Raw genomic sequence first — 72,089 nt, forward strand, 5'->3', positions numbered from 1 at the left:
TCGGGTCACCCACAAAGGGAAGCCCATCAGACTCACAGCAGATCTCTCAGCAGAAACTCTACAAGCCAGAAGAGAGTGGGGGTCAATATTCAACATCCTTAAAGAAAAGAACTTTCAACCCAGAATTACATATCCAGCCAAACTGAGCTTCATAAGTGAAGGAAAAATAAAATCCTTTGTGAACAAGCAAGTACTCAGAGAGTTTGTCACCACCAGACCTGCTTTAAAGGAGCTCCTGAAAGAGGCACTACACATAGAAAGAAACAACCAGTACCAGCCATTCCAAAAACATACTAAATGCTAAACAGCATCAACAAAATGAAGACTCTTCATCAACTAACGGGCAAAACAGCCAGCTACCATCAAAATGGCAGTATCAAATTCACACATAACAATATTAACCTTAAATGTAAATGGGCTAAATGCACCAATCAAAAGACACAGATTGGCAAATTGGATAAAAAACCAAAACCCATAAGTGTGCTGTATCCAGGAAACCCATCTCACATGCAAGGATACACAAAGGCTCATAATAAAGGGATGAAGGAAGATTTACCAAGCAAATGGAGAGGAAAAAAAAGCAATTCTCATCTCTGATAAAATAGACTTTAAAGCAACAAAGATCAAAAGAGAAAGAAAAGGTCATTACATAATGGTAAAAGGATCGATACAACAAGAAGAGCTAATGATCCTAAATATATATGGACCTAATACAGGAGCACCCAGATACATAAGGCAAGTTCTTAATGACTTACAAAGAGACTTAGACTCCCACACAATAATAGTGGGAAACTTTAACACTCCACTGTCAATATTAGACAGATCAACCAGACCGAAAATTAACAAGGATATCCAGGGCTTGAACTCAGACCTGGAACAAGCAAACCGGATAGACATTTACAGAACCCTCCACCCCAAATCCACAGAATATACATTCTTCTCAGCGCCACATCACACCTACTCTAAAATTGACCACATAATTGGAAGTAAAGCACTCCTCAGCAAATGCAAAAGAACGAAAATCAGAACAAACAGTCTCTCAGACCATACTACAATCAAGTTAGAACTCAGAATTCAGAAACTAACCCAGAACTGCACAGCTTCATGGAAACTGAACAACTGGCTCTTGAATGTTGACTGGATAAACAATGAAATGAAGGCAGAAATAAAGAAGTTCTTCAAAACCAACGAGAATGAAGACAGAACATACCAGAATCTCTGGGACACATTTAAAGCAGTCTCTAGAGGAAAATATAGAGCACTAAGTGCCCATATGAGCAGAGTGGAGAGATTCAAACTTGACACCCTATTGTCAAAATTGAAATAGCTAGAGGAGCAAGATAAAAAAAACCTCAAAACCTAGCACAAGACAAGAAATAACTAAGATCAGAGCTGAACTGAAGGAGAGAGAGACATGAAAAACCCTTCAAAAAATTAATAAATCCAAGAGCTGGTTTTTTGAAAAGACCAACAAAATAGACAGACCACTAGCCAGATTGATAAAAAAGAAAAGAGAGAACAACCAAATAGATGCAATAAAAAATGATAAAGCAAAAATCACCACAGATTACACAGAAATTCAAACCATCATCAGAGAATATTACAAACAACTCTATGCACATAAACTAGTAAACCTAGAAGAAATGGATAAATTCCTGGACACCTGTGTCCTCCCAAGCCTAAACCAGGAGGAAGCTGAAACTATGAATTGACCAATAACAAGGTCTGAAGTCGAGGCAGCAATTAAGAGCCTACCACGCAAAAAAAAGTCCAGATCCAGATGGATTCACAGCCGAATTCTACCAGACACACAAAGAGGAGCTGGTACCATTCCTTCTGAAACTATTCCAAAGAATCCAAAAAGAGGGAATCCTCCCCAAATCATTTTATGAGACCAACATCATCCTGATACCAAAACCCAGCAGAGACCCAACAAGAAAAGAAAACTTCAGGCCAATATCCATGATGAACATAGATGCAAAAATCTTCAATAAAATACTGGCAAGCCGATTGCAACAGCACATCAAAAAACTTATCCACCAAGATCAAGTAGGCTTCATCCTGGGGATGCAAGGCTGGTTCAACATATGCAAGTCTATAAACGTAATTCACCACATAAACAGAACCTAAAACAAAAACCACATGATTATCCCAATTGACACAGAGAAGGCATTTGACAAAATTCAACAGCCCTTTATGCTAAAAACCCTCAATAAACTCGGTATCGGTGGAATGTATCTCAAAGTAATAAAAGTTATTTACACAAACCAACAGCCAATATCATACTGAATGGGCAAAAACTGTAAGCATTCCCTTTGAATTCCGGCACTAGACAAGGATGCCCTCTTTCACCACTCCTATTCAATATAGTACTGGAAGTTCTAGCCAGAGCAATCAGGCAAGAAAAAGAAATAAAGGGTATTCAGATAGGAAAGGTGGAAGCCAAATTGTCACTATTTGCAGATGACATGATAGTATACCTAGAAGACCTCATCGCCTCAGCCAAAAAAATCCTGAAACTGATAAGCAACTTCAGCAAAGTCTCAAATATAAAATCAATGTGCAAAAATCACAAGCATTCGTCTACACCAATAACAGACTTAAAGAAAGCCAAATCAAGAACGAACTGCCATTCACAATTGCTACAAAAAGAATAAAATACCTAGGAATACAACTCACAAGGGACGTAAGGGACCTATTCAAGGAAAACTACAAACCGCTCCTCAACGAAATAAGAAAGGACACAAACAGATGGAGAAACATTCCATGTTCATGGTTAGGAAGAATTAATACTGTGAAAATGGCTATACTGCCCAAAGTAATTTACAGAATCAATGCTATCCCCCATCAAGCTATCATTGACTTTCTTCACAGAAGTGGAAAAAGCCACCATGAACTTCATATGGAACCAAAAGAGAGCCCGCATAGCCAAGTCAATTCTAAGCAAAAAGAACACAGCAGGGGGCATCACACTACCAGATTTCCAACTATACTACAAGGCTACAGTAATCAAAACAGCATGGTACTGGTACCAAAACAGAGATATAGACCAATGGAACAGAACAGAGGCATCGAAGGCAACACAACATATCTACAACCATACAATCTTTGATAAACCTGACAAAAACAAGCAATGGGGAAAGGATTCCCTGTTTAATAAATGGTGTTGGGAAAACTGGCTAGCCATGTGCAGAAAGCAGAAACTGGACCCCTTCCTGACACCTTACACTAAAATTAACTCCAGATGGATTAAAGACTTAAACATAAGACCTGGCACCATAAAAACCCTAGAAGAAAATCTAGGCAAAAGCCATTCAGGATATAGGAGTAGGCAAGGACTTCATGACCAAAACCCCAAAAGCATTGTCAACAAAAGCCAAAATAGACAAATGGGACCTAATCAAACTTCACAGCTTCTGCATGGCAAAATAAACAGTGATTAGAGTCAATCGGCCCCCAACAGAATGGGAAAAAATTTTCGCAGTCTACCCATCTGACAAAGGGCTGATATCCAGAATTTACAAAGAACTCAAACAGATTTACAGGAAAAAAACAAACAAGCCCATTCAAAAGTGGGCAAAGGATATGAACAGACACTTTACAAAAGAAGACATACAATAGGCCAACAAACATATGAAAAAATGCTCATCATCACTGGTCATCAGAGAGATGCAAATCAAAACCACATTGAGATACCATCTCATGCCAGTTAGAACGGTGATCATTAAAAAATCTGGAGACAACGGATGCTGGAGAGGATGTGGAGAAATAGGAACACTTTTACACTGTTGGTGGGAGTGTAAACTAGTTCAACCATTGTGGAAGACAGTGTGGCGATTCCTCAAGGCCTCAGAAATAGAAATTCCATTTGACCCAGCAATCCCATTACTGGGTATATATCCAAAGGACTATAAATCATTCTACTATAAGGACACGTGCACATGAATGTTCATTGCAGCACTGTTTACAATAGCAAAGACCTGGAACCAGCCCAAATGTCCATCGATGACAGACTGGATTGGGAAAATGTGGCACATATATACCATGGGATATTATGCAGTAATCAAAAATGATGAGTTTGTGTCATTTGTAGGGACACGGATGAATCTGGAGAACATCATTCTCAGCAAACTGACACAAGAACAGAAAATGAAATACCGCATATTCTCACTCATAGGTGGGTGATGAAAAATGAGAACACATGGACACAGGGAAGGGAGTACCAAACACTGAGGTCTATTGGGGGGAAGAGGGGAAGGGCACTGGGGAGGGGGGAGCTGGGGAGGGATAGCCTGGGGAGAAATGCCAAATGTGGGTGAAAGGGAGGAAGGCAGCAAAACACACTGCCATGTGTGTACCTATGCAAATGTCTTGCATGTTCTGCACATGTACCCCAAAACCTAAAATGCACTAAAAAAAAAAAAAGACTTTTTGAATAAATGTATAGATCAGGTTTCAGCGATGTGCATCCACTGGCATACATTTTGAACAGAAATCCCAAATCTGTAGTTCATCCTGTTCTTCCCCAATAGAGACTGATTTCTTGTGACTTTTGTTTCCAGGCTATGCCTACCTGTGTTTTGGGTACATTAGTTATGTGTATAACCAAATCCCAGCAAACTTTTTACTTCCTTCTTCTTTTTTCCTGTTCTACAAAGAGAAAGGTTTTTTTTAAAAGGATCTCTGGACTAAATCAGTTACAGCAGTCTGTTATGCCAAATCTCAATGATAATTACTGCCGCCCCCCGCCCCAGCTTTTTCTGAGATGAAGTCTTACTCTGTCGCCCAGGCTGGAGTGTAGTGGTGCAATCTCAGCTCATTGCAACCTCCGACCCCCGTGTTCAAGTGATTCTCCTGCCTCAGGCTCCTGAGTAGCTGGGATTACAGGCATGTGCCACCACGCCCGGCTAATTTCTGTTTTAGTAGAGATGAGATTTCACCATATTGGCCAGGCTGATGTCAAACTCCTCACTTCAGGTGATCTGCCCACCTTGTCCTCCCCCAGTGCTAGGATTACAGGCATGAGCCACCAAATCTGGCCTTTCTTTTTTTTTCTTTTTTTAAAGAGACAGAGTCTTGCCATGTTACCCAGGCTGACCTTGAACTCCTGGCCTCAAGCAATTCTCCCCATCGGCCTCTCAAAGTGCTTGGCCTAACACGGTGAGCTACCTTGACCAGCTGACTCTTTGGAGATTTATTTAGACTATAAATTTTGGCTGTTTTTAGTATTACTTTTTTCTGACACCATAGTTCTATGAGGTAGTTATTCTCATCCCCAATTTAGAGATATCTTAGCTTACAGAATGACTTGCTCAAGTCTAAAGTCATGTTAACACCAGGACTTGTACCCATGTCATGTAGGCTGTGTGACTCATTTGACTAAATGACATGGCTTTTGCTGTCACTCAGGAGACCAAAGTCCATCGCAGAATGGGGAATCATACAGATCCTTGGCTCTGCTCCTAAGGGCACAAGTCAGGGAAATGAAATTAACTGATATTTAAATCTGCCTATTTAAGCCTCTTAGAGAAGATGTGATTGATACCAAATAAGGAGTTATTTATTTATTTATTTTTACTTAGTTTTACTCCTTGTAAGTTCATACTAGATATATTATTGAGAAGAACTTGAGAAAGGGACATTTTATATAAACAGAAGTAAAGTTCTGGTCACTCACATTCTTCATTCTCTCTTCTTCCCAGCTCAGTTCTGGTTCTCGTCAAGTGTTGCTGTCAGGCTGCCTGGAAGCAGGCACAAGAGGCGGAAAGCTGGGCTACGTCCCAGTGCAAGGGTCTTTTCTGGGTCACTTTCACACATTTTTGTAAACTGAAATCAGGGACTTTTCTGGCCAAAAAGAAGACTGGTTACTGTCTTATTTTCCTTTAGTATCTCTTCAGACAGGCTCAGCATTTTTCATCAGACAAGACATAGATGGAGTAATTAATAATATTTTCTCTTTTTATTTAGTCAATTGGTCAGGTTTTTCTTTTTTTTTCACAGTAAATCCTCTGAGATGTTAAAACATCATTCATTGTAAAAATTTTCTTTTATATTGAGACCAGGTCTCACTGTCTCTGCTTTTAAATGCCTTTATACATTTCTCTAAAAATCGCTAGGATCCTCCAATCCAATAATAGCTAGCTAGCTGAAGTTCACAAGAAGTGCATTTACATTTTACTTTATGAAGCAGCCAGGGGGTGATAATTTGTATGTCTGACCTTTTAATGCCATTGAATTTTTAGAAAACTGTGGCAATTTTATGAGTGTATTACAGTGCTTCATGTTATGAAAATATGTCATTTAAGTTAGTTATAAATTAATAACATAAGGTAAAGATTTTGCGAACAATATTCAAAGAGACTGGGACTTATATTTGTCTTTAAAAGCATCTCTCATCACATTTTAGAGATAGAAAGCAACCAAATAACCTGTCACTTATGCAAGATCTGAGCCTATTTCTGGCCATCTCTAGCATTCCAATAAACTTGTCTGTTCTTGCCCACTTCCACCCTTTATAACTAGTATTGCTTTGTAACATACTTCTTAAGTTAACTGGACTGCTGCCTTTTTAAGAAAAAAAGTAGGCTGGATGTAGTGGCTCACGCCTGATTCCAGCACTTTGGGAGGCCAAGATGGATGGATTGCTTAAGCCCAGGAGTTCAAGACCAGCCTGGGCAATGTGGTGAAATTCTGTCTCTACAAAAAAAAATGCAAAAAATTAGCTGGGTGTGGTGGCATGTGCCTGTAATCCTAGTTAATTGGGAATTGAGGCTGGAGGATGATTGAGCCCGGGAGGTCAAGGCTTCAGTGAGCTGTGATCATGCTACTATAATCCAGCCTGGGAGATGGAGCAAGACCCTGTCACAAAAAAAAAAACAAAAAACAAAAAACAAAAAACAAACATTAAGGAATTCTGATGAAATAATTAAGGACCTGTGCTGCTTTTCAAAGTCTAGTTAGCTTTAGATGTCTAAAAACCCAGAGTACCCACACTGAGCTAATCCATATTACCATTTCCTGGGTCAGGCATAAAAATCCAAACTTAGAGCAGGGCTTCGTAAGCCGTACTCTAGTTAGAATCTTGATAAAGATTGGACTCAGGGTGAGTATGATTAGAGAAGTAAAACATGGGGTTGGCAGGCTAGAGAATCATCTCTGGGTGGAAGTTACTGAGCAACAGGCAAGGCAAACTTTCTATGACCTTGTGAGGAAAGGTTATAGAAAGAGGTTACTTTGGTGAAGCTGTAGTCAGATAACAAATGGCAGCAGTCGGTGCAAGTTCAGAATGAAATGTGCTGTAAGAACAGACAGTCTAGGAAATGATCAAAGCAGGGGCGGTAGATAAGTAGGAAATAAATGAATACAGTTTGACAGGGCCCTTTCTGTTTCAGATGCCTTCCTTTTTTTCCTCACACCCATATCCAATTCATCAGCAAATACCTTCAGATCTACTCACATCTCTCTATCGTTACTATTTCCACGTGAATCCTTTCTCCACATAACAGCCACTAGGGCCACTAAAAAATATTGGATTCTTTCACTCAAGCTCTGCAAAGTTTTCTTATGGTGTATAAGCATAAAATCCAAACTTTTCACTTTGGCCTACCTGGCCCTAATGAGTTATCCCTTGACAATTTTTCCAACTCTATCTGTCCCACTCCCTGCTCACTTAATGTACTCTAGCAAAGCTGGGATTTTCTTCTGTGTCATACATGCCAATGTCATTTCTGCCTTGGGGAGTTTGTCCTTGATTCTTGCTTACCAGAACCTCTTCTCCCAGGTTTTCTCATGGTTGGTTCCTTCCTGGCATTTAGACCTGGGCTACCCTCCGGCATTCCAGCAGTTTCTTTGTTGACTGCCACTGAGGAACTGAGGATATACAAGCAAGAGATAATATCTTTTTTCCTGAACTGTTTTATCAACTGTTGGCCTTTGTCATATGCCTAGAATCATTTTTTGGGAGCGTTCAATACAATGGGTTTATCAGCTCAAAGATTTTCTGGCTTTAATTGTTCTGTTCATGCCCACTGTTCCAATCTCTCACGGAGCAGCCTTCTCTCTTACCTCAATATCTGCCCCAATAGTTAATGCAAGAAATGTAATTTGACAAGGAAATGGTACTAAACTCCCAGAAATGCCAATCACATGGCTTGACTCTATGGGAATTGTACTAATCATAGCTAACATTTATTGGAAGTTTTCTACTATGTAAGCACTATCCTAAGCACTTTGTATCAACTGTTTTAATTGATCCTCACAGCAACCTTATAGAAATAAAGCCATCATTATTATTTATATTTCACAAAAGAGAAAACTGCCCAAGATCAAAGACCAGGAAATTAAACTGTAGAGCAGCACTGTCCAAAAGGAACCATCTGTGATGATGGAATAGTAACAGAAATTCATCTTATGTTAGTATTATACCAGACTACGTTAGAGCCTCAACAAGTCAAACTCAGAAAAACCTTGTCTCCCTTTGGAAGGTTATTTGAATTTGTGATGTTAGTATTTCTACCCATGGCTCCTTAAGGTGGTCTATCCAAGTCATATTTCCACACTGCCCCTTGGATCCAAATACCCATGATAGTGGATAGGAGGTGCTTTTCTTTGATAACCTGATTTGGAGGAATTCTCATCACAGGCCAGTCCACCCCAGCATCCCTATGAAGCTATGGGGATCATGTAGATATCTTTATTCATGAGATAGATGACTATATATATTGGTATATAAACATGATGATCAAATGAGTAACTAGTGAGTAGCCAGTTAATCTAACCAAATTGGCTTAGTGTATGTACCCATCTTTACATCCCAACCCAGATTAGTGTAATGCCAGTTCATATATCAACAATGAATGGCTGGGTTATTTGGCTCACACCTGTAATCCTAGTACTTTAAGAAGCCAAGGCAGGAGGATTGCTTGAGTTTAGGAGTTTAAGGCCAGCCTGGGCAACATGATAAAACACTGTCTGTTAAAAAACAAAAAATTAGCAGGCATGCTGGCTTTTATCTATAGTCCCAGTTACTTAGGAGGCTGAAGTGGGAGAAACACTTGAGCCCAGGAGCTGAGACAGCACCACTGCACTCCAGCCTGGGTGACAGAGCAAGACCCTGTCTCAAGCAAACAAACAAAGAAAACAATAACAACAAAAAAACCCTCCTAGAGTTGGTCTAGAGTTGGTGGTATCCTGACAAAAAAAAAAAACCCTCCTAGAGTTGGTCTAGAGTTGGTGGTATCCTGATATATCTTTGTTGAGAGATGTTGGACCCTAATCTGCTAGCCAGGTTGCTCTTCTACAGCAGCTTGAAAAGAATAAGTACAGTCTTTTCCTCAATCCATGAGGAATTGCGGTTTCTTGGGATAGCTTTAGTTGGGTAATTAGAAATCATGACATTCAGAATTTGGAATGAAGAAAGTCTCTTCAATTTTGTATGCCTTAGTTTCTCCTTTCTTAAAATGGTAAAGAAAAACTTCACTCTTTCATTCAGCAAATATTTATTGCACACCTCTTCTGTGCCAGACTTTCCACTGTGCACTATAAAAATGTCCACTGGAGAGATAAGGTATAGAAATGATTACGGCACAGCTGCTGTCTCTGAAGAAGGCATAACATAACTCACTGAAAGGTAGTGCTAAAACAGTGTGTGCCAAGTGTTATGAAGGAGGTATGCAGACCACTGAGAAGAGGTCCCCAATTCAGTTTTATTTATTTATTTAGTGTATTGAGTTTTCTCAAATGCTTCTATGCATCTTTTGAGACGAAGCTGTGCATTTTGTCCTTTTTGTATTAATATAATGCATTACATGTTATTGATTCTTCCATATGTTCGACCAACATTGTATTCATGGAATCAGTCTCACTTGATCATGATGTATAATTCTTTTTACGTATGGCAGGATTTGTTTTCCTAGTATTTTGTTAGAAATTTTGAGAACTTTTGCCTTCATATTTTGTTCTGAAATGTTTGATTTTTGTACTAATTTAAAAATGACCTCATAAAATGAGTTGAGAAATTTTCTCTTCTCTTCTGTTTTTTGGAAGATTTTGTGAAGGAGTAGGGTAGGTTTCTCTTTAAATATTTGGAAAAATTCAACAGTGAAGCCATTTGGTTCTGAACCTTTCTTTGTGAATACTTTTCTGATCCTAATTCAGTTTAAGATGGAGGTTGGATAAAGATTGGCCAGATGGGATGAAACATGAACTGATTAAAAAAATTATTATTGTCGTTGTTATTTTTCTTACAGGCTGTCACTCTGTTACCCAGGCTAGAATGTAGAAGTGCAGTCACAGCTCATTGCAGCCTTTACCTCCTCGGCTCAAGTGATTTTTCCTCCTCAGCCTCCTGAGAGCTGTAGCAAATGGTACACTGAGTAGTGTACCATCATGCATGCCTGGCTAGTTTTTTTTTACATTTTTTTTGGTAGAGACAGGGTCTCACCATGTTGCCCAGGCTAGTTTCAAACTCTTGGGCTCAAATGATCCTTCTGCCTCAGCCTCCCTAAGTGCTGGGATTATAGGCTTAGGCCACTGAGACTGGACAATAAACTGATTTTAGGAGAAGGAAAATTTAGACAGAGGAAAATTTTGAAGACACATCTTTAGGAAATCCCCTCAAATAAAAAAAAATTTCTCTGATGGTCTTTGAAATATTTATTTGCATATTATTTAAACTTGCAAAAACAAAATTTCTATAAGTCTCAAAGAATCATTGTTACTATTCTGTAAGGGACTTCTAGAATTCGTTGCAGGAACCATCCTTAATTTGGACTTCATTTTACTGAACGCTACTGCAAGGGGGAAGTTATCCTTAGGGCCATAGGGTTAGTTTACTCTTTAGTGAAATCCTTGACAAGACAACTGTGCTGTATTCTTTGCATTTGGAATTTAGTATTCAGACTTCCCATTGGGCAAAGTAAAAGTAGATACAATTGGTGACAGAGTGGTGAACAGTTACAAGACATTATGCAATTCTCTATTAATAAGGCAAAACTACTTTGGGAGGCGGGCGGATGACGAGGTTAAGAGATCAAGACCATCCTGGCCAATATAGTGAAACCCCGTCTCTACTAAAATATAAAAAATTAGCTGGGCGTGGTGGTGTGTGCCTGTAGTCCCAGCTACTGGGGAGGCTAAAGCAGGAGAATTGCTTGAACCCGGGAAGCAGAGGTTGCAGTGAGCCAAGATCACGCCACTGCACTCCAGCCTGGCGCCTGGCGACAGAGCGAGACTCTGTCTCAAAAACAAACAAACAAACAAACAAACAAACAAACAAATAAATAAATAAATAAATAAATAAGGCAAAACTAAGTGAACGAGTCACCAAAATACAATCATTCTCTTGCAAGATCTTGAGAAGGCTTTACAAGAAGCCAAAGGAACCTCATTAATGGTTTGTTCCAAGGGAAGAGCCAAGAGTGGTTATAAGCAGAGCAGAAAGTGCCATCTAGTGGTCCTTGAGGGAAATATATAAAATGTACTTCCCTAAAGCCGAGTTGAAATTATTTTATTTTCTAATCTTTTATGCCACATTTGCTTAATTTTTTGTTTGTTTGTTTATTTTTTTTTTTGAGACAGAGTCTTGCTCTGTCGCCAAGGCTGAAGTGCAATAGCGTGATCTTGGCTCACTGAAACCTCCACCTCTCAGGTTCAAGTGATTCTCCTGCCTCAGCCTTCTGAGTAGCTGGGATTACAGGCGTGCACCACCATGCCTGGCTAATTTTTATATTTTTTAGTAGAGACGAGGTTTCACCATGTTGGACAGGCTGGTCTTGAACTCCTGACCTCCAGTGACTGGCCCACCTCGGCCTCCCAGAGTGCTGGGATTATAGGCGTGAGCCATTGCACATGGCCATTTACTTAGTTTTTTTGAGTCGCAAGTAATTAATATCATGCATGTCATGAGAAAGTGTTTGTAAGTTCAAGCTGTCTTTGTCAGGTTCTTGCAGGCAGCAAGAGCAGAGATATACTCAGGTGACCCTATGTGATGAGAATTTATGGAAAGGATGCCTGTCTGAGAAAGGAAATGCAAGAAATTGAATTAGTGACTATATAACCAGGCCTTTTAGAGAATTGAAACAATGGCCTCCTGTTCAAAACTACAGGAGTTCTAATGATCTAAAAGTCACTTTGTTTATCTTGTCTTCCTATCAGAGACATGGGTCACTGTGTTCCACTCTCAATAATCCAGCACAACACTAGCAGTTAGATACCTACTCTCTGGACAAGAGACCCAAGATTTCTTCTCTGGAGAAATTAAACAGTCCCAGAGAAAAGATCTCTGTGTGAGTGTTCACTCTTCTCCAGGTAACTCCAAAGTAAAGTCCGTAAGTCATGGCTCAACCTGTGTGGTTCTCAGACTTTCATGTGCATTAAGATCACATGAAGAGTTTATTAAACCCAATTTCTCCATCCTATCCTCAGAATTTCTGATTCACTAAGCCTGGTGAGCCAGGTAATTTGCATTCCTAACAAATTACCAGGTGAGGCTGATGCTTCTGGTGGGGGAAAGCATATTTTGAGAACCACAAATGTTTAAGACCTTCTTTCATAAACAGGAAAGGCAAAGAAGAATAACTATACATTTGATCTGGCAGGATCAGGAGGGGATTTCAACAATAAAAGAGAAAAAATAAAATAAAAGCAAAGACAGATATGGCAGGAAATCGAAGGGAATTAAAAAGGTTTTAAACATATCACACCTATTCATACATTAAACAACTATTTATCGAGTGCAAATATGTGTAAGGAATTGTTCTATGAGATGTAAGAAAGATAGCAGCAATAGAATAGTCTTCAAAGTCTGAGGGAAAATGACTTTCAACTAAGCATTCTATACTCGGTCAAACTGTAATTCAAGTGGAGTGGTAGATCAATTGCATTTTAAGGTATGTAAGGGTGTATCTGCCCTGAACGACTTATTTTTTCAGTGAATTTTCCTGAAAATATACTCCAGAAAAATGAAGAAGTAAACAAACAGGGAGAAAGAATGGGATTCAGAAAGGAAGTCTGAGAAAGTCTTAGGCTGATAATCACGCAAAAAGTCTGACAAGGAGCCTGGCTTGCAACAGGAAGATAGATGCCGCTAGAAGTCTCTGAAAAAATAGTTGTTAAGGAATTAACAAGTGTTTCCCCTCACAAAATGAGTTAGATGAGTGAGGAGAGATTTCATAGAAAATTATTGCTTTTTGTTATTAGCCTTCGATCTCATTTTATTTTTAAATTATACTCATGTATTAATTTGATACAAATAAAAAATATTTTAGAAAATAAATTAAAAAGGGACAGACGCAGTGGCTCAAGCCTGTAATCCCAGCATTTTAAGAGGCTAAGGCAGGTGGATTATTTGAGGTCAGGGGTTCCAGACCAATCTGACCAACAAGGCAAAACCCTGTCTCAACTAAAAACACAAAAATTAGCTGGGCGTTGTATCCCATGCTTGTAATCCTAGCTACTCCAAAGGCTGAGGCAGGAGAATTGCTTGAATCCAGGAGGTGGAGGTTGCAGTGAGCTGAGATCATGTCTCTGCACTTCAGTCTGGGCAAACGAGCCAGACTGTGTCTCAAAAGAAAAATAAAAAGCAGCTGTAGTTTGAATTAATGAATTTTGCTTTAGTAATTTTATTGTATTAGGAAAATCTTAATTTTTAAAAATTAATTGGAAGTAGAAAGTTCATTTGTTCAGAAAGAAGATTTGACTGTTATAAATTTAGTATAATTATCTTCTCTTCAAACAGATTGGACTTAGAAAAAAAAGCTTAGAACAAAACTACTGGGGGCTAATAGGATCTTTCTATAATACGCCTTTCCATAGTCTTGAATGTGATACTATGTGAGCTCATCTAAGGTTTTGTCTAACTCTATTCAACAAATATTTACTGTGACTGTGTTGAATACCTGGCATTGAAAAGCTAATGGAATGTATTATTATTAATAAAATAGGAAAGTAGAAACCAAGAAGTAGCATCCTCTGGATGGGGGACATTTCAGGGTCTTCAAGTAAGAGAAAGTGGTTTTTAAAGATGGAAGGGCTGTTTTTGCTGGCAAGGGAAGCACAGAGGGTTTGGGAATTTAAGATTCTTAGATTCATTTACATTTACTCAAATTTTCCATTCTCAGAGTCAGTGGTTTCAACTTCCACTGCAATCCTGCAACTCAAAGGGAGAGAATGTGGGGCTGAACCCTGAGGATCAGTATCTATTGGCAACAGGATCATTTGATCTCAAGGAAAGCACCTTAGCAAGCCTTGTATTGTGAAATTTTCAAAATAGTTTGGCAGAATTTGCTGTTCCCTGTAGAACTGCTCTTTGAAAAGTAGTTGGCAGCGAGTTTTCTCTCCCCTGTAACTGGAACAGCCACCTGCTCCTCCTTTGCTTAGACATAGCCCAAATTAAGCAACTCTTCTGAGACGTAATTCTTTATCATTTCTTCCTTGTTGCCCGCATTTCATCTAGTACCTGCTTTTATTATTGCAGTAATAACTGCAAATGCAAATTTAAATAAGAAGTAAAATGAGAATAACTATTTTATATTTGATACACAGGGGATGGCCATAATATTATGGTTAAGTGTGTGAACTCTCGACAGGGTGCTTGGTTTTATTGACAAAACCATAAGGTTTTGTCTCTTCCACTTGCTAGCTATGTGAACAGTGGGCAAGTAGTATCTCTCTGGGTCTAAGTTTCCTTCTGTGTAAGTAGTGAAAATAATAGTAACTACATCTAATATTTGTTGTGAGGATTAAATGTGTTAATTGATGTCGCACTTAATAAATGTTAGCCATTATTATTTACATAAATTTACAATCAAACAACTTAACTACTGTTTATTTAAAAGGTCATTTAATCCCATTGTGAAACATTTCTGAGGAAACAATTTTGAGGACAGTTTGTATTTGTAATCCTTCTGCTGCAAACAGCAATGTTTTATTTACTGAATTTATTGGAATATCTAGTAAAACAATTTACAAGACTTTTTAAAGTTTTAAACATCTGGATAATATCTTTTTATTAAAAATATCAAACCAGTTATAAGATAAATAGTAAAATACCTTTTCTGGTATCAAAGTAACTAATTTTTTTCCCTCTACTTACCAACAGTTACTGAGTTGAGAATTTTGATTTAATTATTTAGTCAATTCATTTAAATGATTTTAATTTGCTTTTCTCCATTTTACTAGTTGTTTGAAGTGATTGCATTGTTTGTCTATTTGTTGTTAGTACTTTGTGTTTTAAATTTTATGCAAGGTAGTATTTTACAGTGCTGGGTTCCGTATGCATCTTGTCAGTTTCTAGAGACATTAAGATGAGCAAGTCTTTGCTATCAAAATGCTCTTAGTTGAAGTATTGAAATGCGAGATTATAAAATTAACACTAAGACAAAAGTATGCCAAATTGCAGGGTCTTTATTGCCAGCGACCACGGAAGACTCATGTCTCTCCAACCCGTGGCCCCGAAGGAAGGGTGCAAGAGTCTTTTATACCCATAAACCACCTCTGGGGGTGGGGGTGAAGGGATTCAGACATTCTGAGGGCCAGGGGATTCGGTAAATCACCTCCCGGGCAGAGAGGAGGGAGCAGGTCTCCGGACATTCCAAGGGCTAGGGGACTTGTTGTCACTTTGATTCTTACATAAGTGGTTTACAGAAGTCAAGATAAGGGTAGTTTACACATTGTCTGGGCAGTAGTGGAATCCACAGATCTTAGTTACTTATTACAAGTTGCAGAGGCCAGGATAGAATTAGCTTGGGCTGCTTATTCTGGTCATTACTGGTAAGCAAAGGCCAGCAATTCTGGCAGTTACTGATAAGAAAAGGTAGGCAGCTTTACATAGTGAGCACTTTGCCGAGCAAACTCGCAGTTTTATTTACAGAAGCCAAGGCCAGCAGTTCTTGTGAGGAGAATGGGGCAGCCGTTACAACTTATTTCTGAAAAACAGCTTTGTCTTGTATAAAATGGCGTTGCTCAGGTTCCAGCTATAGCACATTAGTAATAACTATACTTACATAAAAAAGTTTCATATTTAAGCATGAACAATGGCTTAAGCCATCTAGTTGTGGTGGAGGAGGTGGGGGGAGAAGTTAAATATATTTAACAGTACTGAAGCCTGCTAAGCCTTTGTTTTTCCCTTTGTAAAATAAGAGTAATAATATCACCTATTGCATAGGATTGCTTTAAGGCAGTACTTACCAAACTTGGCTGAATTATAAGAACCACATGAAGCACTTAACACTTCTAAAAACCTTCCTTGAACCTCAGATCAGAGGTGGGGCCTGGGATTCTATAATTTTAATATTCACTATAGTGGTTTTTATAATCTTCCAATGTTTTGGAAACATTGTTCTAAGGCAGTGGTTGTCAAAGTGATTTCTTGGGCCCCATTCTAACCAACTAAATAAAAACCTCCGGGTCTACCAACCAACTTAAAAAAACGCTCCAAGTGATTTTGATATGTGCTAAAGTTTAAGAACCACTGCTAAAATCTTAAATTAGATAATTTAAGTTTGCATTAAATTAGATAAGGTTAGTTAGTACTTATCTAAGGTAACTCTAATGATTATTAATAACATAAAAAAACCAGGTCGGCATATTAGCTGCTAAAGCTATAAGTGAATTTGTATTCTATTTTTCAGGCATTTGTACATTTTTTGTTAGTGTTGCTTTATATGTGCACCTGGAAAAAATGGTTAAAATTGCCTGACAATGTAGGTTTTAGATTTCCATAAATTTTGTTTTTTTTAGACAGGCTCATGACAAATCACACAGCAGATTTATTTATTCTTTGTTGATTAATTGTACATCTGTTTACTGTGCACCAAAGTGTACATGAAAACATTTGAAATAGTTTCTGCCATCAAGAAATATATAGACAAGTTGATGAGGCAAGAAAAATACATATAATATTTGACCTTGAGTGACTTCAACTGTTCTCATTTTCCTTATCCCACAACATATTAAAGCAACCATGAAATTCTGTTGATTCTACCTCTGAAACATTTTCCTTCCATTTCTCTCCTCCTGTACAATCACTTTCCTACATTAAGCCTTTTTATCTCAGCCTCTTTAGGCCTTCCTGCCCTAAGGTTTTTCCTTCCTTTCGTAAGTAGTTTGATGTTTATAATAAAAATATGTTATCCAGATGTCTTCACATTGCACTTAGGGAAGTCTTCTAAAAGGCAAACCTGATCCTGTCCCTTCCCTTTTTACAACTCTCGAGGGCTTCTTATTATGATAAAACATAAACTTTGTTACTTGTCCTCAAGGGCCTGTATAATCTCAATCCTCCATCACAGTCTCTTGTCAGGCTGTACTCCTGACCTCATGTGAACTTGTGGATGGGTTAAATGTGTAGTGCCAAAGGTCATGATAATGACATTACAAGTTATCTGATTAAAGGACAATCAATTTGGAGGAGGGGGTGTGACAAAAAGAATTTAGAAACCAAGGAAAGCTTAAATAGGCTTTGTTAGGATATATATTTAATCTTAGGTGATCAGTACATTTTAAACATACTTAAACATAATCCTTGTGGCTGGTGGTCTGGTGGGGGCAAGAAGGAGGATTAACTCCATCCCTTTTTTGGGGAGAGGATTGGCAGGAGGTAGTGGACAGATCCAAGCTAAGGAAGAGGCTGGGTTCAAGGCAGGATACCAAACTTTGGATATCTGGGTGCATATGCAAGGAAACTGAGGCTTGACACATACACACAAAATTGCACAGTGGGTAAGCAAGATGAATGGGTCTCACCAATCCATGCAAAGTAAGGAATGTGAGAATTATTCCAGTCACAGAGACTATTGGATTGTAGTATATACTTCTCCTGATTTGGTCAGAATTAGGGCAGACCATTAGATCCTGTAGGAGCAAAGTCTTGTCCTGGAAGACTGAGAAAGCTAGAGTGTGACTTAGACAAGATGTAATTAAATTTTCAAGTAATACAGATAACATGTCTTATTAAATAAGAAGAAATCAGCTAGAATAGATTGCTGAGACTACATTACGGGTGTGATGGCTTTATTGCAAATCCAAATGAAAATATAGGAATCTTGCAAGTGGATAGGATTGAGAAAGAAAACTGGCTGGAGTAGTCTAAGGAATGTGAGGTGTGCAAAATCTATCAGGCCCAGAGAAACATAAGCATGAAACTTCAGTCACCATCCCCTCCGCAGGCCTTGCTATTTTCTGAGACACAACAATATTTGTATTAGAATAATTAATAACACTATAATGGCCTCTTAGCTGTCAAGTGAAAGGAAGAGTCCCAGGTCGCTCACTTTAAAAGCCAGAAATGATTAATCAAAACCAAGATAGGCTGAAAGCTAGACCTAATGTGCCAGTTACCAAGTTGTGACTGCAAATGAAAAGTTCTTGAAAAAAATTAAAAGTGCTATTCTAATGAACACATGAATAGTAAAAGAGTGAAACCTTATTGCTGACATGAAGAAAGGTTTTGTGGTCTGGATAGACGATCAAACTAGTGACAACAGTCCATTAAACAAAAGCCTAATCAAGAGCAAGGTCTCAACTCTCTTTAATTCGATGAAGTCTGAGAGAAAGAAAAGTTTGAAGTTAGCAGAGACTGGTTCATGAAGTTTAAAGAAACAGGCCATCACTATAACATAAAAGTGTAAGGTGAATCAGCAAGTGCTGATGTAGAAGTTGCAGCGAGTTATCCAGAAGATGTAGCTATGATCACCGATGAAGGTGGCTACACTAAACAACAGAGTTTTAATGTAGACAAAACGGCCTTCAATTGGAAGAAGATGCCATCTAGGACTTTCTTTTTTTTCTATAATTTTTTTTATTGTACTTTAGGTTCTGGGGTGCATGTGCAGATCACGAAGGATTGTTGCATAGGTACATACATGGCAATGTGGTTTGCTGCCTGCATCATCCAATCATCTATATCTGGCATTTCTCCCCATGTTATCCCTCCCCAACCTCCCTACCCTCTCCTGTCCCTCCCCTAGCCCCTACAACAGACCCCAGCGTGTGATGCTCCCCTCCCTGTGTCCACATATTCTCATTGTTCAACAGCCACCTATGAGTGAGAACATGCAGTGTTTGATTTTCTGTTCTTGTGTCAGTTTGCTAAGAATGATGGTTTCCAGATTCATCCATGTCCCTACAGAGGACACAAACTCATAACTTTTTTGGCTGCATAGTGTTCCATGGTGTGTATGTGCTACATTTTCCCTGTCCAGTCTATCACCGATGGGCATTAGGGTTGGTTCCAGGTCTTTGCTATTGTAAACAGTACTGCTAAGAACATATGTGTGCATGTATCTTTATAATGGAACAATTTACAATCCTTTGGATATATATCCACTAATGGGATTGCTGGGTCAAATTGAATTTCTATTTCTAGGTCCTTGAGGAATCGCCACACTGTCTTCCACAATGGTTGAACTAATTTACACTCCCATCAACAGTGTAAAAGTGCTCCTATTTCTCCACATCCTCTCCAGCATCTGTTGTCTCCAGATTTTTTAATGATCACCATTCTAACTGGTGTGAGATGGTATCTCAATGTGGTTTTGATTTGCATTTCTCTAATGACCAGTGATGATGAGCATTTTTTCCTGTTTGTTGGCCTTATATATGTCTTCTTTTTAAAAATGTCTGTTCATATCCTTCATCCACTTTTGAATAGGTTTGTTTATTTTTTTCTTGTAAATCTGTTTTAGTTTTTTGTAGATTCTGGATATTATCCCTTTGTCAGATGGGTAGATCACAAAAATTTTTTCCCATTCTGTTGGTTGCTGGTTCACTCTAATGATTGTTTCTTTTGCTATACAGAAGCTCTGGAGTTTAATTAGATCCATCTGTCTATTTTGGCTTTTGTTGCCAATGCTATTGGTCTTTTAGTCATGAAGTCCTTGCCTATGCCTATGTCCTGAATGGTTTTGCCTAGGATTTCTTCTATGGTTTTTATGGTGTTTAAGTCTTTAATCCATCTGGAGTTAATTTTAGTGTAAGGTGTCAGGAAGGGGTCCAGTTTCTGCTTTCTGCACATGGCTAGCCAGTTTTCCCAACACCATTTATTAAACAGGGAATCCTTTCCCCATTGCTTGTTTTTTGAGGTTTGTCAAAGATCAGATGGTTGTAGATGTGTGGTGCTGCCTCCAAGGCCTCTGTTCTGTTCTGTTGGTCTATATCTCTGTTTTGGTACCAGTACCATGTTGTTTTGATTACTGTAGCCTTAGAGTATAGTTTGAAGTCAGGTAGTGTGATGCCTAGTTTTGAAGAACATCTTTATTTCTGCCTTCATTTTATTGTTTATCCAGTCGACATTCAGGAGCCAATTGTTCAGTTCCCATGAAGTTGTGTGGTTGGTTCTGAGTTAGTTTCTTAATACTGAGTTCTAATTTGATTGCTCTGTGGTCTGAGAGACTATTTGTTATGATTTCTATTCTTTTGAACTTGCTGAGGAGTGATTTACTTCCAATTATGTGGTGAATTTTAGAGTAGGTGTGATGTGGTTCTGAGAAGAATGTATATTCTGTGGATTTGGGATGGAGAGTTCTGTAGATGTCTATTAGATCCGCTTGGTCCTGATCTGAATTCAAGTCCTGGATGCTCTTGTTGATTTTCTGTCTCATTGATCTGTCTAATATTGACAGTGGAGTGTTAAAATCTCCCACTATTACTGTGCAGGAGTCTAAGTCTCTTCGTAGGTCATTACGAACTTGTTTTATATATCTGGGAGCTCCTGTATTGGGTGCATATATATTTAGGATAACTAGCTCTTCTTGTTGCATTGATCCTTTTACCATTGTGTAATGCCTTTCTTTGTCTCTTTTGATCTTTGTTGCTTTACAGTCCATTTTATCAGAAAATAGGATTACAACTCCTGCTTTTTTTGGTTCTCCATTTGCTTGGTAAATCTTCCTTCATCCCTTTATTTTGAGCCTATGTGTGTCCTTGCATGTAAGATTGGTTTCCTGAATACAGCACACTGATGGGCCTTGACTTTTTATCCAATTTGCCAGTCTGTGTCTTTTGATTGGTGCATTTAGCCCATTTACATTTAAGGTTTATATTGATATGAGTAAATTTGATTCTGTCATTTTGATGCTAGCTGGTTGTTTTGCCCATTAGTTGACACAGTTTCTTCATTGTGTCAATGCTCTTTACTGTTTGGTGTGTTTTTGGAGTGGCTGGTACTGGTAGTTACTTTCCATGTTTAGTGCTTTTTTTCAGGAGCTCTTGTAAGGCTGGCCTGGTGGTGACAAAATCTCTCAGCAATTGCTTGTTTGTAAAGGATTTTATTTCTCCTTCACTTATGAAGCTTTGGCTGAATATGAAATTCTGGGTTGAAAGTTCTTTTCTTTAAGGATGTTGAATATTACCCCCCACTCTCTTCTGGCTTGTAGGATTTTTGCTGAGAGATATGCTGTGAGTCTGATGGGCTTCCCTTTGTGGGTAGCTCGACCTTTTTCTCTGGCTGCCCTTAGCATTTTTTTCCTTCATTTCAACCCTGGTGAATCTGATGATTATGTGCCTTGGGATTGCTCTTCTTGAGGAATATCTGTGTAGTGTTCTCTGTATTTCCTGGACTTGAGTATTGGCCTGCCTTGCTAGGTTGGGGAAATTCTCCTGGATAATATCCTTAAGAGTGTTTTCCAGCTTGGATTCCTTCTCTCTGTCATATTCAGGTACACCTATTAAATGTAGATTAGGCCTTTTCACACAATCCCATGTAACTTAGAGGCTTTGTTCATTTCTTTTCACTCTTTTTTTCTCTAATCTTGCCTTCTCATTTTATTTCGTTGAGTTGATCCTTAATCTCTGGTATTCTTTCTTCTGCTTGGTCGATTCGGCTACTGAAACTTGCGTATGCTTCATGAAGTTCTTGTGTTGTGTTTTTCAGCTCCATCAAGTCATTTATATTATTCTCTAAGCTGTTTATTCTTATTAGCATTTTATCAAACCTTTTTTCAATGTTCTTAGTTTCTTTGCATTGGGTTAGAACATACCTCTTTAGCACAGAGAAGTTTGTTATTATCCACCTTCTGAAGTCTGTTTCTGTCAATCCATCAGACTCATTCTCCATCCAGCTTTGTTCCTTTGCTGGTGAGGAGTTGTGATCCCTTGGAGGAGAAGAGGCATTCTGGTTTTGGTGTTTTCATCCTTTTTGTGCTGGTTTCTTCCCATCTTTGTGGATTTATCTACCTATGGTCTTTGTAGTTGGTGACTTTTAGTTGGGGTCTCTGAGTAGACGTCATTTTTGTTGATGTTGAAGTTATTTCTTTCTGTTTTTTAGTTTTCCTTCTAACAGGCCCCTCTGCTGCAGGACTGCTGGAGGTCCACTCCAGACCCTGCTTGCCTGGGAATTATCTGGGGGTACTGCAGAACAGTAATGGTTGCTGCCGGTTTCTTCTTCTGTTATCTTTATCCCAGAAGGGTACCTGCCAGATGTCAGCTTGAGCTCTGCTTTATGATGTGTCTCTTTGGATATATGAGAGTTGGGGAGCTGCTTGAGGAGACAGTCTGTCCCTTATAGGATCTCAAGTGCTGGGCTGGTAGCTCTGTTGTACCTGCTGGGCAGGTACGTTTAAGTCTGCTACAGTGGAACTCATAACCACCTCTTTTCCCAGGTGCTTTGTCCTGGGAAGGTGGAGCTTTATTTATAAGTTCCTGACATGCTGCTGCCTTTTCTCAGAGATGCCCTGCCCAGCAAGAGGTAGTCTAGTCCCAGTCTGCCAGCAGAGGTGTTGCTGAGCTGCTGCTGGCTCTGCGCTGCTGCTGTTTAAATTTCCTTGCAGTTTTGTTTACAGAAGTACAGTTAGAATTGCCTTGGTAATGGTCTGCCTCAGTAATGGTAGACTGCCTTGGTAATGGCGAACTGCCTCAGTAATGGCAGTCCAATTATCAGGGGAATGCAAATCAAAATTTTCTTAAAAAGTTGATGCGATTATTAATGACATGGGAAAATAATGTTTTATAAGACAAGCTGGTTACAAGTAACGGGTAGAGGATTACTTAATTTTTGATAAAAAAAAATGAATAGGCATACAAAAACTTGAAGGTTACATACCGAAATATTGATAGTATTTACTTCATTGATTACACATTTTTCCCTTTGTTTTTGTGTCTTCTAAAAAACATGATTACTTAAGAAACAAGAAGAAAAACAATATCCTAAAGAAAGTTATTAAATAGTTATTATTGTTTAATGACTCTTGAAGAGTAAATTACTGTTTAATACTGTTATTTAATAATTATTAAATTATTTAACAGTTATGTATGCCAGGAGTTAGGAATCCAAGAAGCCAAGCCAGGAGCCCAGCAGTCCAAGTCTGAAACCTAGGACAAGTTCAGGGTAATAGTGGTCAAGCTCAGAGGTGGAACATTGTTCTTTTCTTTTCCTGCTGGAATGTTATTTACCAGACTCTTTCTTCTGTATCTGATATTCTCAGTGTACTCACATTTAATGGAATTCTATGGTTAACTGGGACAACAGCAAAATGATGCTAGCAAAATTGGTTTTGAATTGCTACAAAATGTAATATTTTGTAGTTATATCTTATACAAAGCACAGTGGAAATCAAGTTCTCCCAGAATAAAAACCCATCTGACTAAATTACTGACTTTGCTGTTTGATTTTTCTGACCTTTGGTCATTTTCAATCTTCACCACAAATCTATTTTTATTTCATGGTCCTGGAGGAGGTCATTTTTCTTGCAAAGAAACTAACATTAATGTGCATTGGACACTGTCTGATGGCTCTGCTTTAAGTCTATTCAAGTCAACATCTAGGTAATGAAAAATCAGCTCACTTCAGTTAGAATGGCTGTTATAAAAAGAAAAAATAACATACTGATGTTGATGTGGAGCAGAGAGAACACTTACACGCGGTTGGTGGAAACGTAAATTAGTATGACCATTATGAAAAAACACAATGGAAGTTACTAAAAACATTAAAACCAGAGCCATCTTATGACCCAGAAATCTCACTATTCGTTATATACCCCAAAGAAATGAAATCAGTATGTCAAAGAGATATCTACACTTCCGTATTTATTACAGCATTATTCACAATAGCCAAAATATGGAAGCAATCTAAGTTTCCATCAATGGATGAATAAATAAAGAAAATGTAGTGTGTATATATATATATATGTATACAGCCGTAAAAATATGGAATCTTGAGGCAACATAGATGAACTGCAGGACATTATGTTAAGTGAAATAAGCCAGGCACAGGAAGACAAATATCACATGGTCTCATTCATATGTGGAATCTACAGAGTTGATTTCATAGAAGTAGTGTAGAATACTGGTTACAGAGGCCAGGGAGCATAGCAGGTAGTGTGGACTAGGGAGAGATTGGGTAATGGTTTCAAAATTGCAGTTAGATTAGAGAAAAAGTTCTGGTGTTCTGTTATGTAGTAGGGTGGTTATGGTTAACAATAATGTATTGAATAGTTCAAAACACTTAGAAGATTTTTTTTCAGTAATAACATTACATATATTTAATGTATAACTTCAGGGCTCTGACATGTCTTAAAACCTCACTAAATACTGACAGACAGTAATACCATATGGTTAAAGACGCTTCTGAGAGAGAAAGCCTGTTTCCAATTGCAATACAAGAAATACGTTAACTGGTTCATTTCTGAATTTAAAATGCTGAACAGAAAACCAATCACACTAAATAGAGACAATATTTTTTAAAGTACACAACTGCACTACATACCATAGCAGAAGGACACAGGACTAAAACATGTATTTCTTTGTTTGCTTTATGGGCAAAGTCATCATCTCTCTGGATCTCAGTTCTGAGGGGAAAGAAACAAGAGCTAGGGTTTCCAGAATTTTAGATTTAATAGACCAATTAAACTAAAAAAAAAAAAAAAAAACCAAGAAGGAAATAACTAATGCAGGGTTACCAAGGAAATAAAAACAAAACAGCACCACCTACTAGCATATCATTCATAAATAACCTTTCAATGGGAGGAGGGCAACATAATCTCTGAATAAGAAAGCATGACGAAACTTGATGCATTTAACCTGAGTTTTTGGTCTGCTCCATTGCTCATGTTTTTCTCATTTTGCCCTAGAGTGGGAAAACTCTCTCAGACTTGTACTAGTCCACCAACTCTTGACTGGAAACAACTTCCCTAGATAACTCCTAAATCCTTTCCAGGTCCTAAAATGCCGTGTTTTGTGATCCTAAATTTTAAATTAGGCTCTATGTAAATAAGTCATTTGCAAGGACTTTTTATTTTTTTGAGACGGAGTCTTGCTCTGTCACCCAGGATGGAGTGCAGTAACACGATCTCGGTTCACTGCAACCTCCGCCTCCTGGGTTCAAGTGATTCTCCTGCCTCAGCCTCCCGAGTAGTGGGCTTAGAAGATTTTGAATGTCATTACCACAAAGAAATGATAAATGTATAAGGTGATGAATATGCTAAATAACTAGATTTGATTATTACATAATGTAAACATGTATCAAAACATCACACTGTACCCCATAAATATGTACAATTATTACGTGTCAATTAAAAACAAAATAAAAATTGATTAAAAAAGAAAAATGGTTTGGGTGTGGTGGCTCACTCCTGTAATCCCAGCACTTTGGGAGGCTAAGGTGGGCGGATCATAAGGTAAGGAGTTCGAGACCAGCCTGGCCAATATGGGGAAACCCCATCTCTTCTAAAAAAAAAAAAAAAAATTAGCTGGGCATGGTGGTGCATGCCTGAGGTCCCAGCTACTCAGGAGGCTGATGCAGGAGAATCGCTTGAACCCGGGAGGTGGAGGTTGCAGTGAGCCAAAATCACACCACTGCACTCCAGCCTGGGTGACAGAGCAAGACTCCATCTCAAAAAAAAAAAAAAAAAAAAGGACAGAATTAATATAATATAATGTAATATATAAGATATATTACGGATAAAATATATTGAGTGCTTCTTATGTGCCAGGCACTGATGAAGCACAATCTTTCTTAATCTTCATAATGACATCTATTTTACTGATGAGCCATCTGTGGGTCAAAGAGATTAAGTGACTTGTTAAAAATCAAACACTTCGTGAGCAGAGGGATAGGATTCAAACTAGTGTAGAATGATAACAGATCTAGCTTTGGTTAATGTAGCGAATTGCTTTCTGATGAATGCATGCAATCCCACAGGTGGAGAAGAGAGTATGAGAGAAAAGAAATGGCAGTTCTCAACATTTTTCTATTTTTAAGGAGTGATTTTTGAACAACACATTAGGGTCTGGAGCGCACCCTGGTTGGGTAATAATTCCTTGATTCCTTCCTAGGAATTTGGAGGATGTCAAGAGCAGTGTATTAAAGGGTTGCATATTAACTCGTTAACAAATGGCCTGTGGAAATGAGCTTTCCCCAGTACTTGGAAGACCAGAAATGAAGAAAAATCTGCTACAAAAAATTAAAGAATTGCTTTTGCATCCCCAGTGTTAACATGATTAGTATAAACAATAAAAGGCAATTAACCTGATTAAAACTCTTAGTATATCCTACAAGTTAACCAGAAAAACTATTTAGTTTAGGGAAGAGTAAAGCTTCATTTCTAATTTAAGCACAGACATTTTCTTTTTGGTATAAAAATTCAGAAATATTTTGAGATTCTAGTATTTGATTCTTAAAGATTATGTTTGTCTGTACGGCAAAAATGGGAAGATTTTGGGAGCAGAACTGAACATTTTAGCAATATATATCTGAAAATAGAAACAAGTATTAAGAAGTCCCTTGTAGGCTGATTTTTCTCTTCTCAACCCACATCTTCTCTTTCTGGGAAGATCATGCTGGGTGAATTTTAACAGTTTCAATGAGCTTCTTGAAAACATACAGCTTACCTAAATGCATTAAAGTTCTTACCGACAGCACTATAGCTCAGACAACTTATAGTTTTGTGCCCCAGGGCTTCTGAAAATAAAAGTAAGTTTTCTCTACAGATCATTTTCTGTTAATACAAGAAGAAATCTAGTAAGTGGTCTGTCTAAAAATAAAATTTAAGATGATTCAAAATACCGGAAATCACAGAGCAACAGAGGTCTACTGATTTAGGAGGAAATTTATGGTTTCCTTGATCAATTAGTCTTTCTGCACAAAGAAAATAGGTTCACAATTTATTTCGGACTTAAAATTAAATGCATGATCATTGTAAAAATTTTAGATGACACAAAAAAACTAAAGATAAAAATAATCCACTACCACTGTGAAGATTTTGGTGCATGTGTGATTGGAATGTCCATTTCGCTCTTTTTCTTTTCCCTTTCTTCTTGTCTAGGACATAGGGCTGATGTCACGAGGTCATGAGGCACAACAGGCATCTAGATCCTGAGGTGATGATAGGCGTCAGGACAAAAGCTAGCATCATCGTATTGATGGTGGAGTGGGAAGACAAACACTCTGGGTCTTGGAGGACGTCATTGAGCCACTGTCAGTCTGGAACTGTCTCCAGACTTCTTGTTGATGAGCCATATAAAACCCTTATTTATTTAAGCAACTGCTAGCTGAAGTATCTGCTACCAGCAAATGAAGGCTTTCTTAACTTAGTTTAGCCTCAAGTCATCTGCCTGCCTAGGCCTCCCAAAGCACTGGGATTATAGGTGTAAGCGGCTGCCCCCAGCCTCTCCCTCTAATTTTAAATGCATCTTTAATATAAACTAATTTCTGTATGCTCAGGTGCCTGTTCAGGATGTTTTCTCTTCATCAGTTTGCAGTTCATCTAGTTTGCAGTCCTATAACAAATTACCATAAAATGAGTAACTTAAACAAGGAAGATTTATTCTACAGAGTTCAACATCAAGGTGCTGGCAGATATGGTGTCTGGTGAGGGTCCTTTGCCTGTTGTGTCCTCATATGGCAGAGGGCACAGATAAGGGATGCTGTCTTGTTTCTCTTCTTATAAGGGCACTGATATCAAATCTCATGTTAATATTTTGCAAAGATTAGTTAATTTTTCCCAATTCTTTGAGTAATCCATTCTCTCTCCCTAATCCCATCATAAAGTTTCTACCCTCCTGATCTTATTACTTACCAAAGATCCCATTTCCAAATACTTTAACTTTGAAGATTAGGGTTTCAACACATGAAATTTGGGAGGGGACAGACATTCAGTCCATAGCGCTACTAGTCATCAAATCTCATGTTAAAATTTTCCAAAAGATGAGTTAATTCTTTCCAATTTATTGAATAATCCATTCTCTCCCTTATTTTTAGTTTTTATTTTTTTGGAGACAGTCTCCTCTGCTGCCCAGGCTAGAGTGCAGTTGTGTGAACTCAGATCACTGCAACCTCTGCCTCCCAGGTTCAAGCGACTCTCTTGCCTCAGCCTCCTGAGTAGCTGGGATTACACACATGTGCCACCACACCCAGCTACTTTTTGTATTTTTGGTAGAGATTGGGTTTTGCCTTTTTGGCCAGGCTGGCCTAGAACTCCTGACCTCAGGTTATCTGCCCGCCTAGGCCTCCCAAAGCACTGGGATTACAGGCGTGAGTGGCCGCTCCCAGCCTCTCCTCCAATCTGAAATGCATCTCTATTATAAACTAATTTCTGTACGCTCACATACCTGTTCAGGATGTTTTCTCTTCATCTGTCTGTTTAGTTCCATGGCACTGCTGAACTGTTTTATCTGTGGGCACTCACACCTCTTCTCTTCTCCCTCCCTGACCCCTTGGTTTGGTTAGTATGTACTTTGATTTCTATTTATTTATATCAAAGTCTTGTTATCATTTTTCTTTTTAATGTTTATCTCTAGTGTCTCCTCTTTCATGACACTTTTGCTAAGCTCCCAGTTGAATATGACGTCTCTATTTTTATTTTTTTTGAAACAGTCTCTTGCTCTGTTGCCCAGGCTGGAGTGCAGTAGCATAATCTTGGCTCACTGCAATCTCCACCTTCTGACTTCAAGCAATTCTTCTGCTGCAGCCGCCCAAGTAACTGGGACTACAGGCGCCTGCCACTATGCCTGGCTGATTTTTGTGTTTTATTTTTTATTTATTTATTTTTTCTGGGAGGCAGTCTTGTTCTGTTGCCCAGGCTGGAGTGCATTGGCATGATCACAGCTCACTGCAGCCTCCGCTTCCTGGGTTCAAGCGGTTCTCTGCCTCAGCCTCCTGAGTGTCTGGGATTACAGGTGCCTGACACCATGCCCAGCTAATCTGTGTGTGTGTGTGTGTGTGTGTGTGTGTGTGTGTAGTTTTAGTAGAGACTGGGTTTCACCATCTTAGCCAGGCTTGTCCTGAACTCCTGATCTTGTGATCCACCCACCTTGGCCTCCCAAAGTGCTGGGATTACAGGCGTGGGCCACCATGCCTGGCCGATGTTTCTCTTTAAAATTTGTCTTTTGGTTAACAATTGTATATTTCCTTGTCTTCTGATGTTTATATCTTCCCTTATAACTATTAATGTACTTATTCTATTTTGTAAGCTATTTGGGGGCAGGGGCTATATCATCCTTGTATTGTTTTTTGCACAGTCAATGTTGAATAAATGTCAGATCTGGATAAATCACAGTGGTTATATTTAAAGATTCAGATTATTTGTGGGTAAGGCCAATGGTTCAAATCAGGTAGAATATTTTAAAATTTCAGGTGTTCTATTATACTTGAACAGGGGAAAATGCAACTTTGATCGACATGAAGGTAGATGACAAAGAAAAGTCAGGAATATCTTTTTCATTATTCATTTAATTAAAAATATTTATTGACCAGGCACAGTGTAGCTCATGCCTGTAAACTCAGAGGTTTGGGAGGCCAAGGCAGGAGGATTGCTTGAGGTCAGGAGTTTCTCACCAGCCTGGACAATACAGCCAGATCTCTTGTCTCTACAAGAAATAAAAAAGTTTGCTGAGTAAAGCGACATACACCTGCAGTTCCAGCTACTAGGGAGGCTGAGGTGGGAAGGTTGCTTGAGCTTGGGATTTCTGGGCTATGGTGAGCTATGATTGTGCCACTGCTCTCCAGTCAGGGTGACAGTGACACTCTGTCCCTATTAAAAATAATAATAATACTGAAAGAAATATATTGAATGTCTACTGTCTATTACGTGCTTTCCTAAGCACTACAAAGTGCATCCATTGATGTCCAGCAATATGGTGTCAATTCTTAAAAAAAATTAGCAGAATATTAGAGAAAATTAGAATTTATGGTAAGTTATTTAACTGGTAATTTAGTAACTTAATTTCTTTTGGTGATTTCTACATAAGCCTGACTTAATTCCAACTGTTACCAAGAAGTTAGCAAAAATATAATAATTTTCTTACTATACATACTGTGACACCAATTGCAGCATAGCTGAGAATTTTCCCTTGTTCCCAGATGTATATCGTAATTTGTAAGAGGACTATCTAGATTAAGTGTTGTTTCTGAGGCTTAGCAGAGACAGAGGAGCCAACTGTTAGAATAAGAAAACGCCACAGGGAATACACACGATGGCATTGTAATTTATTGTTGTCATTCTTACATAATAAATTTTGGATTCTTTTGTTTATCTGCTTGATACACAAAAACTTATTCCTGGGAGATTGAGAATCTTTTCTACTAAGTAAGAGGACAAAAATGGCAAATTGAAACTACTTTCGACTTAGGAATTGTACTCTACTTAGAGAATTTTTCTTCCAGTATACCATCCTCCCAAAGTATTTCTTTGTTAGTGTTTTCACTCTGTGATGATGCTCTTCCCCTATTGCTTTTTTTTTTTTTTTAAAGTAAACTATAACCTGGTGCTCTTGAAGAAAGAAAAGAGTAGACCAAACAGAACTGCTGCAAGATAAAGATCCTTATTTGGTCACAAAAATACCCAAATGATGAAATGTGTATTAATTAAATACTTAAAAAAGAACACAATTATACTTTTCAGGTTCTTATGCTCAGGAACTTTAATGAGTTAAATTTCAAGTGTGGGGAATGTAGGTGACTAAAATCGCACAGAGGCTCAGGAACATGAAAGCGAAATTTATTGTTCATTTTTGCTCATTTAGAGTTAAACCTTCTTTTGAGTTCCTGGCCCTTGAAGAGCTTTTTAAGGCTGGTCTGAGTCTCATGGGTCATATGTATTTCAGCACTACTTTTTAACTGATTGCTGTAGAAAATAAGGTTCACTTCAGAGGAAGTTAATTTATGATATTCCGTGGTTGATTGTCTTTAATATTAGTTTCATAGAATGATGAACTTTATTACTTTTTAAAAATAAATACACAAAGTAGAAATAACCAAGGAATACAAAAATCTAAGAGGGTGCAAAGCAGTGAATATGTCATACGAATCTCCCTAATTCTTAATCTTTCTATCAGGACTTCGAAAATTCAGAACACAAGATACGTCGCTCTGCACTTGAGGAAACCCGGATCCCAAAGGTGAGATTGCATTTTCCACCTCCTAAAACAAAATCGAACAACAAAATATGAAACAACTAGGTGGAGAAGCTTCCTAAATGTTTCTTCTTTGAGAGTAATAATCAAAGTTAAGTATTTGGTTTTGTTTTCTTTGATCTCCCCCTGAAGGATGTTGCTGAGGCATCTATGTTGAATCTGACTCACCCGAAGAGTCTTTGGCAGTGAAGGGAATAGATAACTCTGATAGACAAAGAAGAAAGTTGATATTAGCTTTCAACTTCGGATGCCTGAAACATTATTTGGCTCTAAACTTTGCAGTTTGTTCTTTCCCTTACTTAAGTAACAGTACCAATGAATGCCTGTTTCTGCTGAGGTCTTTCTTCGTGGGGATTTCTTCTGCGTTTGTGTTAGAAATTTGCATTGTGTTTAACCTGGAAAGTAACTCCCATAGGAGGTTTAATATATGATACATTTGATAATTAAATTTTAAGGCAGTAGAGTTTGCTATGTTAAATTGAAATGTTTTAGTTGTGTTTTTAGCGTATTTCTTTCTCTAACAAAATTTGACCATCTGATTTTTCCACTTGTTTGAATATCAAAAAACCCATAATGAGATGTGGCAGGTGTATAAGAAGAGGGAGCTGTCGGGCGCAGTGGCGCGTGCCTGTAATCCTAGCACCTTGGGAGGCCGAGGCTGGTGGATCACCTGAGGTCAGGAGTTCAAGATCAGCCTGACTAACATGGTGAAACCCGTTTCTACTCAATACCAAAAAAAAAAAAAGAAAAAAAAATTAGCCAAGCGTGGTGGTGCATGCCTGCAATCCCAGTTACTTGGGAGGCTGAGGCAGGAGAATTGCTTGAATCTGGGAGGCGGAGGTTGCAGTGAGCCGAGATCGTGCCATTGCACTTGCCTCAAAAAAAAAAAAAAAGAATCCCAGGAAATATGAACATCTGTCCTGCAATCATTTCCTGCCTGAAGCCACACGAAGAGGTGTTTCATGGTATCATGAGGACCCTATGCCACTATGAAAGAAGGATCATAAAATACAGTGTCAAAGTAGATGGTCTGTTGGGATTTTGATTGTCTTGAGGAGTGGCATGGAAGAGCTGCCGGTTTTCCCCATGTCCTTGAGAAGGGCACAACTTTTAGGAGAGAGAGAGAGACAGAGAGTCCTGGTGGACCTGAGAAAGTCTCACATTCTTGATGGGAGGCTCGTAGAGAAAAGAGGTGTGGACAGTAAAACCAGAGTTGTGTGGGAAGGAACTCAGTGAATACTTGTGTGGACCGTTTTCTGAGCATTGAGTGTGATCACAATCTCACTAGATGGCAGCAGAGTGTAGGGCCTGAGATATGAAGGGAGGATCAGCTATCTCCCTTTACCCCCTACCCCCATTTCTCACCACTGCTCCTTGCCATGACCCTTCTTCAGGAGCTTCTATGCCATCTCTGGGAGAAAGGCAGAATGTGACAAACTAAATTGTTGCCTTTAACCTGGAATGAATGAGTTTACTCCTAAAGCAGTACAATTTTGTTTTCTGCTTTTGAATTTATACTGTGGCACCACCACGTCCTAGAATTGTATAACTTCTAATTTCTTAATACATTCCCCGTTTTATATCATTCATGGAGGTTCCGATTCTCTAATTGAACCCTGATGGTTCTAGAACTTGAGGTTTGCAATGGTTCCATGAGAACAAAATCTTAAGGATGGTTATTTTGAATTGGTTCTGGATTATCTGGAGTTGGTTCTTGGATGAGATTTAACTGATAGGCAGTAATCACTGTGTATGCATTGGTAAGGAGGACACTTGCTTATGGCATGCAGTGGCAAAGCAGTTACTCATCATCAGCAGGCGCTTGTAATTCCAATATTTGCCAGTAAGGCAAAACTTTCATTTTGAGCAGTCATAGACAGCTTCAGGTCCTTTCCTTTTAGGTGGGGTATATAAAATCCTGCACTTATATTTTTCGCCCCCAAGTTCTCCAGCTCATCTAGAAGCAACTAAGTTGTTCTTTTATACTCGTTATATTAGGATGAGCAACCACCCTTGTTGAATGAGGGGGTTCTTCAGATGTTAAAACTGAGTAGGTCCCAGGTAAACTGGGATGAGTTGGTCACTTAACTTACATTCACTGAATTGTTTTATGACAGCATTTGCTTGATTAGAGAAATCCTAGCCTTTGAGGACTTGGCAGATGCAGGAAAGTTGATTCTTACCACATCCCCTCTTAATTCATATCTTTGCCCTGGTCAGAAGACAGCCAGAGCTTGGAGAATAAAATTGGATCACCATAAATTTAACCTGTAGGTGACTCCAATTACAGCTACTTTTCTGGAGGAGATTTTGTTATCGAAGAAAACACCTTCTCTGGCACTTGGTATGTAATTATTGACCTAGTGAATATGTTTTCTTTATACTTGTTAATAAAGACCATCAAAACCAATTTCCTTTGAGTTAGCACCTTCACTGTCCTACGCCAACTACCTATACCCGCTGTCTAGCCTCTTATCATCATTAGGTCAGTAAACTGTTTCCGTAAAGGACCAGATGATAGAATTTTAGGCTCTGCAGGTCTCATAAACTTTCCCTCATTTATCTCCTCCTCCTTTATACCCTACTCCTTTTTCCTTTTCTTCTGAGTGCTTTAAAAGCATAAAAACTGGCCTGGCATGGTGGCTCAAGCCTATAATCCTAGCACCTTGTGGGGGCCGAGGCAAGCAGATCATCTGAGGTTAGGAGTTCAAGACCAGCCTGGCCAACATGGTGAAACCTCATCTCTATTTAAAAAAACAGTGTAGTCTGGAAGCCGGCAGCCACCTCAGTTGTCAGACTGGTGTTAGCCACACAGGAGGGGCTAACGCACCCTCTTGCCATTCCTGGTGTTTGGACCTTGCCTGTGATGGCTGGAAAAGAAAATGGCCTTACTGTGCTACATCTGGGGCTGTGGTCAGCACTTCAATCCTGAGACCAATTCCCATGACGCTTGCACATACCACCCAGGTGTTCCAGTCTTTCATGATGCATTAAAGGGTTGATCTTGCTGTAAGAGAAGAACAACTGGCCGGGCGCGGTGGCTCAAATCTGTAATCCCAGCACTTTGGGAGGTCGAGGCAGGTGGATCACGAGGTCAAGAGATCGAGACTATCTTGGTAAACATGGTGAAACCCCGTCTCTACTAAAAGTAAAAAAAATTAGCTGGGCACGGTGGCACGTGCTTGTAATCCCAGCTACTCAGGAGGCTGAGGCAGGAGAATTGCCTGAACCCAGGAGGCAGAGGTTGCGGTGAGCCAAGATTGTGCCATTGCACTCCAGCCTGGGTAACAAGAGCGAAACTCCGTCTCAAAAAAAAAAAAAAAAAAAGCGAAGAACAACTGATTTTTCTGATTTCTTAAGCATTGTAGGCTGTACGGAAGGTAGACATAATAGTGAGAAGCCACCTGAGCCAGTCAAACCTGAAGTCAAGGCTACCGAGAAGAAGGAACTATCTGAATTGAAACCCAAATTTCAGGAATACATCATTCAAGCCCCTGAGCCAGTAGAAGCAATAAAAAGGCCAAGCCCACATGAACCAATGACAAATTGGGAATTAAAAGTATCTGCCTCCCTAAAATAAGCACTTGATAAACTGTCATCAGGGAATGAAGAAGATAAGGAAGAAGAAGACAATGTTGAAATTAAGATTGGGACCTCAGGTGAAAACGGAGGGTATTCAAAGACATATTGGTGTTTCGAGAATCTAGAAGAAGTCTGTATGTCATTCTGTAGAACCTATTTTTTTAATGAGGGGATGAAATACTAGAGCTGTTGTCGAAGAAAAACTTCTGATTTTAATACATTCTTAGCCCAAGAGTGCTGTAAACAGGGAAACACATGTTGACTAAAAAGGATGCTGGGAAAAAATTGTTCCATGTAGACATGACGGGCATCAGACTGGAGGTGGAGTTACCATTTCAGTATATGCTAAAAATTCACTTCCAGAACTTAGTCGACTAGAAGCAGATAGCACATTGTTAAATGTGAGCATGTATTTGAAGGAGAGAAGCAATTCGATCAAAATGTGCAATTATGGGGTGTGATTGATGTAAACCGAAGTTATGTAACTATGACTGCAGCAAAGATTGAGGTCACTGTGAGAAAAGCTGATCCGATGCAGTGGGCCAGTCTTGAAGTGACTGCAGTGAAAAAGCAGGAAAAACAAAAAGGCGACACAACAGATTGAGTGAGAGATGGGAGGAAGGCGATTACGTATTTCAGAATTCTTAATACTGTGTGAAGTGGCGGCTTGCTGCTGTCATCTTCTGTTTTGTTGTTGTGTTACTGAATCTAGCATTTCAGGGTTAACATTAGGTTCTTAAAAGCCAAAGTCAGTTTGTCTTTTTGTGCCTTTGATCTTTCTTTTGTGTTATGTAAGACTGATTGTTCATTTCTCCCTACTGGTAGGAGCCATAGTCCTGTACTTAAAGAGGCTGGAAAATAGCCCATGACCATAATTGCAGTATTTCTCTGTTAAGCAGAGAGATATTAAGGAACACGTTTTTTACATCTGTTATTCCATAATTAGTAAAGCAAGATGAAATGTCAAATTTGAATCAGTTTTTTTAAAATGCATTTGTGTTCTTACAGTACTTGAAAATATTTAAGGAAGAGATGAAGCTCTGCAGGTTTTTTCTATGTGGGATGATTACTTTTTTTTTTTTTTTGGAGATGGAGTCTTGCTCTGTTGCCAGGCTGGAGGGCAGTGGCATGAGCTCGGCTCACTGCAACATCCACCTCCTGAGTTCAGGTGATTCTCCTGCCTCAGCCTCCCAAGTAGCTGGGACTACAGGCGTGTGCCACCACACCCAGTTAATTTTTTGTATTTTTAGTAGATAAGGGTTTCACCATGTTGGCCAGAATGGTCTTCATCTTTTGACTGTGTGATCCACCTGCCTTGGCCTCCCAAAGTGCTGGGAATACAGGCATGAGCCATCGTGCCTGGCCAATTACTTTTTTAAGGTGGATTAATCCTGAGGTACTGTAGTAAGTAAAGGGGAATATATGAATTGCTTAACAAATTAGACTTTGTTACAACTACTTGAATTCTTAAATTACATCAAAACTTACCTTACTTGCCAAGCAGTTTGGTGTAAGAGTATAGGAAACATAAATGAGAATACAGAGGTATCAATCTGGTTAAAATTCACTATTTTATAAGACTAAGCAATCATCTTAAAAATCTCTTTTCTGAATATTTAAATGTGTTTGTATGGTGTTATGGCTAAATTCTTACTGATTTAGAGACCCTAAACCCTCTTAAAACCTTTAATTAGTTAAATATAAAAAGAAATTATATTTATCTTGCCTTATACTCTATAAGCAGAGAAACAAGTCTGTCTTATACATAGTCATAGTTTGTCAATCCTTCTAGCCCACAAGTCAGTCTGTGAAGTAGCTAATATAACGTCCACTTTACACACAACTGGGATCACAGAAGAATCAGCTTGCCTGAGGTGACACATAGAGAGCCTGAGGTTACACAAATGTATTATCTTGGAATTTAAAATGTTCCCATAAGGTTCCAAACCATTTACTCTTTCGATTGTGCTAATTCATACCCAGACTTTCTCTTTCATGCTAATGGCTTTGTTTTCAGAAATGAGGAGTGATCCTAGGAAACATTACAACTTGTTGACTGATTACTATTAGAGAGAGAATATCTCACCATTGATTTCGCTAGAACTGAAATCATTGTGTTTGACATTTTCCACTATTTTGTTAATTGATTTAACAAAATATTTATTGAAGATCTACCACTTGTCTTAGCACTGTGCTAGGATTTGGAGCTATGACTGTGTATAAGACAGACTTGCTTCTCTGCGTGTAGAGATTACTATTCAGCAGGGAAAATAGACTTTAAACAGATAACTGAACAATGAAAGGCATTGGAGCTGTGATAAATGCTCCAAAGAAGTTGGGTTGCTGTGGATTACTAGTAATATTTCTATCTGATCAGTCAACTTACACAGTAAGGGGAGGGTGGGTGGGGGATTGCAGTACATGGACTTGAGAAGAGGAGTTGAATTCAGGGAGAAAAAGTTTTAGCATGTGATTTACTGAATTACCTTGCCATGATTCCATCCTGAAGTACTCAGCTGTTTTAATTAGAGTCAAGAAGCTCAGTGTTGAAAAGGGTAATTTAATACGATGATTGGACATTTTGCTTAGTGATTCTCTGATATTGGTATAATAGTTTATTAAAGGGCATGACTTATTAAATATGCTAGTTTCCATACCTCTTCTCAGAGATTCTGGTTAAGGATAGGGTCCAGGAAAATATATGCTTCTGAAGTAGGCAGTCCTCGATCTATACTTTTGATAAATAACTGCTCAAAATAGAAGGCAAAGGTAGAATATTGGCCTTTGTTCCTTAGTTTCTCAAGTAAGAATGCATTAAGTACCTCTTAGGACCCCATTCTTTGTTTTTTTTTTGAGATGGGCTCTTGCTCTGTTGCCCAGGCTGGAGTGCAGTGACATGACTGATCACAGCTCACTGCAACCTTGATCTCTCACCTTAAGTGATCCTCCCACCTCAGCCTCCCTGGTAGTTGAAACTACAGGTGTGCACCACTATACCTGGCAAATTTGTTTACTTTTCATAGAGGTGGGGTCTCACTATATTGCCCAGGCTGGCCTTGAACTCTTGGGTTTAAGTAATCCTCCTGCCTTGGCCTCTCAAAGTGCTTGGATTACAGATGTGTGCCACCAGACCTGGCAGGACCCTATTCTTAAGGGAGCCAGGCCCATCTCAGACATTGACAAGACCAGAATCTTGGTTTGCATAGTCTTATTTGTCTCTCGCTGTTACACACCATACTCCTGCTCCCCTATTCTGACCTTTTGAGGCGTTCTTGGGTTTTCTTGTGTTTCCTTGTCTTGATTTATGTTGTTTTCCTCTCCAGTTTTGACTTTTGTTGAATGCCATCTTCACTAGAAATGTTACCAAAGCAATGATAATACAAAGCTGAATTGATTCTGACCAATAATAAGAAGAGCACTGTATTGACAGTGTCTTAGCATCCAGAGGAAGTGGGCCAAAGTCAGGTTATATTTATGAGTGTTTTAAAGCCTAGGTTAAGACTGGGCTTTCAATATGGGGACTTGCTTAGACTTTGGTAAAGATATGGTATAACAATTTGACACTGGTAGATTTTGAGGTAAGAGATTTAGAGAGTCTGGAGATGTAAATTATTGTTTATGATTTTTATTGAAGAATTGCTGTGTCCTTCATGAAATTCCTGGAATTAACAAAAAAGTTATTTTCAACTTTTAACTTTCTGAGCAAGAGTTTCCTGGAAGAGTGGAGTTATATTGATGGCAACAGCAGAATGACGAAGCCATGTAAATGTAGACAGTAAGTTGTGTGAATGAAGATGATTTTGGCTCTCACTTTTTTTTGAATAAAAATGATTTGAATCATCCATGTTTTCCATTAATTTCTTTTCTGGTTTAATTTTACCGGCATAAATGAAAGCATATTTTTCCCCCAGCAAAGTCTCAGGTTTGAAATATTTCTTAGATTCTTTCATGCTAGAGAATGCTTGTTGGTTTTCCTTAATGAGGAAAACATTTTGGTGGAATATGATGTTTTTAGAAGACAATGAAGTCAGGTAAAGGTAGACAGCAAGTTGTGTGAGTGAAGATGATTTTGGCTCTAACTATTTTGACTAAAAACAATGGGAATCTTACATATTTTCATTAATTTCTTTATTGGTTTAATTTTACTGGCATAAATAAAAGCGTATTTTTTCCCCAGCAAAGTATTGGGTTTGTTATATTTCTTGGATTTGTTCATGCTTAAGAATGTTCATTGCTTTTTTTTTTAAGGTGGAAAACATTTTGGTGGAATATGATGTTTTTAGGGGACACTTTTCTTACCTCAGAAAGAAACAACAAAGGATTACATCCACTACTTCTTAAATTAAAAGTTTTAAATAAAGAAAAAGAAATAGGTCAAAACAAAGCAATTGCTAAATCTAAACAAGTGGTTCTCCACCAAAAGAGATACGATTTTGTAAAAGATCTTTCTAGGGGTAGCAATAAAAGTATGAAAAAAAGATTTTGGTGTCACTTTTCTGTGATGTGTGTCATTTTAAAACATTATCTATTATTTAGCTTTTAAAAAAAAAAAGTCTCGCTCTGTTGACAGGCTGGAGTGCAGTAGAGTGATCTTGGCTCACTGCAACCTCCGCCTCCTGGGTTCAAGCATTTCTCCTGCCTCAGCCTCCTGAGTAGCTGGAACTACAGGTGTGCACCACCACACCCAGCTATATTATTTAGCGATTAAGAAAAATGAGAATATTTGTGCAATTACATTTGCCACCTCTCTCCTTTTTCTCCAGCCAGACTTTTTTTTAGGTGAGTTACTGCTTTCATGTTTTTAAGCTCGTGACTTTTCGATTCTGTTCTGGAACCATAAATCTTGTCATTAGTTGTTTTCCGACAGTTTTTATAAGAATATTTTTATTTCGATTGGTCTATTGGTTAGGATTCAATGTCAAGTAGGTTTTTTTTCTGTCCAGAAAAATTCACAGATAATTGTGTTCCTGAAGTCTTACACATGTGAAGATACCTGTTACCTTTATGTTTTAAGAACAACTTAGCAGCGTATGACCTTGGGTTACATTTTCTCTATACCTGTGGACATTAAAATATCTTTCTTTCCTTCAGACACTTGCTCCATTGCCTTCTAGACTTGAATACCATGTAGATGTCTGTGGTCTGCTTGATACTGTTTTTTCTTTGTAGTGGTTTGTTCTCTCCTTGGGTGACTGAAGTATTTCTTCGTCCTTGAAATTTAATCATTTAATTAGGCTATTATTAGTTATTCCATGTTCATTTCAACAGTGTCTGGAAGCTTTTACTACTTTCCTCATCCCACTCCATTATAGTCATCAAAAAGAAAAAATAGATAGAAAACTCTTTTCTCAATTTACGAAGCATATAAATATACATTGGAATGACAGATATGCAAAATGTGACCAGCATTCCATAATTAAGTCATTCATTTAATCTCTGCTATGCATTTGCCAGATTCTATTCTAGATGAAATAGGAAGATAAAGACCCTGTTCTCAAGTAGCATCTAAATGTATTGCACTGTCCACAGTTCATCACGTTTTCCATATCATGGCTTTTAGGTAGGTGTAGTGTTCATTTGTCTTATTCAAGGGGGCCATTATCTTTGCACATATTGGAGACAATTCCGTGCTATGTCTTACCCTCTCATGGAGGAGGCAAGATGTAGATTCCGGGCATCCTTGCAGCTACCCATTGGCATGACATAGGCTTCACTAGTTATATGTATGAGAGTGAGATTTGATGTGAAACTGAGAGAAAAGGAGGTTTTAGTTGACATTTGTGTTATTTTTCTGGCAGTACTAGTGTTTGGCTCTCTTTGGTGACCAAAGCAGAAACAGCAGCAATTTTTCATTAGTTCCAAGAGTAACTTTCTTTGGTACTTGTTGGATTAGCAGCAGTAGTGGGGATTTAATCATCAAAAAAATTTGCCAAATTTGTTGTATTGCTTTAGAAATTCTCCCTGGAAGATTAACCTCCTTCTGGTTTTCCAGGCCTCCCAAAATTTAGTCTTTTAATGGAATAATTTTCTGCATAATTGGGGAAATTCAGCTAAAACACAGATTAATACAGGATATTTATGCAGTGTATTTTTTGGGTCTAATATTTCTTTTTTTCTCAGAATTTTGAATATGATCTATTTCAAAATTGGGCATACGTATTTATTTATTTATGTTTATTTTAAATTTGTGGGGTATATGTTTAGGTTTATTACATGGATATATTGTGTGATGCTGAGGTTTGGGCTTCAATTAAAACTGTTATCCAAATAGTGATTATACACCTAATAATAGTTTTTCATTCCATTCTACCTCCCTACCTCCCCCTTTGGTGTCCCCAGTGTCTATTGTTCCCATCTTTATGTCCATATATACCTAATGTTCATCTCTCACTTATAAACGAGAACATGCAGTGTTTGGTTTTCTGTTTCTGTGTTAATTTGCTTAAGAAAATGGCCTCCAACTGCATCTATATTGCTACAAAGGACATGATTTTCTTCTTTATGGCTGCATAGTATTCCAATTGGTTTATATACATTGTCTCAATCCAGTCCATCATTGACAGGTACCTAGGCTGATTCTACATGTTTGTTATTGTGAATAGTGCTGCAATAAGCATGACAGCGCAGGTGTCTTTTTGGCAGAATGATTTATTTTCCTTTGGATATATACTCAGTAATGGGATTACTGGGTTGAATGGTACTTCTATTTTTGGTTCTTTGAGAAATCTCCAAACTGTTTTCCACAGGGTCTGAGCTAATTTACATTCCCACTGCAGTGTATAAGCATTCCCTTTTCTCCACAGCCTCACCCGCATCTGTTATTTTTTTACTTCTTAATGATAGGCATTCTGTGTCTAATATTTTTGCTGGATTATTCTGCCATGTTTTACTATTTTCTATCTGATCATTCTTGTCTTCTTCAATACTGTTTTCATCTGGTAAAGTTTTATTTATAGTTAAAACTTACACCTTTTCTCTAATATATTACTTGCATTTCTTCTATTGAGTCTCAGATTTCTTCCACAATATTTTCTTTTATACTTCTTAAAACACTTAACGTTTTGATCAAGTCAATGAACATTCAAGAAAATGAAAAAGTCTTTGAGAAAATAAATGTTGAGAAACCCATAAGGAAGTCAAATTGTCTCTATTTGCAGACAACATGACTGTATATTTAGAAGACCCGATCATCTCAGTACAAAATCTCCTTAAGCTGATAAGCAACTTCAGCAAAGTTTCAGCATACAAAATCGATGTACAGAAATCACAAGCATTCCTATACACCAATAACAGACTAACAGAGAGCCAGATCATGAGTAAACTCCCATTCACAACTGCTACAAAGAGAATAAAGTACCTAGGAATACCACTAACAAAGGATGCAAAGGACCTCTTCAAGGAGAACGACAAACCACTGCTCAGGGAAATAAGAGAGGACACAAACAGATGGATAAACATTCCATGCTCATGATTAGGAAGAATCAATATAGTGAAAATGGTCATGCCACCCAAAGTAATTTATAGATTCAACACCATCCCCATCAAGGTACTATTGACCTTCTTCACAGAACTGGAAAAAAAACACTTTAAACTTCATATGAAACCAAAAGAGAGTCCATATAGCCAAGACAATCCTAAGCAAAAAAGAACAAAGCTGGAGGCATCACGCTGCCTGACTTCAAACTATTCTACAAGGCTACAGTAATCAAAACAGCATGGTACTGGTACCAAAACAGAGATCTAGACCAATGGAACAGAACAGAGGCCTCAGAAGCAATGCCATACATCTACAACTAATTGATCTTTGACAAACCTGACAGAAACAAGCAATGGGGAAAGGATTCCCTGTTTAAAAAATGGTGTTGGGAAAACTGGCTAGCACATCTGGTGGAATGTGCCTAATTAAATTTCAGCCTTCAGGCTTTGTTTAGTTGTACCTTTGTGTTTTGCAGCGACATTGCCTTTTTTAAAAAAAAAGTCAAGCCTTTGACATTATCAAGAATAATGCCATCTATTTTATCAATAGTAAGGTTACTAATGGGAACTGTCTTTGTGTGGATTTATTTCATCTGTGTGCTGATCTGCTGATGAATTCTAGGAGAAAGATTGTATTTTATTGAGTTAGTTACATTTATGTAACTGGAATTGCTGTCATTTTCTCCTCTATGGAACCTTAATTCCCTTGTTCAAATTGCTCAAAATAGATTGCCATTGAAGGCTGTAAAATAGGTAACAAAATGCGTTTTGCAGTCATAGAATATTCTGATATCCTTATGTAATGCAATCACTTTGGACATTAAACTAAATGGGCTCATTATCTTTTCTTTTCAATCTACTTCACAGTTAAGGAAAATGAGTATTAATCTAGAATAATGCTTTATTCTTTCTCAACTCAAAACTTGTACTCTGCCTCTTTTTTAGAATTAGCTCTGCTGTCATGACCTAAAAATTTCCAGACCTCATTATTACCAGAAGAAAATGGAAAAGATCAGAAATTAAGTTTGGTTTTGTTTAGTCAGTATTTATTGAATATGTAATATGTGCTTATTGTTGTGAGGGAAAAAAGATTATAAGAAATGTCTTTGCATATTTTACTCAAAACAACAGGTAATGAAGTGTTCAAATTGATCGTGCTAACTCTAAGTGTTATTTTGGACATTTTGACTTTTTTCTGGTCTACCCGGAGAATTATCAACATGGGAAGATTGGACTTTGGTTAATTCACACAAGTGCTTGGTGAGCACTCATATATGATGTAATATAGTTGTGAACAGCACAGAGATAATTCCTGCCTATATGATGCTGCAAAAAACAGAAAAGAGTTTTAGAGGGACAATGTCTTCTACTAAAAGAAATTTCTGAGATGTCAAAAAAGTGACAATGACTAATGTACTCTTCTACACTCAGCAGAATCTGAAGGGGAGACCTGTGATTACAGGTGTGTTCTGTCTTGTCTGTGTTTGCTCAGTGAAAGAAACATGAGTGATTGATTTCCAGGCCTAAAGGGGCATTTGGCTCAACATTTGTTAAATGCTGCCATTCACATTCTCATCCTACTCCTGAATAAAACACAACTTGGTTGTTAAATCCATGCAAAAATGGGATTATGGTTAAAACAGTAAACTTATGCCATTCTTCAGGGCACACATTTTTATTCTAAAGTGAAAAAAATTCTGGTGTAACTAAGGAAAACTTATATTAAATAAATACCCTGCTGTTAAAACTAAGTTCTACAGAATGAGTATACTACAAATATTTTAAATCTCCAAGAAAAAATAATTTGAACTGAACTCATACCTTATTATAACACTATATATATACTTGTTAGGTGTGAGTAAAATAAAACTGGTTGCATTTCCTTGCACATGGTAGCTTTCCTGTATATTGTATATAAAAATATATATACAAAAGGTACACATGTCTTCATAGAAGTCTTTCTACATATCAGGTGTTGAAGACCTTACTTTGTACCAGGGACTTTGCTCAGTGCTTTACATGTATAGTGCTATTTAATCTAAGCATTAATTTAAGCATCACAGCAACCCATGAAATAGGGACTATCATCAGTGAAATTTGCAGATAAGAAAATTGATGCTTAAAGAAATAAAACAACTTATTCAATTTCATAGAACTATTAAGTGGCTAGTATTGGCTTTTAAATTAGTTCTGCCTAATTACAAACCCAATCTTCTTCTTTTACTTCTTTTTAGAAATAGAGCCTCATTCTGTTGCCCAGGAGTGCAGTGTTGCCATATTGGCTCACTGCAGCCTGAGCTCCTGGGCTCAAGCAATCCTCCCACCTAAGCGTCCCCAGTAGCTGGGACTACAGGCACCCACCACTGTGCCTGGCTATACATATATTTCAGTTTTTTTTAGAGATGGGGCTCTAGCTGTGTTGCTCACACGGGTCTTGAACTCTTGTCCTCAAGCAATCCTCCCACTTCAGTCTCCCAAACTGTTGGGATTACAGGCATGAGCCTCAATGCCTGACCTCAAAGCCTATCGTCTTAGCCATCCTGCTATAAGGTTTGAAATTGTATTAGTCTAACTGTAGTTCACCCTTCCTTCTGCTCCCACAATGTTTTTGCTGCTAAGTAATTCATAGTCTTGAAGATTTTACACATCAAAAGTTAAGACTTGGCATTTTGATCTGCAAAACACTTATTGACCCTCATTAGTATTTATTAGTGCCAAGTACTCTAGATTGCCCTGTTTTTATTGATGTGTATTGACAGCTACTATTACTTGAAAAGTATTTAAAATGAATCTGAAGTCTATACAAAGACTCCTTGCACAATATAATTAAAGCACCTAATAAACCTTTATGACCTCAGAGCATATCATATGCAATCTCTGTTTTTCCTCTCACCAAATCTGGTTTACCAGTGCTATTTTCTCTCTGCCCCATGTACACACATCTTATGCTCTTGTACTGCTTTCAATGACTTGACATCATGGAAACGTTTCTGTTTGTTTTTTTTTTTTTTTCCTAGAGCAAAAATATCCATCTGATGGTCGATTATCCAAATCTGTAATGAATTACAGACCTCATATATTTACTTTGTATATTGTTTTTATTTTTATTTTTTGAGCCAACAGTTCAAACCCAGGAAATTTCATATAAAATATCTGGATCGTAAACATAATCTAGCAGCATCGGGTCTAAACTTTTGCATGCTATTATAATAACAGCCTAGCTCTAGTTAGTAGGTCCCCCTTTAGATAGGGTGAGTCCTTTTTTGTTTGCTGTAGACACATCACTCACAGTTGACTTTTCAATTCTAGGTCAATGCTAGTTATTCATATTGTGCATACACTGTTAGTTTCTCAGTGTAGAGAACTCTTTCTCCATATTATGTTTTAAAAGAAGGAAAATTAAATATAGACTCAAAGGTCTATGTGCTTAAAAATGGTCAAAAGATATTTGTCGTTAGATATAAAGAATATTCAGCAATTTTTAAAATGCGATCAAAATGTGTGCCTTTGGGTGAGGTGGCTCACATCTGTAATTCCAGCACTTTGGGAGGCTAAGGCAGGCTGATCACTTAAGCCCATGAGTTCGAGACTATCCTGGGCAATCTGGTAAAACTCCATCTCTAAAAAAAAAAATACAAAAAATTAGCCAGGTGTGGTGGTGCACACCTGTAGTCTCAGCTACTCCAGAGGCTGACATGAGAAGATTGATTGAGCCCAGGTTGAAGTTGTAGTGAAATGAGATGGCATCACTGCACTCCAGCCAGGGTGACAAAGTGAAACCCTAAAAAAAATTTCCTTATATCAATATTTTTTACTGATTTATGTTACCTCCCTGATGATGGAGTTAATAATTTTGGCTTTAGAGCAAGCCTAAAACAATTCACAAACTCTCAAGAAATAGCAAAAAGGAACAAGGGCTGAAGTTACCCATGTTCTCTTTGACTCAGTCCAATTCCATTAGGGTCATTGACATTTCTTTGAAGTTTTAATGTGTAAGGCACGAACTTAATCAAATCATCAAATAAAATTCATTTGTGAAGAATTATGTTTAAAAAGCATGCCCCTTCCTTATTACCTTATCTTTAAGAAGTTTATTTTCTCTCAAATTCAATAAAATATATTTTATAACATTAAGCATTCACCAATTTCCCTTTCTCTCTTTTTCTTTACTAATAGCAGCCTTATTCTTTTGAAGCATCAATAAATCAATAAAGAATACTCCTCTCTTAGAGTCCCTTGCAGTTAGGAGTAGCCATACAACCAAAAAATGAGACATGTGCCTGGCGTGGTGGCTCACTCCTGTAATCCCGGCATTTTGGGAGGTGGAGGCAGGCGGATAGCCTGAGGTTGGGAATTCGAGAGCAGCCTGGCCAGCATGTTGAAACCCCATCTCTACTTAAAAAATACAAAAATTAGACCGGTGTGGCAGCAGGGGCCTGTAATCCCAGCTACTGGTGGAGCTGAGGCAGGAGAATTGCTTGAACCTGGGAGGCGGAGGTTGCAGTGAGCTGAGTTCACACCATTGCACTCCAGTCTGGGCACAGAGTGAGGCTCCATCTCAAAAAAAAAAAATAAATAAATAAATAATAAAAAAAAATGAGACGTGTGGAATTCTATTGGATGGAAGGCTTCTGAGAAAGCCATTTTTTTTGTTACTATTAAACTCAGCCTCAGTTAATGTGCTTCTTTTCTTGTACTTTAATCTTCATCTTGCCTAAAATGAATATGCAGTTTCTGAAGACAGAGGAATCATTTTTTGATTATAAGGACAAAATCACATGCTAAAGTTGAGTAAGAAGAAAGTTAGATGGAACTTGAGTCCTTTATACTCCATGGAGTTACTGTGTCAGACAGTTTACCCACTTTCATAGTTCCATTGCTTGAGAAAAATATTTCTCTATTTGTTTACGCTTCTAGTCAGGTTTCTGATGTATGCAGCCAAATGCAATCCAAAACTAGTAAAAAAAAAGCTGAAATCTGAAAGTAGATTGCTACAAATGACAGATTCTAAAATGTAGAGCAAATAAAGCTATGGAAAGCAAAATTCTGAGAGAGACCAAGTCTACATTTGGCCTATCTATAAGCTAGAGTGGCAAACTCATCCATTTTCCTGGGACTACTTTTCCAGTCTCAAAATTGAAAGCTCTACACCCTGGGAACCTCTTGGGCAAATGTGATCATTGGTCAGTTTATTACTAGTAGGGGTAGAAAGAATTAGAATTTCAATAAAGGAGACACTGTTTGTCCAGGCCTGCAATCTGCATTTGTTCAGGCCTGCAATCTGTGTTGCCTGAGAGCTTTTCAAAGACAAAAATGCCACTGTTTCTGTATCCATCACCAAAGTCAATGTAAGCAAAGCTGCACCCTTTGCAAGAGATCATATTGCTACCTCCAGTCTCTCTGAAGGCATTTTAAGGTGATATCTACACATAATCTTTAGTTGTGATTACAAGTAATTGAACAGAAGTAATGCTTGATTTTTGAGGGAATTCCACTGCCAACAATATATAAACTTGGCAAGTTACAGTCTGATTATTCAACCCCTAGGACTGTCTATGGACCTGTCAAACACCTGCCATGTGTAGGTTTGCTGTGAAAATTGTGCAGCTCCAGTTAAGGCATTTTCCAGTATACCACATGTACAGCCTGGAAAGGTAAGAGATGAAAAAACCCTCTTGGGAGTAGAATTAGGATTCATGGAGGGCAGTGGACAGAGAGGATTTAGAATGCATTGTCTATATAGTTGTTGTAGTCACCAGCTATATGTGGCTACTGAGTACTTAAAATGTGACTATTCCAAATTGAGGTGTGCTGTAGATGTAAAAAAATACACTAGCTTTCAAAGACTTGGTATAAAAAAGAATATAATATATAATTAATACTTGCATCATATTAATTATAAACAAACATTTTTGATATCCTAGATTAGATAAATATATTGTTGAAGTTAATATATCAACTTCTTTTTTAAGTGAGATTACTAGGAAATTTCAAATTACATATGAGGCTGGCCTTTGTGGCTCATGCTATATATTTCTATTAGATGGTGCTGGTGTATGGCATAATTAGGTGTAGAACTGCCAGATTGAATATTCAAAATTTTACTCTAATGCAGAGTAGGGAGTCCTTGCTATTTCTGCTCAGAATAATTTAATGTTTCCCATGGATAAGTGACTGCTGTATGTTTCCTGTTTTCCCTTCTTTAGAGTATTTTGATTTAGATTATTCCTTTTTTGACTCATCTGTTAATTAGAGGCACTTAGTTCATTAGTCATTATGTTTAAGCAATAATGACCACAAATTCTTTAAAAGTAAAATTAATGATTGACACCTAATCACAAATCCTGAAAGCTCAGAGAACACTAAGCAGAATAAATACAAAAAGCATCTACACCAAGGCAAAAACTCAAACTGCACAAAACCAAAGAAAAATAAAAAAGTCTTGAAAGGCTTCAGAGGGAAAATAAAAACTCAGCTAACTTCTAGAGAAGCAAGAATAAGAATTACTTGGGACTACTCTTCAGAAAACATTCAAGCAAGAAGAGAGATGAGGGAAACATTTCAAGTGTTGGGAACAAAACACACCAAAATGTACCAATCTAGAATTCTGTATCCAGTGAAATTATTCTTCAAAATTGAAAGACAAATAAAAACACTTTGCCAGACAAATTGAGGGAATTTGTTACCGTGGGACCCTTTCTTATAAGAAATGTTAAAAAAAATTCTTTGGAAAGAAGGAAAATGATATAGGTCAAAAACTTGGATCCAATAAAGAAAGGAAAAACATTAAAGAAAAAAATAAAATTAAAATAAATACTTTACTTTAAAATTTTTTGATTGATCTAACAGATAAGTTTCTCTAAATAGTAATCAATGTGTTCAGTGATTACAGCTTATGAGTAAATAAAATTTATAGTAATAATGCTGTAAGGGACAGAAGGGAGGAACTGGGAATAGTGTTGTAAGTCACTTGCACTATTGGAAAAAGGACTTGGATTACTGGTCCTTTGTATGTTGCAAACTCAAGGGTAACTGCAATAAAAAGTTAAAAATATATAGTTGATTTACTTAAAAGGAGAAAAAAAAGGAATTATATAAAATGCTCAATTAAAACCAAAGAAGTCAGAAAACAAAAGACAAAACAAAGTGAAACAAACAACAACAAAAAAATACCCAAAGCAATGGTAGAAAAGAGTTACACATAATACATATGGTAGATATGAATTCAACTACATTAATAATCACTTTAACTGGTATATTTAGACCATTAATGTTAATAGTCTAAATGTTGATGGTCTAAATGTACCAATTAAAAGACAATGACTATTAAATGGAAGAAAAAACACAAGACTCAACAGTATGTTGTCTACAAGAAACTCACTTTAAATATAAAGACATAGAATAAAAGTAAACACATGGAGAAAGATATACTATACTAACATGAATCAAAATTGTTGTCTGGAGATGAGAACAAACCATCTTGTGAGCATAAGAATAAAATCCACTCACTAAAGCCATTAGATTAGAGAGCCACAAGTAGCTTAGGTCCTAGATTACTTCCTCAGGAGCTGCACTGGCCTTGGACTTTATGCCTCCAGCCTTCTTGTTATGTGATAAAAATAAATCTCTCCTTAAATAAACCATGATATTATATCATAAGACCATAAGCAATATCTAATTGATACTAAAGAAAACAAACTTTTATCAACAATTCCCTATTATAAGCTTCACATATATTATTTAATCTATTTGTCATAACAACATTTTTAATGTGAAGAAACTGATACTCAGAAACTAAGTATCTAGACTAGGTTTGCACAGTTGTTATATAGAGGAGCTTGGTTATAAAAAAACTTGTTCTTTGACACTTCATATAATCATCACCATTATTAGTGTTGTTACAGGATTAGCCTTATGTTTTCTTTCATTACTATGTTTGCAGTATTGGAAAAAGGACTTGAACTAGTGGTAACACTAGAAGTGTTTCACCAAGATGAGAATTCTTAACATAAATTTCAGTGAACATGAATACTTGTTTTTACTTGCAATAAATGTTTTTAAAAATATGAGAGAACACACACTTTTTCCTGTGATAGACATTTTAAAAAATATGAGAGAACACAGTTGTTTTTTTTTACCCAAAACCTGGAGCCAGAATAAGTCTAGGTGCATTGAATTGACCTTCATACATAGTTTTCTGCACAGAACTCCAGTTGAAATAAAATTATAAAGAAAAAAATTCTCTGGCTTTTAAATTTTTAAAGTTTATTTTCTCTGCAAAACTGGTTACCAAGATGTCAAGATGCTAAGTACAAGAAATGTAGCATTGGGAATGAGTTGGAGAGATTAGATTAGAAGGGAAGAATGTGCATTTGCTCAAGGAGAAACATATCTTGAAGGCTAATAAATAAGAAAGATATTACAGGCTACATTTATGTATTTTTTTGTCAGGATGAATGAGTCTAAATGATTTTGTGCTAAGAAGATAGCTTGTACAAGTTTCTGGCAAGTAGTATGCTCAGGATCCTGCTTTTTTGCCAACCATCTTTGTCTTAAACTTTAAAAATTATGTCTGTTTTGAGGGAAAAAATCATCCATCTGTTTCTGGTTTATTTCCACCTTTCTCATCAATTTACTATTTTATTTGTAACTTAACCTCTGAAATAGAAGACTTCATGAACAGCTAAAATCAGTTTTCCTTTACTTGTCATGATGAAAAACAGAAATTCAGAGTTTCACAGCCCTAAACAAAATTGGCTATTTTTATCTATGGGTGTTGCTTCAAGTAAATGCCTATATAAAGTTCATACCTATAGTCAATAACTTAAACTGGAATCATTCTTCTGGTAAATTTTTCTTGATGGATGACTGCAAGACACTTTCTTGGCAGAGTCGAGGAACTTAATTTTTATACTCTGGAAACTGTCAGATTGCTTCAAATCAACAAGTAGTTTACTGAGTACTGATAAGCAGGTGAGCTCTTTTGGGATCAAGAAAATTATATTGGTCATATTCACAACCCTGAAGGAGAGTCAAGCTCTATTGGATAAGTCAGACACAGGTGACATATTGGAGAACACTGCCATGTTTGTACCTATGCAACGATCTTACATGTTCTTCACATGTACCCCAAAACCTAAAATGCAATTAAAAAAAAAAAAAAGATGTTACTGGCCTGGCAATGAACTATAGAGGTCTTTTGGATTTTTCAGTGAGGAGAAATCAATTAGGGTTTAAGTTTCTGTCAAATGTTCTTGCACAATTTGGTTTAGGTGTTAAAAGACTATTAAAATTTATATATGTATAATAAGATCAGAATTGAAGGATCAGTATGATGCAGGAATATGATAGATATTTAGGCAGGGGAGGAAAAAGAAGATGGCGTGGTAGGAACAACTCAGGTTGGCAGCTCTCAGTGAAGACACAGAGGGTGAGTGCAAGCTGCATTTCCAGACGGATCTTTGTTGCCCACAGAACCGGGAAATTCCCAGGTGTAGGAGAGACATGGGACGCCAGCGCAGCTGTTTTGGCTGGCGTGGCCATTTCGGCTGGTGCTGTGGCTCAGCGGCACTCCGCACAAAATGCACTGGTCTGGGTGCCCTGTTAAACTGGCAATCTGAGATTTGGGAGGGCAGATTAGCATATCCATCTGATTAAATGGGACTTGGACAGTGAGCCAGACCAGGAGATTCCTGGAAAGCAATGTTTGAGCTGGTGCAGTGGGTCGCTGCACAGGAAATCACACAGATCCTGGTGCCCTATCAGTAGGCGACAGAAACACCTGGGAGTCAACTGTTTGCCTTAAAAAAAAAAAAAAGGGGGCTCTGAGGCAGGGAGCCAGGTGATCAGGCTCAGCGGGTCCCACCCCCACAGGGACAAACAAAATGGTGATTCGAAATGCTCGGGGTTGAGAGTTTCACTGTGGGCGCAGTTGAACCTAGGATGATGCAGCTCGGTGGGGGAGGGGTGTCCACCATTACCAAGGCATTCTGCCCCTACTGATGTACACTCCCATTGCTGATGCAGCCTGCCGTTGCTGAGGCAACGCTCCATAACAGAGAGACTCCGCAACAGGGCGGAGCCCATGGCAACAGGGCGGAGCCCACGGCAACAGGGCAGAGCCCATGAGAGTAGGGTGGAGCCCACAGCAACAGGGCAGAGCCCATGACAGCAGGGCAGAGTCCACGGCAGCAGGGAGGAGCCAACAGCAAGCAAGACAGAGCCCACAGCAACAGGGCGGACCCCATGGCAGCAGGGTGGAGCCTTGGCAGTCAAATAGTGACTAGACTGCTTCCTAGCTGGGCAGGACAGTGCAACGGATACTCATAAAGAAAGTCCTAACTCCCCGAAACAGAGCATCTGAGGAAAAAAAGGGGTTTTTTGAGTTCTGCCACAGCAGACTTAAACGTACCTGCCTAGCAGCCCTGAATGATCAACAGAGCTCACAGCTCAGCACTTGAGCTCCTATAAAGTACAGACCACCTCCTCAAGCAGCTCCCTGACCCCTGTATATCCAAAGAGTCACCTCACAAAGGACTGATCAGACTGACATTTGGTGGGCATCATTCTGGGACCAAGAAAGCAGAAGACGAAACTAATGTACCCCAGACAAGCAGGGCCTGGAGTGGACCTCAGCAGTTGTACAGCAGAGGGGCTAGACTGTTAGAAGGAAAACTAAGTAACAGAAATACTTCATCATCAACAATCTGGGCGTCCACTCAGAGACCCAATCGAAAAGTCAGCAACTACTCAGACGACAGGTGGCTAAACCCATAAAGATGGGAAGAAACCAGCGCAAAAAGGAGGAAAACACCTGAAACCAAAACACCTCACCTCCTAAAAAGGACCAAAACCCCTCACCAGCAAGGGAAGAAAGATGGTGGGAGAATGAGTATGATGAAATGATGGAATCAGACTTCAAAAGGTGGGTAATGAGAAACTTCCGTGAGCTAAAAGAACATGTTCCAAATCAATGCAAAGAAACTAAGAACCTTGAAAAAAGATTTGAAAAAAGATTTGAGGAAATGATAACAAGAATGGACAACGTAGAGAGGAATATAAATGAATTGAAGGAGCTGAAAAACACAACACGAGAGCTTTGTGAAGCAAGCACAAGTTTCAATAGCCAAATTGACCAAGCAGAAGAAAGAATATCAGATGTAGAAGATCAACTCAATGAAATAAAATGAGAAACCAAGATTAGAGAAAAAAGTGCAAAAAGGAATGAACAAAGTCTTCAAGAAATGTGGGACTATGTGAAGAGACCTAACCTACATTTGATAGGTGTATCTGAATGTGATGAAGAGAATGAATCCAAGCTGGAAAATGCTCTTCAGGATATTATCCAGGAAAATTTCTCCAACCTAGCAAGGCAGGCCAATATGCAAGTCCAGGAAATACAGAGAACAACACAAAGATATTCCACAAGAAGACCAACCCCAAGGAACATAATCGTCAGATTCACCAGGGTTGAAATAAAGGAGAAAATACTAAGGGCAGCCAGAGAGAAAGGTTGAGTCACCCACAAAGGGAAGCCCATCAGACTCACAGCAGATCTCTTGGCAGGAACTCTACAAGCCAGAAGAGAGTGGGGGCCAATATTCAACATCCTTAAAGAAAAGAACTTTCAACCCAGAATTTCATATCCAGCCAAACTGAGCTTTATAAGTGGAGGAAAAATAAAATCCTTTGCAAAAAAGCAAGTACTTAGAGATTTTGTCACCATCAGGCCTGCTTTACAAGAGCTCCTGAAAGAGGCACTACACATAGAAAGAAACAACCAGTACCAGCCATTCCAAAAACATACCAAATGCTAAAGAGCATCAACAAATTGAAAAATCTGCATCAACTAATGGGCAAAACAGCCAGCTACCATCAAAATGTCAGTATCAAATTCACACATAACAATATTAACCCTAAATCTAAATGGGCTAAATGCACCAATCAAAAGACACAGACTGGCAAATTGGATAAAAAACTAAAACCCATCGGTGTGCTGTATCCAGGATACCCTTCTCACATGCAAGGATACACAAAGGCTCAAAATAAAGGGATGGAGGAAGGTTTACCAAGCAAATGGAGAGCAAAAAAAAAAAAAAACAGAAGTTGCAGTTCTCATCTCTGTTAAAATAGACTTTAAAGCAACAAAGATCAAAAGAGAAAAAGAAGGTCATTACATTGTAATGGATACGTTGTAAAAGGATCGATACAACAAGAAGAGCTAATGATCCTAAATATATATGGACCCAACACAGGAGCACCCAGATACATAAGGCAAGTTCTTAATGACTTACAAAGAGACTTAGACTCCCACACAATAATAGTGGGAGACTTTAACACTCCACTGTCAATATTAGACAGATCAACCAGACAGAAAATTAACAAGAATATCCAGGGCTTGAACTCAGACCTGGAACAAGCAAACCTGATAGACATTTACAGAACTCTCCACCCCAAATCCACAGAATATACATTCTTCTCAGAAGCACATCACACCTACTCTAAAATTGACCACATAATTGGAAGTAAAGCACTGCTGAGAAAATGCAAAACAACGGAAATCATAACAAACAGTCTCTCAGATCATAGTGCAATCAAGTTATAACTGAACAACTGGCTCTTGAATGTTGACTGGATAAACAATGAAATGAAGGCAGAAATAAAGAAGTTCTTCAAAACCAATGAGAACGAAGACACAACATACCAGAATCTCTGGGATACATTTAAAGCAGTTTCTAGAGGAAAATATATAGCAATAAGTGCCCACATGGGTAGAGTGGAGAGATCCAAAATTGACACCCTATCATCAAAATTGAAAGAGCTAGAGGAACAAGATAAAAAAACTCAGAACCTAGCAGAAGACAAGAAATAACTAAGATCAGAGCTGAACTGAAGAAGATAGAGACACAAAAAACCCTTCAAAAAGTCAATAAATCCAAGAGCTGGTTTTTTGAAAAGATCAACAAAATAGACCACTAGCTAGACTGATAAAAAAGAAAAGAGAGAACAACCAAATAGATGCAATAAAATACAATAAAGGGGAAATCACCACAGATTCCACAAAAATTCAAACCATCATCAGAGAATATTACAAACAACTCTATGCACATAAACTAGTAAACCTGGAAGAAATGGATAAATTCCTGGACACGTGTGTCCTCCCAAGCCTAAACCAGGAGGAAGCCGAAACTATGAATAGACCAATAACAAGGTCTGAAGTCGAGGCAGCAATTAAGAGCCTACCACGCAAAAAAAGCCCAGGTCCAGATGGGTTCACAACTGTATTCTACCAGACACACAAAGAGGAGTTGGTATCATTCCTTCTGAAACTATTCCAAATAATCCAAAAAGAGGGAATCCTTCCCAAATCATTTTATAAGACCAACATCATCCTGATACCAAAACCCAGCAGAGACTCAACAAGAAAAGAAAACTTCAGGCCAATATTCATGATAAACATAGATGCAAAAATCTTCAATAAAATACTGGCAAGCTGATTGCAACAGCACATCAAAAATCTTATCCATCATGATCAAGTAGGATTCATACTGGGGATGCAAGGCTGCTTCAACATATGCAAGTCTATAAACGTAATTCACCACATAAACAGAACCAAAAACAAAAACCAGATGATTTTCTCAATTGATGCAGAGAAGGCCTTTGACAAAATTCAACAGCCCTTTATGCTAAAAAACCCTCAATAAACTCGGTATTGACAGAACGTATCTCAAAGTAATAAAAGCTATTTACGACAAACCAACAGCCAATATAATACTGAATGGGCAAAAACTGGAAGCATTCCCTCTGAAATCCAGCAGTAGACAAGGATACCCTCTCTCCCCACTCCTATTCAATATAGTACTGGAAGTTCTAGCCAGAGCAATCAGGCAAGAAAAAGAAATAAAGGGTATTCAAATAGGAAAGGTGGAAGCCAAATTGTCTCTATTTGCAGACGACATGATAGTATACCTTGAAGACCCCATCACCTCAGCCCAGAAACTCCTGAAACTGATAAGCAACTTCAGCAAAGTCTCAGGATATAAAATCAATGTGCAAAAGTCACAAGCATTCCTATACACTTAAGTCCTAACAGACTTAAAGAAAGCCAAATCAAGAATGAACTGCCATTCACAATTGCTACAAAAAGAATAAAATACCTAGGAATACAGCTTACAAGGAATGTAAGGGACCTCTTCAAGGAAAACTACAAACCACTGCTCAGTGAAATAAGAGAGGACACGAACAGATGGAGAAACATTCCATGTTCATGGTTAGGAAGAATCAATATCATGAAAATGGCTATACTGCCCAAAGTAATTTACAGACTCAATGCTATCCCCATCAAGCTACCATTGACTTTCTTCACAGAACCGGAAAAAACCACCTTGAACTTCATATGGAACCAAAAGAGAGCCCGCATAGCCAAGTCAATTCTAAGCAAAAAGAACATGGCGGGAGGCATCACACTACCGAACTTCAAGCTATACTACAAGGCTACAGTAATCAAAGCAGCGTGGTACTGGTACCAAAACAGAGATATAGACCAATGGAACAAAACAGAGGCACCGGAGGCAACACAACATACATACAACTATACAATCTTTGATAAACCTGACAAAAACAAGCAATGGGGAAAGGATTCCATGTTTAACAAATGGTGTTGGGAAAACTGGCTAGCCATGTGCAGAAAGCAGAAACTGGACCCCTTCCTGACACCTTACACTGAAATTAACTCCAGATTGATTAAATACTTAAACATAAGACCTGGCACCATAAAAACCCTAGAAGAAAATCTAGGGAAAAGCAAAGACTTCATGACCAAAACACCAAAAGCATTGTCAACAAAAGCCAAAATAGACAAATGGGACCTAATCAAACTTCACAGCTTCTGCATGGCAAAATAAACAGTCATTAGAGTGAATCGGCAACCAACAGAATGGGAAAAAATTTTTGCAGTTTACCCATCTGACAAAGGGCTGATATCCAGAATTTTCAAACAGATGCTGGAGAGGATGTGGAGAAATAGGAACACTTTTACACTGCTGGTGGGAGTGTAAATTAGTTCAACCATTGTGGAAGAGAGTGTGGCGATTCCTCAAGGCCTTAGAAATAGAAATTCCATTTGACTCAGCAATCCAATAACTGGGTATATACCCAAAGAACTATAAATCGTTCTACTATAGGGACACATGCACATGAATGTTCATTGCAGCATTGTTTACAATAGCAAAGACCTGGAACCAACCCAAATGACCATCGATGATAGACTGGACTGGGAATATGTGGCACATATACACCATGGAATATTATGCAACAATCAAAAATGATGAGTTAGTGTCGTTTGTAGGGACATGGATGAATCTGGAGAACATCATTCTCAGCAAACTGACACAAGAACAGAAAATGAAATATCGCATATTCTCACTCATAGGCGGGTGATGAAAAATGAGAACACATGGACACAGGGAAGGGAGTACTACACACTGGGGTCTATTGTGGGGAATAGGGGAGGGACAGCGTGAGGAGGGGACCTGGGTAGCGATAGCCTGGGGAGAAATGCCAAATGTGGGTGAAGGGGAGGAAGGCAGCAAAACATACTGCCATGTGTGTACCTATGCAACTACCTTGCATGTTCTGCACATGTACCCGAAAACCTAAAATGCAATAAAAAAAAGATATTTAGGCAAGAGGTTTTTGTATAAGGCTGGTTTGTGCAAGATTTAAGCTCAAGTAGTACAATTTTATTCTCTCTTTATTTATGGCTTTCAAATATAGCCTTTATCTGGGATTGATGACTACTTTCTATCAAGTGCCCTGGTTAAATCACATATATATCTCTCTTTTGATTTAGTCACCTTGAGTTCCTTTATGGAAGTAGCTAAATGAGGAACCTCTTTAGTATGTCTTTACTTAGTAGAATCTTTTTGGAAATCTGACCTTTGGAATTGCTGCTTGATTGTTACAAAAACTGACTAAATTTTTCTGAAATAAAAAAGCTTTATAGAACATCATAAATTTATCTAGTTTCCCAATTTCATTTAACGTAACTATTATGAAAATATATTGAGATATAAATTGACCCCTTAAGGTACAATTTTAAAAGGATGCAGAGAGATCCCGAAAATACATGTGATCAGCCAGGCGTGGTGGCTCAAGCCTGTAATCCCAGCATTTTGGGAGGCTGAGGCAGGTGAATCATGAGGTCAAGAGATCGAGACCATCCTGGTCAATATGGTGAAACCTCGTCTCTACTAAAATACAAAATATTAGCTGGGCATGGTGGTGCGTGCCTGTAATCCCAGCTACTCAGGAGGCTGAGGCAGGAGAATTGCTTGAACCCAGGAGGCGGGGGTTGCTGTGAGCCAAGATTGTGCCGTTGCACTCCAGCCTCGGTAAGAAGAGCCAAACTCCATCTCAAAAAGAAAAAAAAAAAAAGAAAGAAAGAAAGAAAATACATGTGATCTTAAAGTTCTCTTTACTATCTGAGTAATCCAATACAGGTATTAATTTTCATACAAACTGAGACTCCCGAAGTCAAATTTCTTTCACCTTCTTCATATATATATAATTGCATTTTAAGTTTTGGGGTACATATGAAGAACATGCAAGATTGTTGCATAGGTATATACATGGCAATGTGGTTTGCTGCCTTCCTCCCCATCACCTATATCTAACATTTCTCCTCATGTTATCCCTACCCAACTTTGCACCCCCGGCTATACAGCATATCACCTTCCAGTTTCCTGTCTCTGCAAAGTAGTAATAGTTAGAGGAGGATAGGTTGAAGTGAGGGGTAGTTTCTTTCATTTATATAACTCCCAGTTGTTTTGCTAGAGGTAGTTAAAAAATTCTTTATCTGTAGAAATAATGTCGGGTGGATTGCATCACAGTTTTAAATCTCCCCACTGTTCTGGGAACCCATAAATAATGAAAGCTGGACAATTCATGAGACTGGCCCAAAATATAAAAGATGACATGATTTTCCTGTTTTAAAAATGATGGCACAGTATATGCATTCCTAAAATCCTATTGCTTTAGGAAGGCAGGTCTAGTGAGTACATATTTCAGGCCACACACTGTACCCCAAACCAAAAAAACTACATGCCTTACTATTTTTTTTTAACAATTTTTATTTTAAACCCTCATTCTGCCTGCTGGTGAATATTAAGTCTTAGTCAATTTAGTCATTTCGGGTGTACCTACCCTCTTATACATTTTTCCCATATGTATTTAAGTTCCAGAGGGCTTAAAGGGGTGCTAAGAGGGCCCCTTCTCATCCTTGGTTATTGCCATCTATCTACTATATTAGCTGAGATGTATTTTCTCCACTTGCACCAATTGATCCATGTCATTGTTTTAGTCTCCTTGTGTCAGTCATATAGCCTTGTATCTCACTTGGTATATAAAAAAAACCTTTGGCTCTGCTCCTGGACACCAATGGTGAAAAGGGAACTCTCTCCATCTACACAAGCCTTACAACCATTCTACTTACCATTCTCCTAATGTGTTGTGGAAGGAGGACATAGCTGTCCAGTTCCTCCCCATTTTATGTGAAAGCAGAGAAGAGAGATACTTTCTCCTCTCAGATTCCAAACATCCACCCAAGGTTTTTCTATCTCCCACCCCTTTCTTTGGGAACCAGCATAGAGCCTTCTTATTTTCACTGCCTCCTTACTCCTTCTGCCCTACATCCCTAATGTCCAAGGGAGTCTTTATCTATTCTGGAGGTGATGCAATTTGGCTTTTCCTTTACTCTTTCCAAATGTTTTAAGAATGAATTTTATGTTTTTCGAGGGCTTAGATTTTGGAACCCAAGAAACTCGAATGTTTAAAAGTTAAATGCCATAGGTTTCACACCTCAAAGGCCATGTTTCTGTCTTTCAGCTGATTTATCACCCTCCCAGAGACAAGGCATCATCATACTCATGCTGTCTTAGCAAGAGCCACAGTGCAATAGAGTTAATACATCAAAATATATCTAGCTATAATTGTGTTTTTAGCAGTACTTTATGGAAATGTACAAAAATATTTATCTTTATTCTTGCCCATCTTTTTTTCAAGAACTGTGAAGAGTCTGAGGTTTTACCCTTTCTACAACTAACCACCTAGCCTGCCACAGTCTCATGGATGAGAGCAGAAGATATGAAACTACTGGGCTAGAGAAAAAGAACAATTTATAACTCATCACAATATCGGTAGCTAGAATATCAAGCAACATTTCTGTGCTGGTTCCTGGAGCCCGAGTTCCCACACATAGATGACGAGACGAGAGTGCTGGGTGACACTTGCATTTGAAGTGTGCTATGTTGCAGGAGAGGAAACATTAGGTTAGAAACTGCATCTTTCATAGTGGGCAGAAAGCATACCGGCCGATTGTTTCAATGAGAGACACTATTTCTATCCCCCATGGATCTAAGCAAACCTGCCCCTTGCTTTGGAGGGAGGCACTATCTGTATAACTCCTATATAAACATAGTGCATAACGAAGTGCAGTCAATGCCTTACTTGCAAGATATACAGAAATGCAAGAGATACATGGATAATTATCTTCTAACACTTATTAACATTTAGAGAAATGTGCTTTGATAACAAAAACCCTTGGGTCACCAAGCAAGAGTTTGAAGTCTATGAGTTGTCCATTGCCTGCCTAAAGTATGTTCTGAGCATTTGAGTGCTGGTAACACAGTGAAATCACAAAGGTAGTAATGCAACAATCCAGTACATGGACATATGTGACAAGGGTATAGTTTTAGCAGTAACTGATGCTGTTTAATAGGACAGCATCCTATCCAAGCCTTCTCAAATCCTCAGTTCCACCCCTCAACATTGTCACACAGTTGCTGCTTTCACATGGATATTGCCTATTGGGCACTCCTCTTGTATTTATTAATTCATTTAAAATCAGTTTGAAGAGTGTTTATTAGGATTAATGTGATCTGCTTTGAAATACATTTTAAACCCCCTATTAATAGAGAACAAATAATCGGAAGATGTTAGAGGAATGTTGTGCTAATCTTCCTTAAACTAAGATGAACTTCTTTGTTTAAATTCAGTTTTTAAGTATTCAGAGGACAGATTCTGGAGAAAACATCTAAGCCAAATGAATGGATAACAGTGAAAAACTCTAGTCAATTTTACACAAAAAAGCAAGTGAATCTTTCTGTGAGCATGTTTAGCCTTATGTAAATAATTCAGAATAATAAACCTGGAGAAATTCCTCTTCTTGAAAGGAGATTCCCATGATTCATTTTTAATTCTTGTTAAAAAATATTAGTTTCTGGGGAGGATACAAGATGGCCAAATTGAAACAGCCCCAGAGTGCAGTTCGCAGCAAGAACAATGCAGAGGGTGAGTGCTCACCACATTTCCAAAGTTTTCACTGCCCACAGACCAGATTTCTGGGCTGAAAAGCACCACTATTTTCAGCACAGCTGGTGCCGTGTGTTGGCACACAGAAACTCACACAAATCTGGGCAGCTGTTTCAAATGGCACCTAGAATGCCTGGGAGACAGAGCCATTCATTCAACTGAAAGGGAGGGGGCTGAGACAGGGAGCCAAGCAATCTGGCTTGGTGGGTACCACCCCCAAAAAATAAGCAGTCCGAGATGCTCTGGATTGAGAGTTTTGCAGCAAGCGCAGCTGGACCCAGGATGGTCCAGCTCACTGGGGGTAAGGGTGTCGGCCACTACTGAGGCACTCCACCAATATCGAGGCAGTTCACGCAGCAGTTGGGTAGAGCCTGTGGCAGCTCAGCAACACTTCTGCTGGCAGACTGTGACTAGATTACTTTATCGGGGCAGGGCATCTCTGAAAAAAGGCAGCAGCACATCAGGAACTTAAAAATAAAGCTGACCTTCCTAGGTCAGAGCACTTGGGAAAAAAGGCAGTTATGAGTTCCGCTGCAGCAGACTTAAAGGTAGCTGCCCAGCAGCTCTGCATGGAACAACAGAACTCCCAGCACAGAAGTTGAGCTCCTATAAGGGATAGACTATCTCCTCAAGCAGCTCCCCAACCTCCATATACCCAAAGAGACACCTCATAAAAGAGAGCTCAGGCTGACATCTGGCAGGTACCCTTCTGGGACGAAGATAACAGAAGAAGAAACTGGAAGCAACTCTTACTGTTCTGCAACTGCCATGGGAGATCCCCAGGCAAGCAGGGTCTGGAGTGGACCACCAGCAGTCCTGCATCAGAGGGGCCTGACTGTTAGAAGGAAAACCAAGAAACAGGAAGTAATAGCTTCAATATCAACAAAAAGGACTTCCAGAAGGATCCAAGATGGCTGATTAGGAGCAGCTCAGGATTGCAGCTCCCAGCAAAAGTGCAAAGACTGCTGCAGATGATCCCCAGGCAAGCAGGGCCTGGAGTGGACCTCAGCAGTCCTACAGCAGAGGGGCCTGACTGGTAGAAGGAAAACTAAGAAACAAAAAAAAAACCTCATCATCAACAAACTGGTTGTCCACTCAGAGACCCAATCTGAAAGCCAACAACTACAAAGATGACAGGTGGATAAATACACAAAGATGGGAAGAAACCAGTGCAAAAAGGATGAAAACACCCAAAACCAGAACACCTCTCCTCCTACAAGGGATCACAACTTCTCACCAGCAAGGGAACAAGGCTGGATGGAGTATGAGTGTGGTGAATTGACAAAATCATGCTTTAGAAGGTGGGTAATAAGAAACTTCTGTGAGCTAAAAGAACATTTTCTAACCCAATGCAAAGAAACTAAGAACTTTGAAAAAAGATTTGACAAAATGCTAATGAGAACAAACAACTTAGAGAGGAATATAAGTGAATTGATGACGCTGAAAAACACAACACAAGAACTTCACAAAGCATACACAAGTTTCAACAGCCAAATTGACCAAGCAGAAGAAAGGATATCAGAGGTTGAAGATCAACTCAATGAAATAAAACAAGAAGGCAAGATTAGAGCAAAAAGGGTAAAAAGGAATGAACAAAGTCTCCAAGAAATATGGGACTATGTGAAAAGATCTAATCTACGTTTGATAGGTGTACCTGAATGTGACGGAGAGAATGAATCCAAGCTGGAAAATGTTCTTCAGAATATTATCCAGAAAAACTTTCCCAACCTAGCAAGACAGACCAATATTCAAGTCCAGGAAATACAGAGAACACCACAAAGATATTCCTCAAGAAGAGCAACCCCAAGGCACATAATCATCAGATTCACCAGGGTTAAAATGAAGAAGAAAATGCTAAGTACAGCCAGAGAGAAAGGTCGGGTTACCCACAAAGGGAAGCCCATCAGACTCATAGTGTATCTCTCGGCAGAAACCCTACAAGTCAGAAGAGAGAGGGGGCCAATATCCAACATCCTTAAAGAAAAGAACTTTCAACCCCAAATTTCATATCCAGCCAAACTATGCATCATAAGTGGAGGAAAAATAAAATCCTTTGCAAACAAGCAAGTACTCAGAGATTTCATCACCACCAAGCTGGCTTTACAAGAACTCCTGAAAAAGGCACTACACATAGAAAGGAACAACCAGTACCAGCCACTCTAAAAACATACCAAATAGTAAAGAGCATCAACACAATGAAGAAACTGCATCATCTAATGGGCAAAACAGCCAGCTAGCATCAAAATGTCAGGATCAAATTCACACATAACAATATTAACCCTAAATGTAAATGGGCTAAAGGCACCAATCGAAAGACACAGACTGGCAAAATGGATAAAAAGCCAAAACCCATCAGTGTGCTGTATCCAGGAAACCATCTCACCTGCAAGGATACTCAAAGGCTCAAAATAAAGGGATGGGGAAAGATTTACCAAGCAAATGAAGAGCAAATAAAAAGCAGGAGTTGCAATTCTCATCTCAAATAAAAGAGGCTTTAAAACAACAAAGATCAAAAGAGACAAAGAAGGACATTACATAATGGTAAAGCGATCAATGTAACAAGAAGAGATAATGATCCTAAATATATATGCACCCAATACGGGAGCAACCAGATACATAAAGCGAGTTCTTAATGACTCACGAAGAGACTTAGACTCCCACACAATAATAGTGGGAGAATTTAACACCCCACTGTCAATATTAGACTGATGAACCAGACAGAAAATTAACAAGGATATCCAGGACTTGAACTCAGACCTGGAACAAGCAAACCTAATAGACATTTACAGAACTCTCTACCCCAAATACAGAATATACATTCTTCTCAGCACCACATCGCACCTACTCTAAAATTGACCACATAATTGGAAGTAAATCACTCCTCAGCAAATGCAAAAGAACAGAAATTAGAACAGTCTCTCAGACCACAGTGCAATCAAGTTAGAACTCAGAATTCAAAAACTAACTCAGAATTCAGAAACTAACTCAGAACCGCACAGCTTCATAGAAACTGAACAACTGGCTCTTGAATGTTGACTGGATAAAAAATGAAATGAAGGCAGAAATAAAGATGTTCTTTAAAACCAATGAGAATGAAGACACAACATACCACAATCTCTGGGACACATTTAAAGCAGTGTCTAGAGGAAAATATATAGCAATAAATGCCCACATGAGAAGCAAGGAAAGATCTAAAATTGACACCCTATTGCCAAAATAGAAAGAGCTAGAGGAGCAAGACCAAAAAAGCTCAAAAGCTAGTAGAAGACAAGAAATACCTAAGATCAGAGCAGAACTAAAGGAGATAGAGACACAAAAAATCCCTTCAAAAAATTGATAAATCAAGGAGCTTGTTTTCCGAAAAGATCAACAAAATAGACCACTAGCCGGTTAATAAAAAGGAAAAGAGACAATAATCAAATAGATGCAATAAAAAATGATAAAGGGGATATTACCACAGATTCCACAGAAATACAAACCATCATCGGAGATTATTATAAACATCTCTATGCACATAAACTAGTAAACCTGGAAGAAATGGATAAATTGTTGGACACTTGCATCCTCCCAAGCCTAAACCAGGAAGAAACTTAAACCGTGAATAGACCAATAACAAGGTCTGATGTTGAGGCAGAAATTAAGAGCCTATCACCCAAAAAAAGCCCAGGTCCAGATGGATTCACAGCAGAATTCTACCAGACATACAAAGAGGAGCTGGTACCATTCCTTCTGAAACTATTCCAAACAATCCAAAAAGAGGGAATCCTTCCCAAATCATTTTATGAGACCAACATCATCCTGATACCAAAACCAAGCAGAGACTCAACAAGAGAAGAAAACTTCAGGCCAATATCCATGAACATTAGTGCAAAAATCTTCAATAAAATACTGGCAAACCGATTGCAACAGTACATCAAAAATCTTATCCACCAAGATCAAGTAGGCTTCATCCCAGGAATGCAAAGCTGGTTCAACATATGCAAGTCTATAAATGTAATTCACCACATAAACAGAACCAAAGACAGAAACCACATGATTATCTCAATTGATGAAGAGAAGGCCTTTGACAAAATTCAACAGCGCTTTATGCTAAAAACCCTCAATAAACTCGTATTGATGGAACGTATCACAAAATAATAAAAGCTGTTTACAACAAACCAACAGCCAACATCATACTGAATGGGCAAAAACTGGAAGCATTCCCTTTGAAATCTGGCACTAGACAAGGATGCCCTCTCTCACCACTCCTATTCAATATAGTACGGGAAGTTCTAGCCAGAGCAATCAGGCAAGAAAAGGAAATAAAGGGTATTCAAATAGGAAACAAGGAAGCCAAATTGTCTCTATTTGCAGACAATATGATAGTATATCTAGAAGACCACATCGTCTCAGCCCAAAAACTCCTGAAACTTATAAGCAACTTCAGCAGTCTCAGGATATAAAATCAATGTGCAAAAGTTATAAGCATTCCTATACACCAATAGCAGACTTAAAGAGAGTCAAATCAAGAATGAACTACCATTCACAATTGCTACAAAGAGAATAAAATACCTAAGAATACAACTCACAAGGAACGTAAGGGACCTATTCAAGGAGAACTGCAAACCACTGCTCAATGAAATAAGAGAGGACGGAAACTGATGGAAAAATATTCTATGTTCATGGTTAGGAAGAATCAATATTGTGAAAATGGCCACACTGCCCAAAGTAATTTACAGATTCAATGCTATCCCCATCAAGCTGCCAATGACCTACTTCACAGACCTGGAAAAAAACCACCTTAAACTTCATATGGAACCAAAAGATAGCCCACATACCCACGTCAATTCTAAGCAAAAAAAAAAAAAAAAAAAAAAGAAACGAAGTGGGAGGCATCACACTATTGGACTTCAAATTGTACTACAAGGCTACAGTAATCAAAACAGCATGGTACTGGTACCAAAACAGAGATATAGACCAATGGAACAGAACGGAGGCCTCAGAGGGAACACCACACATCTACAACCATCAGATCTTTGACAAACCTGACAAAAACAAGCAATGGGAAAAGGAGTCCCTGTTTAATAAATGGTGTTGGGAAATCTGGCTAGCCATGTGCAGAAAGCAGAAACTGGACCCCTTCCTGACACCTTACACTAAAATTAACTCCAGATGGATTAAAAACTTAAACGTAAGACCTACCACCATAAAAACCCTAGAAGAAAACCTAGCCAAAACCATTCAGTACATAGGTGTAGGTAAGGACTTCATGACCAAAGCACAAAAAGTATTGTCAACAAAAGCCAAAAGAGACAAATGGGACCTAATCAAACTCCATAGCTTCTGCACAGCAAAGGAAACAGTCATTAGAGTGAATCAGCAACCAACAGAATGGGAAAAAATTTTTGCAATCTACCCATCTGACAAAGGGCTGATATCCCAAATCTATAAAGAACTAAAACAGATTTACAAGAAAAAAACAAACCAGCCCATTCAAAACTGGGCAAAGGACATGAACAGACACTTTACAAAAGAAGACATACATGAGGCCAGCAAACATATGAAAAAATGCTCATCATCACTGGTCATTAGAGAAATGCAAATCAAAACTACATTGAGATACCATCTCATGCCAGTTAGAATGGTGATCATTAAAAAATCTGGAGACAACAGATGCTAGAGAGGATGTGGAGAAATAGGAACACTTTTACACTGCTGGTGGGAATGTAAATTAGTTCAATCATTGTGGAAGACAGTGTGACAATTCCTCAAGGCCTTAGAAATAGAAATTCCATTTGACCAGCAATTCTATTACTGGGTATATATTCAAAGGATTATAAATCATTCTACTATAAGGACACATGCACAGGAATGTTCATTGCAGCACTGTTTACAATAGCAAAGGCCTGGAACCAACTCAAATGCCCATCAATGATAGACTGGACTGGGAAAATGTGGCACATATACACCATGGAATACTATGCAGCCATCAAAAATGATGAGTTCATGTCGTTTGTAGGGACATAGATGAACCTGGAAACCATCATTCTCAGCAAACTGACACAAGAACAGAAAATCAGACCTCATATTCTCACTCATAGGTGGGTGTTGAACAATGAGAACACATGGACACAGGGAGAGGAGCATCACACTGGGGTCTGTTGGGGGGAAATAGGGGAGGGACAGTGGGGGATGGGGAGTTGGGGAGAGATAGCATGGGGAGAAATGCCAGATATAGGTCATGGGGAGAAAGGCAGCACATCACAGTGCCGTGTATGTACCTATGCAACAATCTTGTGTGTTCTTCACATGTACCCCAAAACCTAAAACGCAATTAAAAAAAGAAAAAAAAACACAACAAAACAAAACAACAACAAAAAAAACCAAAAAGGATATCCACTCAGAGACCCCACCCAAAAGTCACAAACTACAAAGAACCACAGGTAGATAAAGCCACTAAGATGAGAAGGAACCAGAGCAAAAAGGATGAAAACACCAAAAACCAGCACACCTCTCCTCCAAGGGATCACAACTTCTTACTAGCTAGGGATCAAAGCTGGATGGAGAATGAGTTTAACAAGTTGACAGAAGCAGGCTTCAGAAGATGGGTAATAACACACTTCTCAGAGCTAAAAGAACATGTGCTAACCCAATGCAAAGAAACTAAGAACCTAGAAAAAAGGTTAGATGAGATATTAACTAGAATAAACAGCTTAGAGAAGAATATAAACAACTTGATGGAGCTGAAAAACACAGCACAAGAACTTCACAAAGCATACAGAAGTTTCAACAGCTGAATCGACCAGGCAGAAGAAAGGGTATCAGAGATTGAAGATCAACTCAATGAAATAAAAAGAGAAGGCAAGAATAGAGAAAAAAGAATGAAAAGAAATGAACAAAGCCTCCAAGAAATATGGGATTATGTGAAAAGACCTAACCTACATTTGACGGGTGTACCTGAGTGTGACGGAGAGAATGAATCCAAGGTGGAAAACACTCTTCAGGATATTATCCAGGAGAACTTCCCCAACCTAGCTAGGTGGGCCACCATTCAAGTCCAGGAAATACAGAGAACACCACAAAGATATTCCTCAAGAAGAGCAACCCCAAGGCACACAATCGTCAGATTCACCAGCATTGAAATGAAGGAAGAAATGCTAAGGCAGGCAGACAGAAAGATCGGGTTACCCACAAAAGAAAGCCCATCAGACTCACAGCAGATCTCTCAGCAGAAACCCTACAAGCCAGAAGAGAGTGGGGGCTAATATTCAACATCCTTAAAGGAAAAACTTTCAGCCTAGAATTTCATATCCAGCCAAACTAAGCTTCATAAGTGAAGGAGAAAGAAAATGCTTTGTGGACAAGCAATTGCTGAGAGATTTCGTCACCACCAGGCCTGCCTTACAAGAGCTCCTGAAAGAAGCACTAAATAAGGAAAGGAACAACCAGTACCAGTCACTCTAAAAATGTACCAAATGGTAAAGACCATCAGCACAATGAAGAAAATACGTCAACTAACAGGCAAAACATCCAGCTAGCATCAAAATGGCAGGACCAAATTCACACATAACAATATTAACCTTAAAGTAAATGGGCTAAATGCCAAAATCAGAAGACACAGACTGGCAAATTGGATAAAAAGGAAGAAACCATTGGTGTGCTTTATTCAGGAAACCCATCTCATGTGCAAGGACACACATAGGCTCAAAATCAAGGGATGGAGGAAGATTTATCAAGGAAATGGAGAGCAAAAAAAAGCAGGAGTTGCAATCCTATTCTCTGTTAAAATGGACTTTAAGCCAACAAAGATAAAAAGAGACAAGGAAGGGCATTATATAATGGTAAAAGGATCAATGTATCAAGACAAGCTAAAGATTCTAAATATAAATGCACCCAATACAGGAGCACCCAGATAGATAAAGCAAGTTCTTAATGACCTACAAAGAGACTTAGACTCCCACACAATAATAGCGGGAGACTTTAACACTCCACTGTCAATATTAGACAGATTAACGAGACAGAAAATTCACAAGGGTATCCAGGACTTTAACTCGGATCTGGACCAAGAGGATCTAATAGACATCTACAGAAATCTCCATCCCAAATCCACAGAATATACATTCTTCTCAGCACTGCATTGCACCTACTCTAAAATTGACCACATAATTGGAAGTGAATCACTCCTCAGCAAATGCAAAAGAACGAAAATCATAACAAACAGTCTCTCAGACCACAGGGCAATCAAATTAGAACTCAGATTTAAGAAACTAACTCAGAACCGCACAACTACATGGAAACTGAACAACCTGCTCCTGAATGTCAACGGGCTAAACAATGAAATGAAGGCAGAAATAAAGATGTTCTTTGAAACCAACAAAAACAAAGACGCAATGTACCAGAATCTCTGGGACACATTTAAAGCAGTGTCCAGAGGGAAATTTATAGCAATAAACGCCCACCAGAGAAGTGAAGAAAGATCTAAAATCGACATCCTACCATCAAAATTGAAAGAACTAGAGGAGCAAAATAAAAAAAAACTCAAAACCTAGCAGAATACAAGAAATAACTAAGATCAGAGCAGAACTGAAGGAGATAGAGACACAAAAAACCCTTCAAAAAATCAATAAATCCAGAAGCTGGTTTTTCAAAAAGATCAACAAAATAGACAAACTGCTAGCCATATTAATAAAAAAGAAAATGGAGAAGAATCAAATCAATGCAATAAAAAATGATAAAGGGGATATCACCACGGATTCCACAGACACATAAACTACCCTCAGAGATAACTACAAACAATCTATGCATATAAACCAGTAAACCTGGAGGAAATGGATAAATTCCTGGACACTTTCCAAGCCTCAACCAGGAAGAATCAAAACCCTGAATAGACCAATAACAAGGGCTGAAGTGGAGGCAGCAATTAATAGCCTACCAACCAAAAAAAGCCCAGGTTCAGATGGGTTCACAGATGAATTATACCAGACATACAAAGAGGAGCTGCTAGCATTCCTTCTGAAACTATTCCAAACAATTCAAAAAGAGGGAATCCTTCCCAAATCATTTTATGAGACCAACATCATCCTGATACCAAAACCTGGCAGAGACTCAACAAGAAAAGAAAACTTCAGGCCAGTATCCGTGATGAACATAGATGCAATAATCTTTAATAAAATACTGGGAAACCAATTGCAACAGCACATCAAAAACTTACCCATCACGATCAAGTAGGCTTCATGCCGGGGATGCAGGCTGGTTCAGCATATGTAAGTCTATAAATATAATCCATCACATAAACAGAACCAAAGACAAAAACCACATGATTATCTCAATAGATGCAGAGAAGGCCTTTGACAAAATTCAACAGCACTTTATGCTAAAAACTCTCAATAAACTAGGTATTGAAGAAACATATCTCAAAAAAATAAAGCTATGTACAGCAAACCCACAGCCAATATCACACTGAATGGGCCAAAACTAGAAGAATTCCCTTTGAAATCTGGCACTAGGCAAGATGCCCTCCCTCACCACTCCTATTCAATATAGTATTGGAATTTCTAGCCAGAGCAATTAAGCAAGAAAAAAAAGTGTATTCAGTTAGGAAAGGAGGAAGTCAAATTGTCTCTATTTGCAGACGACATGATTGTATATTTAAAAGACCCTATCATCTCAGCCCAAAATATTCTTAAACTGATAAGCAACTTCACCAAAGTCTCAGTATTCAGCAGAAATCACAAGCATTCCTATACACCAATAACAGACTAACAGAGAGCCAAATCATGAGCGAACTGCCATTCACCATTGCTGCAAAGAGAATAAAGTGCATAGGAATACAAGTAACAAAGGATGTGAAGGACCTCTTCAAGGAGACCTACAAACCACTGCTCAAGAAAGTAAGAGAGGACATAAACAGATGGAGAAACATTCCATGCTCATGGTTAGAAAGAATCAACATCGTGAAAATGGCCATACTGCTCAAAGTAATTTATAGATTCAACAGTATCCCCATCAAGCTACCAATGACCTTCTTCACCGAACTGGAAAAAAATCACCTTAAACTTCATATGGAACCAGAAGGAGGCCACATAGCCAAGACAATCATAAGCAAAAGAAGAAAGCCGGAGGCATCATGCTACCTGATTTCAAACTATACTACAGTAATCAAAACAGCACGGGACTGGTACCAAAACAGAGATATAGACCAACGGAACAGAATGGAGGCCTCGGAGGCAATGCCACACGTCTATAACCATCTGATCTTTGACAAACCTCATAAAAACAAGCAATGGGGAAAGGATTCCCTGTTTAATAAATGGTGTTGGGAAAACTGGCTAGCCATGAGATTT

The 72,089-nt window shown here is 38.4% G+C and overlaps 1 pseudogene; it reads left to right on the forward strand.

Moving 5' to 3' along the window:
- Positions 1 to 34,223: 34,223 nt before the first annotated feature.
- On the forward strand, positions 34,224 to 35,527 carry LOC100402372 (cysteine and histidine-rich domain-containing protein 1-like; annotated as a pseudogene).
- The last annotated feature ends 36,562 nt before the right edge of the window (positions 35,528 to 72,089 follow it).

This window comes from Callithrix jacchus, chromosome 7, assembly GCF_049354715.1.
Source record: "Callithrix jacchus isolate 240 chromosome 7, calJac240_pri, whole genome shotgun sequence".
NCBI classification, from domain to species: domain Eukaryota; kingdom Metazoa; phylum Chordata; class Mammalia; order Primates; family Cebidae; genus Callithrix; species Callithrix jacchus.